This window comes from Acipenser ruthenus, chromosome 8 (genome assembly GCF_902713425.1).
Source record: "Acipenser ruthenus chromosome 8, fAciRut3.2 maternal haplotype, whole genome shotgun sequence".
Classification (NCBI taxonomy): Eukaryota; Metazoa; Chordata; class Actinopteri; order Acipenseriformes; family Acipenseridae; genus Acipenser; species Acipenser ruthenus.
Window position 1 is genome coordinate 8361922 of NC_081196.1, and position 66501 is coordinate 8428422.

A 66501-nucleotide genomic window follows, 5' to 3' on the forward strand; every position below is an offset into this window, starting at 1 on the left:
TTTATTTATTATTGATAACTGTTTGCTGGTTTGTTTTTATATAACCACCTGCATAATGGTTTATTCTGGGGGAGGGGTAGGCCTGGAAGGGTATAAAGGCTGTTAGTTGGTTCAGTCAGGATCTTCCTGTTGTGTAGATCAGAGGGCAGTTTTGCAGCTCTAGGGTTAGACTTAGTTATTGGAGTCAGTACCTGTGATTAGTTATTTTTGGTTTCCACCTTTTCTTTCTTCAAATTGTTTGATATTTTGTTCACTTAGCTTTTTGTTTATTATTGTTCTTAAATAAAAATAATTGGTTTTGCACCAAACATCTCTGTGATCTGTGTGCTTCCCTGCAAATCAACACCAGCTGCTGGCTGCACTCTCCAACATACTGTTACTGATATTATGTTGTACTATTTTACTTTCACTATACAATGTTTTTTTTTTTTTTTATAAAGGTTGTCACATATTGCCCAGTAGCTTTTTTAAGCCATAGACAAGTTCAGTAATGTGATATAGACAACATAATGTTCATGTGACCGGAAATGATGCAGAGGGGAGGCTGGCCTTCTTTTCAAGTCCAGTTGGCTTTTTTTTTTTCACAGATATCTGGCAACCCTGAGCAGCGTGGTAACCCTAGTTTCTTGCAACAGTTTCTGACCAAACGTGTGTGAGTAGTACCGTTGTGTAAAAATGTAGCTTAAAATTAACAGTTGCATTCCAGAAATTTAGAATAAGAACAGCAAAAAACTAAAATACACTTAAGCTTTGTGTGTTGGACATGCGACACTAACAAAATGCAGTGAAAATAATTTGAATGAAGTAAGGAAGCAAAAGGCTCAATAATTAAACCAAAAAGGAAGTGAACGGTTACAGTATCAAGCTAAAAAAAGTTTTCTTTGTGAACTCCAGTAAACCAACGTTATCTATTCTTTCGCCAGTCAAGTCGTAGAGTGCCTAAATAACTCTTTGAGTCAACACAAACAGATTTGTTTCGTCTGTTGGATCTTCTTAGCAGCCACAACTATCCCAGGTAAAATAGATTTGGTTACTGGTAAGCGTTGTTTACCGTCAGGAGTTTAAGGATTATTTAATTGCGCAGCACATTCCCTAGTTAGATAATGAACTTATACTATCTCAGCCAAAGAAACATGCACGATAATTTAAGACGTTACCATTAGAAGAAAAAAAGACTCTATGTAGCTGAGTTTTGGACTAGTTTTTTTCTCTTATAGACCATTTTAAAGTGAAAGCAGAACGCATAGAAATAATTGGGACTTTATTTTGGAAGTGTACGGGTGAGAAAAAAAAAACATTTAGGCAATTAAAAATGAAATGCACTGCATTGATTGCAGTAATAAAAAAAACACATTTACTAAATGTAGCTCTGTGATTGTGCTAATGAAAATATCTAAAATGTACTGAAATGTGCTTGCTGTGGTGCATTTAATATAGTAAATAGTAGAACAAACTTGATGCAAACTTGTTTTTACTGAAAATAAACATGTAGTCATAAGGGCTGTCTGTATTACATGCTCTCAGATGAGGACTTCACTAACACTGAGCATGGGATGGGAGCTGCAACATACTGTTTCCCATATTACAAGTGGACACAATTAAAGGTGAGGTCACCAAATCCACGCACGTCTTGTGTTCCAGGGGCCTTGATGCTCAAAGTCAATTTTTCTTGTTGGTCTTGCCTTGCTGTGAGCAGTGCTGAAATAAATCTCCTTCATTGCACTAATGAAGTACTTTGTCAGACACTACATGCAGACCACTACTAGTCTAGCATGTGCTTAAACCATGAACAAATGCAGCAGAATGCACCATTTGAATCCCTTTTTTCAAAAACTTCAGACATGTTTAAAACAAAACAGGTACGTAAAAGGTACCAAAAAAATAAATAAATAACAAGCCCAATGTTTGTGGTCATTGTTATTTTTAGTATTGTTAGTTGGTTTCTGCTGCATCCTATTCTATGCATATTTGCACCTGTGTAGAACAATATTGGCAAATGTAGAACAACTGGACTGTATAACAGAGTGTATTTTGTACTGTGATAAAGAAAGGGTTAATGTATGTTTCAAACAAGGAGTGGAACAGAAGCAGCTTGGGGTGCACGTTTTGTCTACAGAAGCAGAACACTGTGTTATTGGTACATTTCGTGGTAAATAGTGTAAGTTTAGCAAGAACTTGTTGATGTAAAGGAAATAATGGTTTTGAGGAAATGAAGCTATCAAATGATTAGATACAGGGCAGGTTATGACCCTTCTTCAATGTAACCAATAAGGTCATGCATGCCATTAAAGTTGTGTGTTAAGGAAAAAGGGGGCAACATCACCCAAGGTTATAATTGCCATTTTTTTTGGGGGGGGGGGGGGGGGGGGGGGGGGGGGGGCAGCATATAGTTAGTCTCGGCCAGGGTTGGTCAATTCAATTCAAGAATTTGAATTTAAATTTGAATTTGAATTGAAAAAATCTTCAGGATACAGAATTGGAATTTGAATTGGAATGGAAGGAAATAGAATTTAATTCCATGAAATTCCACTCATTTTAAAAAGTAAATGCCACATTTACCAAACGAGCAAGATGGGCTGAATGGCCTCCTCTCGTTTGTAAACTTTCTTATGTTCTTATTTATTTTATACTATATACTTTATACTTGTATATTATATCACTATAAACAATACTGATTGTAGTAGCATTAATATATACTTTCAAATACTGTATCTTAAGCATGACTCAAAGCTTTCAAAACTTTGTTTTTTGCATTTTTGTAATGAGATGTTGAAGAGCTACAGTAGTCCTGAGTGGCATGTAACAACATAGGAGTGAAAAACTAAAGGATTAAAGAACGGATGAATAAAGAAAAACAAATAATTAAGGACTACAGTAGCTCTTAAACATCTCGTTACAAAAACGCAAAAAAATAAGTTTTGAAAGCTTTGAGCCATGCTTAAGATACAGTATTTGAAAGTATATAGTAATGCTATTGCAATCAGTATTGTTTATAGTGATATAATATAAAAGTATAAAGTATATAGTATAAAATAAATGTGGCTTGACTTTTTAAAATGAGTGGAATTCCATGGAATTAAATTCTATTTCCTTTCATTGCAATTCAAATTCCATTTCTGTATCCTGAAGTTTTTTTCAATTCAAATTCAAATTCAAATTCTTGAATTGAATTGGAATTTACCAACAAATTCCAATTCCATTCAGAATTGACCCCAACCCTGATCTCGGCACTACTTGGGAATTCTGATCCAGAGGACAAGACTTCCAGTCCTGCCTTGCAAAAGCATTCCCAGTATACAAGGTAGAAATTGATCAGACTATTTCTGATACCATATTGCTAGTTGACTAATATAATCTGTATAAGAATATATTTGCTATAATTTAATTGCTATGATATCACTATGCAATATTAAATAAACCGTATAATTGGATACGAATAATTGATACTTGTCATTGTCTTTACTATTCACTATATAATCATATAAGGTTTAGGACTAAGGTATACATTAATCAATTCCCCACACCTGTATGTTATGTACTTTGTAGAAGTAAAAGGTATGGTTTAATCCCTAGTTGTGACGTACTTTTGTTTTCTTTTTCTTAAGAAGACATTTACTTTACAGCAGGTAGTTTAGACATTTACAAAAGAAAGCACAGCCTTTCTCAGTAGGATTGAGTTCGTACCACACAAATCACTGTTGTTATTTTAAACTGGTAGACTGATGAAACACACTCTGTTTTTAGCTCCAGTGGAAATTATGCAATACAATATTTTAGTTTACAAAGTCGTCACTCTCTCTACACAGCAGTGTTGCCAACTTTTCAGATCTGAACGTAGCCAGATCGGCCTCATAAAGTCGCTATTTTAAAGCAAAAGTCGCCAAACAATCATAGTACATAGACACACCAACAACTACACATAGTAATGCAGTGGTGTAGTCCTGAATCTAGAAGTACCGGAACGCTGGGGGTTGATAGAAGAGCGAGTGTGTCAATGTCATGCAAAAATGGCCTATGAAAAATGTTCACAAATTATTTATAGCATGGCTCAGCTTCAAATTTAAAGTTGGTCTGAAACGTCTAGGTGATATGGTTGTGAATAGTAAATGAATATCGAACTTCAAACCAACTTTACCACTGGCAACGCCATGTTGCTGGTTTGTTTAGAACCAGGTTTGTGGTTGTTAAGCCTGTTGCTAAGCAAATGACGCATTGACTTTCTTTGAGTATTCAAATGGGGCGGGGCAATATTGGATTTCATTTTAATTATCCCGACAATGATTCTAAAAGGACTGACAATGATTCTAAAAGGATGTTGCTAATACAGGATAATCTAAATGTTTTGTTGATTTTATATCTCTGAAATTCTCCAATGACTATCCTGGAAATCTCAAGATTTGTAGCTAGTTGCTTTTGACAAAAATTGTCACCAAGTCAGCCCTTAAAGTCACTAGATTTAGTGACAGATTGGCTAAGTTGGCAACACTGCTCCACAGTCATTATTTATGTGATGTAGCACCCAAATACCACGCACATTCCAGACGTTATAGGAAGTGCGTGTCTAAAACGTTGTACGACTTCAAAGGAAGGGTAAATAACCTTTTCATGCTGAAAAGCTGTACAATTGACCAAAAACAAATTTTTGTTTTGCATGGAAACATATCCGGAAGTCGCATCGTGTTAGTGTTTTCTTTTTTTTTTTTTTGTTACGGTACACCATATGTTCAATGTTTCAAATTTTTCCCATTTGCATAAAAACTGTTTAATAGATAAGTTGTTTTATAAGCAAGGTTATACAAAATACTGAAGCTACTACAAATAAAATTAAAAAAAATACCTTTTAAAATAAATACATAAATAACAAAGCTGACTTACTTTTTTCCTTCTTTTTTATTTTATTAGAACTTGTTTATTTTATTACAACTTGTAAGGTTTAGTTATAACTATGTTTTATAGTATTTGATGATTTTTTACTGTAAACTGCTCTTTATATTTTCATGTTTTTACTGTTTAATTGTATTTTTTTAATAACCTGTTTATTTGTTTTATACTTACAGAAAACACAACAAGTAATCAGAGTACAGTAGGACAACACTAATCAACAAATAACAAAGCATGACTAGGGATTGTCCTGTTTAAGAGCCCGCACCCTCAATGCGCCAACATAGTTACATAAAGTATAAATGTACAATCTACCAACAATCCAGAGTAACGTAATGCTGAAGACAAGTAGATAGAAAAAAAGAAAAAAGGAGAAAAATAAATAAAAGAAAATAAAAAATACAAAAATTAAAAAAAGGAAAGGAAAGAGAACAAAATTAGAGAGTAATAGAAAAGAAGAAAAAAGGAAAATAACTCCCAGCTCGGCACTCGCTAACAGCAAAGGGAGGAATCAGGGCACAAACCAAATGAATCTTAAGATATTAAAGTTCAAGCTGTTCAGTGTAGGACAGAAAGGGTTGCCATGCAGTGCAGAACTTTTTGGTAGACCCACGTAAAGTAAATTTAATTTTTTCCAATTTGAGAAACTGCATGACATCCCCATTCCAACAGCTGTATGAGGGAGGGGCTGACTGCTTCCAATTGAGCATGACAAGACATCTAGCCAACAATGTGGTAAAGGCCAAAACATCAGATTGGAATCTAGTTAAAGGGATATCCTCGGGAACTACTCCAAAAAGAGCTATTAAAGGTGATGGGTCAATGGGTAAATTCAAAAACATTAGAAATGGTGTCAAAAATACATTTCCAAAAAGGAACAACCTGGAGCATTACCAGAACAAATGAAAAAGTGAAGCAGGTTCTTGTTTGCATCTATTACAAGCTGGGTCTAAATCTGGGTACATTTTTAACATTTACTTCTTCATGAAACTCCTCTATTTGTGCCAAAAATTCTAAAGCATAATTTTCATTACTATTCATTTTTTCAAATCTTATTCCCAATAAATATGCGTTTTCAAGACATGATAGAACTCTCTTTTTCCTCCCTTTACCTGCAATATTCTTAAATTGATCTTGTAACTCTTAATTTCTTATCTGCCATTATTTTTTAACAATATTCTTGCCAGTACTGCCTTTTTCTACTGCTGATTTCTCTTTATGCCATTGTTTTAGCTTTTTTATATTGTATCAGTGTTTCCTTATTCATTTTTTTCTTTCTTTAATGCTTTTTTCTTTGTTTTATAACGTAATCACATTTCTTATTCCACCATGGAACTGCTATTTTTTTTCTTTATTAGAATAGATTATTTTTGCTGCCATATTTAGTCTCTTTATTATGTTCTCGTTAAATTCATCAGTATCTTCTGATATTATTTCAATACTTCCTCAAATTTCACCCAATTAGCTCAATACCTTCCATCTCGTTTTTAATTAATTTTCTATTAATCATAATTGGATAATGATCACTACCCATATCATTATCATCCAATATGTTCATCTCACATTTATTAAATCCAACATACTCATTTCCCCTGTTCTTACATTAACACACATTCATTTTTATTATTTAATATACAGAGGTTCAATTACATCTTCTATCATCCTCCCGTTACCATCTGTAAAACTACTTCCTCATATTGTATGATGACCATTAAAGTCTCCACAAACCACCATTTTTTGCTTTTCTCCTTCCATTAATTGTAATACATCTCCTTTAGTATTTTTTACATGGATTATAGAAATGTATTATTTTCACCTCTCCTTTTTCAGCCTTTTACTACATTAACTTCTAATCTCGTCTCTACCTTACCTTCTGTAAATATTACATTTTCTCAAATCCCAATACAGCACCCCCCCCCCCCCTTTCCCACCATCTCTATGCTTTCTAATTAATACAAATCCTGGAATTTTAAAATGAAGCTTTGGAATCAACCATGTTTCTTGTATATATTAAATATACATTTATTTATCTTTCTCAGTATATTTCTTATATATCTGCCCACTTGCAATGAGACTTCTTGTGTTCCATTCCAATATTGTTATAGCCATTATATAATCCTCTCCACCCACTCCCACGCTCACTTGCATTTACCTATTCTATGGTCATTCCTGTCGTCTCTAGATAGTTTTCTCCTGCTTCATTATTTTTGTTTGTTAACTGTGCAGTTTATCACCTTCACTATGAAATTAATAAACTGTGGGTGACATGTATCAAGCATTTGCACCAGGCCTTAAAATTGTCCCGTATGTATCACAACACTTTTGGCAAGTTAAGGCTGTGTTAGCACCAGCAAAATGCGCTCCGCCGCTCATTAGCCATGCATTTTAAGAGTTCACTTGTAAATTAAGTCTATGATTTTAAAATGAGATTTACGAAGCGGCAGAACAGCAGTGCCGGCCCTAAAAGGGTCCACAGATAAAACCGATTTCAAATTGGCCTTATTTGGGCGCGAAGGGGCCCGGAAAATTCACGGTATTTTTTTTTTAAAAAACATCGAATTTCACAGACTGTCACGAAACCACCATTTTATAAAATAATAACAATAATAATAGTTATATTTACATTATATTCTATATGTACAGTAAGTTGCCTAAAATGTCTTATCATTGATAGTTCATCAAGAACATCACCCAAAAACCAAGGCTAGCTACTGAGTCAACTCTTTAAAAATGTACATTGTAACTCGATTCCCTATTGAAACCATCTTTAAAATGTAACAAACTTCTGCTGGAAACAAGAGTCGTTTAAAATGGTCTGTGTTGCCTGTAAAAAAAGGAACAAGCAGACAAAACAGATTTTTTAAAAACAACCTTAAATGACAAATTCAGCAACATTTTCGAGTTCTGTAAACCTTTCAAACTTATGTTGACACATCAATTAAAATGACCGTGTAATTCCCATAGCCCATTTTGCTGCCTCTAATCCCAAAATATTACTCGGGATAAACATAAACCTGAAATGACAAAACTGAAGCGCTTGTGTTTCTCTTTACACTGTACATTAGTAGTATGTAGAAATGCTATTATACAGTTTGAGGAAAATCACCAATCATGAAGCCGGTATTTGTTTGACCCCGTTGCCGTAGTAACCAAATGCATGGCATTGACGCAGCACTGTGTAGCTACTGTAGCGCTGCTTCTACTTGATAAAAGTATTAAACGAACAGGTGAGGAGAAGAGTAATGTAAAATACTGTAAGGAAAATAAAATGTATATTTTTCACGGTAGGCATATAAGAGATGTACTAAAGCTGCTGGCAATTGCGACACTTACAATTGCATCAATTTGTTAAGAACTTTTGAAAGCACGTTTTAAACAGTTGCAATTGTTGCTGGCATTTCCCAGTCTGCTTTTTCTCATGCGTTGCCAGTTGTGCTCAATGTTTTTTTGAGGCAAACACCCAAATACCTATTTTTCCCTAACAGCAGGATGTACTTACAAGCCTTGAAATGGCATTTCTGGTTTCAGCAACGTGTTGGGAGCAATAGACTGCACACGTGCTGCTAACCCCTCAAGCTCATTCTGAGCATCTGTACAGGAATAGGAAACACACTTATTCTATTAATGTGCAGGTGGTTTGTAATTGTGCACAATTTAACACTGCACCACTGACTAACTGAAATAAAAAAAAACTGACAGTATACATTTGGCTTATAGGCTACTCATGATAATATGATTTAGTGGTATGATGCAAAATGTGTTGCTGGTCCCTTGAAATTCATATTAACAAGCAACTTGCCAATGTGGCACCATAATCTATTTTCTGTTAATTGTCTAGGCTACTAAGTAAGCCAAGTTTAAAAAAACAAAAAAACCTATTTTATTTGCATTGTACTCCAATGTGTACAATGCAGCAGCATGGTTTATTGTGTGTTACCGGTAGGCTACAGGCTAAAGTAAAAAGAAAGTGTGCCAGTTATTCATTCGATTTTACTACTGTACTGTATACTGTATAGGACTACTGTATATATTTATATTTGTACATAATGTAAAGTGTCGCTTACCCAAAATACATTAGTACTATTTCAGTGTAATGATTTATACATTTAAAATACACTGAGCACTATAAATGTATGTGTGTGCGATTTTATTGTATTTTTTTAAACCGACACCTCCTTATGTCGGACAAACATGTCCGGTTTATCGAGGGGCTACTGTATGATTAGGAAGAGCTTTTTGATAGAAACACATTTTTTATTTGGGGGTGAAGGTGGGGGACCCACTATAGAATCTGATTGGATTAAACTGCCTTTCAATATTTATTTGAAAAAATGTTGCACGACTCTCACACAAATTGTATACTTTGTGGATTGTTGCAATGAAAATGCAAATTGCGGTATTTTTTGCGCTGCGACTGCCCCATCTTAGTACATCTATCCCTTAGCTTACAGCAGGTAGTTTAAACGTTTACAATAGTCCTTACTCAGTAGGATTGAGTTAGTACCACACAAATCACTGTTATTTTTTAAACTGGTAGACTGATGAAACACACTCTGTTTTTAGCTCCAGTGCAAATTATGCAGTACAATATTTTAGTCCATAATGACACCTTAAAACAAAAAAGTGTCATATTGTTTCCAAATTGTTCTGTATCAGAGGTAGAGACTGGGGCACAAACTTGGTACCTTGTTCTTATTTTAAAATGAGGCTTTAAAATGGTACCTCCCCTATTGTAAACCGTCTAATTTATTCATTACTTTTTTGTTCCTATGTGTTCATTGAAATCCATTATATAAAACCCGGAATGACAATGGAAAATACAGCTTGCATTGAATTGTTTACACATGTAAGATTTGTGGACATGGGTAACAATAAATATGTACTGTGTATTTACAGGTGGAGACTGGAGCACAGACTCCTGTCCGTTCAGTGTCTATACAAAACAGCCCGGCACGTTTCAGCAGACGTTCCCAGAGCTCAAGTGTTGGCTTACGACTTTCTTTCCACTTACTACCTTCTTTTCACTTTCTTTCCACCACAGAAGTCAGTCTATTTAAACAGGTTTAGTCCTGTAATAGCCATGGAAAATGCATCCTTTGTTGAATTGTTTATACTTGTAGGTTTTGGGCACACGGGTAACAATCAATATGTCTATCTTTGTTGTCTCTTTAATAGGGTATCTTTTGATAATCAGTGTTAATTCATGTTTTATTTTATTCATAATTCCAGAGAATAGCCTCCATGAGCCTATGTACATCTGTCTCTGTAATGTATTTATGAATGCACTCTTTGGAACAGCTAGTTTGTTTGCTACATTCTGGGTGGATATTCTCCGACACCCAGGTCATTTCTTATGCATTTTGTTTTGTTCAAATGTATTTTATGAATCTCTATGCTATTATAGAAATGACAGTTTTATAAGTTATGGCCCATGACAGATATGTAGCAGCGTACATGCCTTTACAATACCACACCATAGTGACAATTCCAAAACAATATATTTGATTGCTGGCTGGATCATCCCTGTGTGTTTGATGATCATTTTAGTGGTACTGGCTGTGATGCTTCCTTTATGTGTAAACATCATTGATAAGCTATATTATCACACCTGGGCATCAGTCAGACTTTCTTGCACAGGCACGACTGTTAATAATGTATATGCTTTATTTTCAATATGTTTATTATTCATATCTTTTAGTTTTATTTTATACTCTTAGATAAACACACTTAAAGTCTGCAAAAAAAAGCTCCAAGGTTCATAGGAATAAAGCTCTACAAACCTGTCTCCCACATTTCATTTCATGCAGTACCTTTTATATTAGTATCTTCATAGACGTGATTCAGAGCCGATTCAGCCTTAAGAAACTGTTGTTTCTGTCATCCCCTCACTGGAATTTCTAATTGTCCCCCCTCTTTTAAACACCATTATCTATGATATGAGTCTGCCTGTGATACACAAAACAATTATTAAAATATTAAGAAAAAATCTAATTAGTCCAACTGTAACGTATTCAGATTCTTAATAATTAAAAACATTGCTATCCAGTGCTCTATAGAGTCCAGACACAGATTAAACGGGTACAAGCACAGAGCACATTTATTTAAGTATTCGAATACTTCAGACCATACATAGCCTAGTTCAACAGTTCTGTTCTGTAACATGCTTTTCACAAAGTCAGGTATGCAGGGCCGGCCTTAAGGCGAGGCAAGCGAGGCGGCCGCCTAGGGACCCCACCCTTTAGAGCTGCCGTGAGATTGAATGTGTTCGTTATGTGCGCGCAAAACACTCGGGGTGCAAAATTGGGGTACCTCATATAGCACCAGCAACATTAAATTCAGGCACCAGTAGACGTGTTTAGGTAGTAGACTTTACAGGTAACAATACATTGTAAAATAATGTTTCGTGTTCACAAGCCTCTTCATTTATCGCAAAGGTTAAGCTTTGCTAGTTTATAAACACATTTTATTGATTAAAAAATGCTAAAACCAAATCAGTTATTGCAGCTAATGTAAATCTAATCTAACAATGTAGCTACATTCACAAGTTACTGTTTCATTTAATCATTTTGTTAATTATATTTTATTTTTTTTACCCAGTAAAATACTCTATTTCTGAATGGAATAATATCATAATAATAAAAATTAAACTACATCTACCGTTCTTAATACAAATTATTTTTCTTCTAAGAAATAAATTTAATAACATTACAGGCTGCTATGGATGAGAGATGTCTCCGAATTTCCTTTGGGGTACATTGTGTTAAAAATATTTACTGTAACACAAAACATGAAACGCTCATTGAAGAGCAGGGGGATGGGGCTGATTTTGCACCAACAGACTCTCTGGTGATAAATTTTCAAAACAGTTTAGCACCAATTTTCAAAACAATTTGCACCCCTGACAAAAAATATGTGCTATGTTTGAAGTAGACTAGAATCCTGAGTGCTTTGAACTTGTGAATTATATAAAATAATAAAGTCTAACAAACTAAGGTACAGCCACTAATTTATAAAGGTTCATCACAATAGGGAAGGAGATCAATTCAGTCTGTAGTAGTGTGGTGTGAAACAAACCCACTGACCTCCCTTAATACATCCTACTGTCTCACAAAACACCTCTGTGCTCTGTGTCTGACAATCACCCTGGATCGTCCCAGAATGGCCACTTACAGTAAGTCTGTCTCTGCTGTAGCCAGTGGAATAGGTCCTCAGTGGAGGCTGGTTGATTCCTTGACGTATAGTTTGATCTCAGTTAAAAAGTGGTTAATTTAAGAATGAATGAAAGTGTCAGTGAAGTTCTATCCTCAGTATGTTGGTGCTTTCTGTTTGTATTCCTTGTTTACTTGTCCATGTTAACTTTCAAGAGCATACTACCTGTAACTGTTACAGCTGTGATGCCTTTGCATGAGAATCAATGTCTAACCCTGAAACCACTTCCAACGACACAAATGTGTACTACAAAAACTTGATAGTTAATAAGAATTTAATTAAAAATATATTGAATATTAACATACTTACGTTTTCTTTACTTATTCAATTATTATTTGTTTATATAGCAGACGCCTTTATCCAAGGCAACTTACAGAGACTAGGGTGTGTGAACTATGCATCAGCTGCAGAGTCACTTACAATTACGTCTCACCCGAAAGACGGAGCACAAGGAGGTTAAGTGACTTGCTCAGGGTCACACAATGAATCAGTGGCTGAGCTGGGATTCAAACTGGAGACCTCCTGCTTACATGCCCTTTTCTTTAACCACTGGACCACACAACCTTCTATTCACAATGACGTCACAGAACTCAAAGGTATCAAAAAATGTATTATTCATACAAAGTGTTTAAACATTCAACATAATGACTAAAGAGTCTATCCTATATTGTGCCTGTACATGCATGGCATAGACATTACACTAGACTGATTTATCAGTGGTCAGGGGCTCTGTGATGCAAGGCTTGTGCTCAGGTGCCTGTAATCTTTGTTGCCGCTGTTGCCTTGAGCTCTGCAGGATATTGAACATCAAACATTCCCTTCTGGGTCTGAAAGGTCATGTAAACAGAGACACTGACTTGCTAATAGATCTTGTTTTCAATGGATTATTCATTAAGCTCCTACATCCCCGTGGATGTTTCAGAGGCAGTACCCCCTCCCCCCTCTAAAGGAAGCATATAAAGCTCAGCACATTTCTTCAGACTCAGAAGTACTGTCCACACAGCACTGCGTGCTTCTACCAGCAGCTTCTCCTGAGGATCTTTCTGAGAGGTAATTTGAAAAATAATATTTTAATGTATGTGTGCCTTTAATCTCATGTTATTGTGCTATTGTAAACATGTTATTGGGTCCTGATTCTGTGTATCTTTATTATTTGTTTATTGATTTATTTGGGAGATTCCTTTATCCAAGGCGAGTTACAGGTGTTACAGGGCAGTACAGGCTTACAAGGTCAATATTTAAATACACTATAGTGCAAATTAAATTACTAAAGTACAATATGAAATAAGATGCAAGTTAGGATGACAGCAATTTATATCTACAGTGAGAGAGTCGTAGTGCAATAACAGTGCATCTGCTGTACATGTTGTATTTTTATTTTTTTGTTTTATATATATATATATATATATATATATATATATATATATATATATATATATATATATAGTTGTAATCCTAGTATTTGTATTGATTAAAATCAAGTATATTCACAAAGCTTAAACTTGTGAGTCATTTAAAGAACGCTAGCTAATCATAGAAATGTTCGAAGCTTCTTTAACAGTCTGAAAAAGTGCATCTTTGCTGCACCCCTAAAACATTGCTGCTCTCTGGCCAATGGAGAAGGGATGTCCAGTTGTTATAATATGTATAATACTGGTAACGTGCTTCAAGCGAGAACTACTTTTTTTGATCTGCTTCCCCAGGAGTTGTGTGTAGTTTTACCCAGATTATATGACTGAGTGCTTAGATTATGGGAGAGCTTGTACAGTTGATGACAGCTCCCAGTGTTGCTTCAGAGAGCAGCAGGAGACTGCCTGTGTAGTTACACAATGACATGAAGGGTTAGGATTTGACAAGATGTGTGTGCCTGCACTTAAATCTACCTTTAGGGAATGTAAACAAGCTTGACAGCCCACAGGGTCTGGTTTCTGATGAAGTTCATTACACAGCTTGGTAAACTATAGGACACATGTTGTAAAGAGTGGACTAACACTTCAGCAAAACTGGACTTATGTTGAGACACAGCTGTTAAAGGGTAATCCCTTGCATATTACAATCTCTGTCTTTTTACATGCATTGGTTTAGGGTTGAATGTCTAACCATTTAAAGATGACATCTTTTTTAAAATTATGTTGTTATGCTTCAATGCATTTATTCAATTTTAACTATTATGCTTCATCATGTACACTTCAAAATTTAAAAAAGGCATGAATTGGAAAGAGCACAATATATACAGTGATTTCAATATTTGCAGCACAAAGGTATCCCCTTTTTAAAATAGGAATAGCATATTTAAAGTAATATTAACTGAGATGCTTTAGATGATGTGATAATCAATTGCACAGTTATACCACCTGTATTTTCCCCATTCTAATCTTCATACTAATATGTTTTTTTATGTATTTATTTGCAGGTATTTTCAAGAAACAGCTATGGAGAAAAAGAACTCATCCTACGTTACAATGTTTACCCTTTCTGGATTAAATGAATCAAGCACAAATAAATATATCTATTTTTCTTTCACTCTCCTGGGTTATCTCTTTATCATTTGTGTTAATTTAACTCTAATTGTAATAATAGCTCTTGAAAAGACACTTCATGAGCCCATGTATTTTTTCCTCTGTAATCTGAGTGCTAATGCACTGTATGGAACTGCTGGTTTCTTTCCTAAACTACTGTTTGATTTTCTGTCTGATACGCATGTCATCTCGCATTCTGGGTGCCTGCTTCAAATATTTGTCATTTACAGTTATTCTGCGTGCGAGTTAACAAATTTAACAGTAATGGCATATGATAGGTATGTGGCAATATGCAGGCCCCTGGAGTACCATGCTATCATGTCGCCTTTGACGACTGGTAAATTAATACTGTTTTCTTGGATTTTTCCATTCTGTTGTTTCTGTGTTGGGTCTCTATTGACTTTCTGGTTGCCCTTATGTGGCTCCCACATTGAAAAACTATATTGTGACAGCACGTCAATTGTGAAATTATCTTGTATAGAGACTACTGTTAACACTGTATATGGATATGTTCTAATATGTATATTCTTTGCACATTTCCTTTTTATTTTATTTTCCTACATGAAAATACTCAGAGCGTGCCGGGCATCTAGTATAGCAATGAGTAAATGTTTGCAGACCTGTTTGCCACATTTGTTGACGGTGATCAATTACTTCATTGCCGTGCTTTTTGATTTAATGTACAGTAGATACGGTTCATATGATATTCCACAGGTTTTACACAATCTCCTGTCAGTGGAATTTCTGATCGTCCCTCCTGTTTTCAATCCTGTCATTTATGGTTTAAACCTTCAAAAGTTCCGGAACAAAGTCACAAGAATGTGCAGCAGAAACAAAGTAATTCACACTTAATAGATTCCAGATGTAGTTGCTACTATCGCCTTTCATTTATAAGAAATCAAAACTTTTAATTGTATATTGTTTTCTATAATTAATAGAACGTATTAAATATATTTCATGAGACACACACGTTGCAATGAAAACTGGATAGAAAGTTGAGTAGTTTAGTAAGATATGTGCTTATACATACAGGATTATTTAATTTGTAATTGACTCAAGAAAGTAACAGAATCAGGTAAGTTAAATGGACCCGATGCACTTTATCAACTTCATTGTAAACCTCTTTGTGAACCCTTCTTGGTTTTGTTAATATAAACTGAAATGCTTATTTATTAAGGGTCACCCATTTCTGAGGGTAGCTTCACATTTTATATAGAAAAATGTATCATCAAAGGAACCAAATGTACTGCAGGCATAAGAGCAGCTTCTGATGTAAAGAAAAGTAATATTTCATGATTGTATTTAATGTAATGTATTTTAAACTGTTTATATCCATGTTAAACACAAGTACAGTACATGTGTACAAAGCAAATGTACAAGGTTAAAAACAGTAATTCCAGTCAGACTTTCAAAGCAGATTCATGGACAGGTTAATATGCATGTTTTACAATTTTGGAAACAATAAAGATATGTATTAAATAAGCCACAATTCATGACATGATTTATATTTGTATATAATGTTAACACTAATACACAACCTTGAATATCTTGTTTTTATAATATGGCTTAAATACGATGGAATACATATTTTATGTTATGTACTGTATAAATACGATGTAGTATGTATGTATATTGTTAATGTTTTTGATGTATAAAATGCATCCTTACAGAAAAAATAGGTGTTACATATTGGAAAGGGAAATGTTAAAATGTAATAAAAATATATACCGTAATTATTTTTTGTACATTTATTGTGTACACAATACTAGCAACTCAGATGCTTGAAATCAATATCGCTTCCTTAAACCGTAAGCTTGCATGACACTTTTGATTGTAAAAAACTTTTTTTTCTGTAGACGCCACAGCCCTCTGACACAGTTCAGTGAAACCTGGTCCATTGAGCATCACCTACTGAGTAGTGCACATAACATTAGCATTGAAGGAGTGCTATCCAATCAGGTAGAATGACACAACAGAATATATTTCGGTTCTTTGTTTTTTAAAAACTTTATTTAGGATATGCAGATATTTCAAATACACCTCTTCCTGATACTTAATCACTTCATGTCCAATGGTCTAGCTATAATCATACTGTACAATCTAACCCTGAGCACAGGAACTGAATAGATACCTGGTAGCAACAGTGTTATTGTACCAGTGATTGGCTGTGACTTGGACAACCAGGTTAAGCACTGGCAGGTATTTGCCTATTAAAGTCGCTGTAAACAAGTTAGAAAACAATAGAGATACATGTCAATAAGGCTGTAATAATGGTACAATATAAACAATCAAGGAAAATGATTATCATATTAGGAAAGACTTTAGAAACCAGGACAGATTTCTACAGAATAATATGTTTTTAGGAGTCGTCCAAAATTATCATCAAAAGGAGCAAGCGTACACAACAGCGTCTGTAACAGGCTAAAATAAACCAGCGACGGGTCAGTTGCTTAGTACAAGAGGTTACATTATGGCTACAGAAAAAAAAGCACAAAATACATTGTGTTTTCTAGTTTGATTTCACAATGAAACCGAGTAGTATTGCATAACAGGCAGAATTTTCCAATCTAGTATAATTATTTTTAGTTTACAGTGCCTTTTTTTTGTATGGTAGGGTATTGCAGTCTATCGGCAATATAATAAGCAGTATTAATTGGTAGTAAATTTGAATAGAGAAAAGCTGTGTGTTGTTTTCTATTTTTTCATGTATTCCATTTTTTCTTTTGCATTTTATACAAAAAAAAAAAAAAACATATGAACAATTTTAAGTTTCTAAAAATATTAATGGAACCAACCTGTCCTTGCATTTATTTGTTGTCTTCCAAGATTCTGAGTATGCATACTGTAAGGGTGCTACCTGTCAAGTGAGTTTCATCACTGAGAGAATGTGGCAGGTGAAATTGATTAACTGCATTCAATTGGATAAATCGTTTCACCTTGTTACTATTTAAAGGGTAGTGTAAACTGAGACACGGGAGATGCAAGGCTGTGGGAATGTCGGCGCCACATGTTTGTTTGTGAGTATGCCCAGTGAATGGAAGTAGTATAATCGTTCTGAGCTTTCTTTTGGTCTAAACCAGGGGTGCCCAATCCTGGTCCTGGAGGGCCGGTGTCCTCCTGGCTTTTGTTCCAACTGTCCATTAAATTACTTAATTTGACCAATCAAGCACTTATTAGAAGCTTAATTGGTCCAATTAAGCAATTTAGTGTACAGTTGGAACAAAAACCAGGAGGGCATCGGCCCTCCAGGACCAGGATTGGGCACCCCTGGTCTAAACTGTTGCGTGCAGTTAAAGCAGTGTATGTGGCTGTTAAGCAGTCTGTGGTTCTAATCAACCTGTACCTGCTGTGTGAAAAGTTTAGGCTGATGTGGTATTTGACAGTCCTTATAGGAGTTAAGCTTATAAGCATTTTGAAATGAATTGTGTGCGTCTGTATTCCCGGAGCCTTGTACGCTGCCCGTTAGGAAGGAAAATGTGCACTTTCTTAACTTACCTTACTTCAAGGGGATTGATTTGTGTTATATTGGGTTAGAGTGAACTCGAGTAATTCAGTGCTTACTATATTGCCACATGTTAATCTGTATTCTTATTGAATGAGTGTAACACTGGTAACAATGTAATTGGAGAGCGATTTGCTGTATTGTGGGCTATTTTTGTTTTGGTGGATTATTATTATTTTGTGTGATATTCATTTGGTTTGGAGTGTACCAGTTATTTGGTTGTAGTATTATGTTTAATTGTTTAGTGTACTAATTACTTGTTTTACCACAATTGTCCTGATTCTATGAGCTGCCTGTTTAACTGTATAATTCTCTGTATGAAATTCAATCTTTAATTACTTCATTGATGCTAATTGTTTTTGCACTGAATTCCATTTCTAATTGTCCCACTGCTGGTAATTGTAGCCTACCTGTTTTGAAACCTGATTGTGGACTATTTCATTGATGTTAATTGTAATATACTCTTGTTACTTGTCTGCTATTGTGAGTTCTGTATTTTAATCATGCATGTGATCTTTTAACAGAAGCCATGTTTCATAAATAAAGTTTTTATACTTTCATCTCTTGTTTGTCGCTCCTTGTCTTTTCCCAGTATAATGTTTTAATTGCCCTATATAACAAACCTGTGTATTTTGAGTGATCTGGTAAACTCTGAAGGCGTAATACCTTCAGTGGTGTAGTGTGGCTTCAGGGTTAATTGGTATACATGGTTTCCAATTGTCACTCTCTAAAGACCCAGCCCCCACTTGCTACACCTGGCGTTAACTACCGAGTCAGAGAATGCACAACTGCATTAATAAATACATTTAAAAAAAAATGTGCTTACGAGAACTGCAATTTTGAACAACGTTGATTTTACAGTTTTCAGAAGTTTGTTTCTGTTGCATTTTCTGTAAAAATTAATGAGATTTCTACAGTAAGTTGTATTTTGTTTTTAATATTTTTTTCAATTCTGTTAACTGTTGCTTGATTAAAATAAATACAAATAACAATAAATAATATTGGCATTTACTTAAACAACGTAGCTTGAAAGTAAAAGTCCAGTACATAAATATCAAGTAGGTCTAATAGATATATGAAATGGAAAAACATGGACATGACTTATCAAATGGAAAAGAGTACTGTTAAAACAGAAAATCACTTTGGTCTACAAATTACATTTATATACACAAATGTTTATTAATTACAGCAGGGGCACCGAACTTTGTTTAAATGTGGGAGGATAAAGGTAAAGAATAACGGATGAGCGAGGCAAAACATTTTTTGAATGAAAAGGTATGGCAGGAACAAAATATGAGTGAAATAACTGTAGCTAATGTATGTGAGAAAATAACTGAGTAGCTATACGAGAACTGTAACTGTTGTATGTAAGGTAAAATAACTGTGTGATGAATGGAATAACTGTGCTGTTTGATTATTGTACTGTATGTAGATTTTTTTGGTGAAGGGTGTAATTAGTTAATCAATAGATGGTGTGGCCATAATTCCCATACCTGATTAATAATTAAACCATAGTATTGCTAGGTTTATAATTCCATGCAGATGGTGTGACTCTAGTATTGCTAGGTTTATAATTCCATGCACATGGTGTGACTCTAGTATTGCTAGGTTTATAATTCCATGCAGATGGTGTGACTCTAGTATTGCTAGGTTTATAATTCCATGCAGATGGTGTGACTCTAGTATTGCTAGGTTTATAATTCCATGCAGATGGTGTGACTCTAGTATTGCTAGGTTTATTATTCCATGTAGATGGTGTCACTGTAGTTGTGCTTAATTTATTAATTGTTGTAATTGTTCAATGTGGTTATTAATTAATTGAGTACATTGGATAAAGCAAAACAGAGGACACAAACAGAGTGAGTGCAGATTGGGCAATCAAGGGAACAACCATGGTGGTAAGGCAATATGTAATTACTGTAGACAAACTCAACATTTCCAAAAGAATTGCCTCCAGAAAAGAGAGAATAAAGAGAAACAATGAACTAATGACAAGAACAGAACTGAGAAAGGGAGGGTAATTCCATCTTTGCTGAGTAGATTACTAATTATGTTTGTTCCACAGAATCAGACAACGGCAGCAGCATTAACTATTCTCATTGCAGGTATCGCAGGATTGAGGTTCCGGCCCCTTTGCAGGACCGCAAACATGTAGCAATGATTCCATGAGATTGGAACTATTATGGGTGATAACTTAGACAGCCAGGGAATTCTAGTGGGTTAGAGTGTCCCTGTGGGGTTTACCAAAACATTATACACAGGAATAACATAGCACAAAACATTAGTGAGAGTGGGCCTGGAACAAAGCTAGGCAATTCTATGCCAGGTGCCCTAAATTTGATAAATTGTTGAATGACACATTGAAAGAGGAAAAAACACACATATATAATATATATATATATATAATGTATATTACCAGGCCAACACAGAATCAAGGGCCAAATCAGGGCCCCTTGACAAAGCGGCAGGCTGATTTGGGGAAATTAATTCTGGACTTAAACAGAGACCAGTCTTCACCGGACGTGGTTCAGAAACTGGTTTCTGCATCTGAAATCTTGGCTCAAGGGAAACAAATGACTGTAAATATTGTAAATGAAGTGTAAAGTTTTAACAATTCGCCCTACCCACGACTTGAATGTAAGTGCTCTCATCAGCCAGGATCTTGCCTGGCTAGAGAAAGCACACCACACACAAGTAACATACAGGAGGAGTAGCATAAGCACAAGCATAGCTAGCTGGTAACCAAGGGCAGATTATCTTGACAAATGCACAGACTTATGGATCGGGAATTTTGTGTGGCCTAGGGGATAATACTGGGTCTGCCTGGGTAGACACATAGCCGCTGTCTGTGCCATGGTAGCATTGATTGTATCATTGATTGTTGTTTGTTATGTGAAACACATCTTAAAACGCCAACAGAAACAACTGTCAGTCTTCACAACGGCTGCAATGGTCTGCAACCTGTCTGTAGTAGGACATGTACAGCAACCAAGACTACAATCCGCCGAAACAAGCAGGACATGGATCAAAGGAAAAGAAGGTGTGGGTTTAAGGGTCGTGATAAAGACACCCCCTGCTAAAAGACAAACAATGTGCTAGTAACCTCTGGTTTGGATCCACAGATCAAGAATCATCGGTGTTCCAAAAGGAGGGACTAAAGAGGAAAATTATTGAATTCTAACAAACTTTATATCTTATGTGTTATGTGTGTACCTTGTATTTCTGTATACATTTAATTGAACGTAAGGTGCCTTTGAGACTGTAGCAAGCAGTGATTGCATCAGCTGCAGCTGGCCCTTCAGGCTTGTGAACAACAGTGTTCCCCCATCCCCAGAACACCAACTTTGATAACTCTGAGACACACTCTGTTCTGATTCTATATTGTGCTGTGATAACGAAGGATTGCCTGAGACAGGAGAGAAGTTACACCAAAGTCGACACCCCATCAGATCAAAGGATTTACACCCTGACCCCAGGAAAGAACTGCCCAGGACAATTGGTTCTGGTAGGCTCCAGCACAGCTGGAACCACATGTAACGAACAAAAGGCCTTATCACAAACTTCTGTGACATCCTACCCAGAGACATACCCTACCCTGTAAAACACTGTATAAAATCTACTGTAACCCTTGTGTACGTTAACAGTCTCTTGTAGACTCTTCCCTTGTTTACATTTATTAAAATATCTAGAGCTGACAATAAACCTGAATCCTGAGTCTATTTGGATAGAGGAGAATAACTCCACTACAATAACATGTACAAAATGTTATAATATGGCTTGTTAATTGATAGATATATTGGCATATGTATATCAACAGTTAAAATATTCCTTGCTCGGCTTTGTTTTAAATGTAGTGCTGGATGCTACAGTTTTTCACGTTTTCCCAAAGTAGCATGATTCACAATAGCTCAGTACTTTTATGACAGCGACTGTCAACAACAGATACACCTGAACAAAAATAAACATTTTATATATTTATGAAGCAATTCTGTGCATTTTGCACACTAAGTATGTGATTAATATTCCCTTACAAAAATAACCTATAGGTTTCTATAGACCTATCGGCCAAATGTCCCAATTCTGTATAAAAACCAATAGGTTATAATTATTATTATTTGTTTATTTAGCAGACGCCTTTATCCAAGGCGACTTACAGAGACTAGGGTGTGTGAACTATGCATCAGCTGCAGAGTCACTTACAATTACATCTCACCCAAAAGACGGACCACAAAGAGGTTAAGTGACTTGCTCATTGTCACACAATGAGTCAGTGGCTGAGGTGGGATTTGAACCGGGGACCTCCTGCTTAGAAGCTCTTTTCTTTAACCACTGGACCACACAGCCTCCTATAGGTTCAATACAATAGCCTATATGTCTTCTATTAATTATATAGAAGTATTCTATAGGTAACCCATAAGTTATTTTCATAAGGCTTAACAAACATAAACAAGTGTTTTCCCCAATGAAAGGATAATGACATGATAATTCAGAAGCCTGACAGGGACGTGTATTGTACAAACGCCGAGCAGCATTTTAAACGAGGCTAAATAAATCTGAAAAAAAGCATTTAAAACGACAGAATATAAAAATGCAAACAATATTCATTCAATCTTTTGCACAATGCATAATAACTTGTTTATGATACTAAAAAGGCCAGCCAGTGGATAAATAATTGAAAACAATTTTAGAATAATTTATGGACATAATGTACCGTAAATGTTTATTATTAAATTAATGGGAGTTTAAATTTTTAGCAAGTAGACTAGTAAAGTAAAATCAGGCTTATGTGATTTTGAAATGCCATTTGCTAGAGGTACTATTACTTAATCGAAGTTAAAAAATAAAAGATTTTGGTGGGAATTGAACTTGGACTCTTTCATGGCTCCGTGGCAAGATTAACCTGATAACTTCTTATTTCATTTTTAATAATGGTCTCTTCCTTACATTTATCTAAGAGTTTTTGGTAGTAATAAAACACCTTCATCTCTCTTGACCGCCGTTCTCGCTTGTTAAATTTGCAGACGACACAAAAATACGAGGAGTGGCAAACACTGTTGCAGCAGCAAAGGTCATTCAAAATGATCTAGACAGCATTCAGAACTGGGCAGACACATGGCAAATGACATTTAATAGAGAAAAGTGTAAGGTACTGCACGCAGGCAATAAAAATGTGCATTATAAATATCACATGGGAGATACTGAAATTGAAGATGGAATCTATGAAAAAAACCTAGGAGTTTATGTTGACTGAGAAATGTCTTAATCTAGACAAATTGGGGAAGCTATAAAAAAGGCCAACAAGATGCTCCGATATATTGTGAGAAGTGTTGAATTTAAATCAAGGGAAGTAATGTTAACACTTTACAATGCATTAGTAAGACCTCATCTAGAATATTGTGCTCAATTCTGGTCATCTCGTTACAAAAAGGATATTACTGCTCTAGAAAGAGTGCACAGAAGAGCAACCAGAATTATCCTGGGTTTAAAAGGCATGTCGTATGCAGACAGGCTAAAAGAATTCAGTCTTGAACAAAGAAGACTATGCGTTGATCTGATTCAAGCATTCCAAATCCTAAAAGGTATTGACAATGTCGACCCAGGGGACTTTTTTGACCTGAAAAAAGAAACAAGGACCAGGGGTCACAAATGGAGATTAGATAAAGGGGCATTCCGAACAGAAAATAGGAGGCACTTTTTTACACAGAGAATTGTGAGGGTCTGGAACCAACTCCCCAGTAATGTTGTTGAAGCTGACACCCTGGGATCCTTCAAGAAGCTGCTTGATGAGATTCTGGGATCAATAAGCTACTAACAACCAAACGAGCAAGATGGGCTGAATGGCCTCCTCTCATTTGTAAACTTTCTTATGTTCTTATGTTCTTATATCCATAATAAACACCTTTTTTTAATTTGTAATTGTTAGCAGACATCGCACAGATCTTGGGTCAAACCAATATATTGGTGTAGGGGGAATTGATTGTGAGTGTTTATAAATTTGGTCCATCCTCTAAACACCTTTCAATTCTTAGACTTTATTTTAAACACCAAAAAAATGTTAAACATAGTATAATGTGTATATAATGAATGAAAGAAAGTGGAGGTGCAAAACATATAGATTACCCCCCTAGATTCAAAGTGGGTGGGCACGTGCCCCTGCTGCCCCGTGGGTTAGGCGCCTATAGGCCTTTTTCCATACAACTTTTAAGCTCGGTAAAACTTATGTGAATAAGAAAATATATGCGACAAACACTATGGAAAAGGGTTTAAGTCGACTTTTAAGAAGATTTTACTCGCATGACACGCTCGCTCTAGAGGTGGTTTTATTTTTTACTCGCAGCGACATTTTATTCGACACTTGCATGTAAACGGTAATAAGCGCCCTTCTTCGTCATTCCAGTGACGTCACATTGTTTAATGCACATGCTCTGATGATAAAAACAAGCTGGCAGACGTGGAGTAAATAAGAAACACAATTATATTTACAATTACTGAACGATTATGATGATGTCTCTGCACTTGATTTGTTTAGGTTTTAAGTTCAAAGTTTCTAACCATTCATTTCAATGGGTCTGAAAGGTCATGTAAACAGAGCCACTGACTTGCTAATAGATCTTGTTTTCAATGGATTATTCATTAAGCTCCTACATCCCCCTGGGTGTTTCAGAGGCAGTACCTCTCCCCACACCCCCTAAAGGAAGCATATAAAGCTCAGCACATTTCTTCAGACTCAGAAGTACTGTCCACACAGCACTGCATGCTTCCACCAGCAGCTTCTCCTGAGGATCTCTCTGAGAGTAATTTGAAAAATAATATTTTAATGTATGTGTGCCTTTAATCTCATGTTATTGTGCTATTGTAAACATGTTATTGGGTCATGTACCCTGATCCTGTGTATTATTATTTGTTTATTTATTTTGCAGTTGCCTTTATCCAACGGTAAAGGACGGTACAGGGTTACAATGCAAGGTCAATATTTAAATACACTATTTAGTGTAATAATGGTGCATCAGCTGTGCATGTTTTTTTTGTTATATATGTATATATAGTTGTAATACTAGTATTAGTATTGATTAAAATCAAGTATATTCACAAAGTTTAAACTTGTGAGTCATTTAAAGAACGCTAGCTAATCATAGAACTGTTTTAATCTTCTTTAACAGTCTGAAAAAGTGCACCTTTGCTGCAACCCTAAAACATTGCTGCTCTCTGGCCAATGGAGAAGGGATTTCCAGTTGCTATCATCCATGAAACTGGCTTGGGTTTGTTTGTCAGCACGGTTTAAAGGCTGATGTTATAACAACAATAGAACAAACAGGGATAATAGTGAATAATACTATAATATGAACTCTTTTTATTGGATTATAAATATTCTGTATAATACTGCTAAGGTGCTTCAAGCGATAACCACTTTTTTGATCTGCTTCCCCAGAAGTTGTGTGTAGTTTTACCCAGATTATATGACTGAGTGCATAGATTATGGAGAGTTTGTACAGTTGATGACAGCTCCCAGTGCTGCTTCAGAGAGCAGCAGGAGACTGCCTGTGTAGTTACACAATGACATGAAGGGTTAGGATTTGACAAGATGTGTGTGCCTGCACTTAAATCTACCTTTAGGGAATGTAAACAAGCTTGACAGCCCACAGGGTCTGGGTTCTGATGAAGTTTATTACACAGCTTGGTAAACTATAGGACACATGTTGTAAATAGTGGACTAACATTTCAGTAAAACTGGACTGATGTTGAGACACAGCTGTTAAAGAGTAATCACTTGCATATTACAATCTCTGTCTTTTTACATGCATTTGGTTTAGGGTTGAATGTCTAACCATTTTAAAGATGACATCTCCTTTTAAATGATGCTGGTATACATCCATACATATATTCCATTGTAGCAACTATACTTCATCATGTACATTTCAAAATTAGAAAGGGCATGAATTGAAATATTCACTGATTTTACTATTTGTAGTACACATGTATCCCCCTTTTTCAATAATATTTAGAGTATGTAACCTATTTTATTCTTCCTGCTAACATGTTTTTTTTAATGTATTTATTCACAGGTATTTTCAAGAAGCAGCTATGGAGAAAGAAAACTCATCCTACACTACAATGTTTACCCTTTCTGGATTAAATGAATCAAGCACAAATAAATATATCTATTTTTCTTTCACTCTCCTAGGTTATCTATTTATCATTTGTGTTAATTTAACTCTAATTTTAATAATAGCTCTTGAAAAGAAATTTTATAAGGCTATGTATTTCTTCCTCTGTAATCTGAGTGCTAATGCACTGTATGGAACTGCTGGTTTCTATCCTAAACTACTGTTTGATTTTCTGTCTGATACGCATGTCATCTCGCATTCTGGGTGCCTGCTTCAAATATTTGTCATCTACAGTTTTTCCGCTTGTGAATTATCTAATTTAACAGTAATGGCATATGATGGGTATGTGTCAATATGCAGACCTCTGGAGTACCATGCTATCATGACTCCTTTGACGACTGGTAAATTAATACTTTTTTCTTGGATTTTTCCATTCTGTTGTGGATGTATTGGTACTCTATTGACTTTCAGGTTGCCCTTATGTGGCTTCCACATTGAAAAACTGTATTGTGATAACTGGTCAATTGTGAAATTATCTTGTGTAGATGCTACTGTTAACAATGTATATGGATATGTTATAATATGCATATTCTTTGCACATTTCCTCTTTATTTTATTTTCCTACATGAAAATACTCGGAGCGTGCCGGGCATCTAGTATAGCAATGAGTAAATGTTTGCCACATTTGTTGACGGTGATCAATTACTTAATTGCCTTGCTTTTTGATTTAATGTACAGTAGATACGGTTCAAATGATATGCCACAGATTTTACACAATCTCCTGTCAGTGGAATTTTTAATCGTCCCTCCTGTTTTCAATCCTGTCATTTATGGTTTAAACCTTCAAAAGATCCGGAACAAAGTCACAAGAATGTGCAGCAGAAACAAAGTCATTCACAGTGGATTCCAGATGTAGTTGCTACTATTGTCTTGCATTTGAAAGAAATTAAAACTTTAAATTGTATATTGTTTTCTACAATTAATAATAGTGTATTAAATATTTTTCATGAAAGACACACTTGAATGTAATACAAAATGGATAGAAAGTTGAGTAGTTTAGTAAGATATGTGCTTATACATACTGGATTATTTCATTTGTAATTGACTCAAGAAAGTAACAGAATCAGGTAAGTTAAATGGACCCGATGCACTTTTTCAACCTCATTGTAAATCTCTTTAAAGCCCTTATTTTGTTAATAAAAGCTGAAATGCTATTTATTAAGGGTCACCCATTTCTGAGGGTAGCTTCACATTGTAGAAAAATGTATCATCAAAAACAAGCCAAATGTACTGCATAAGAGCAGCTTCTGATGTGAAAAAAAGTAATATTTCATAATTGTATTTCATGTAATGTATTTTAAACTGAAATAGTTTATATCCATGTTAAACACAAGTACAGTACATGAGTACGAAGCAAATACATTGTTGGTCTCGTGGTTAAAAACAGTAATTCCAGTCAGCCTTTCAAAGCAGATTCATGGACAGGTTAATATGCATGTTTTATCATTTCAGAAACAATAAACAGATGTATTAAATAAGCCATAATTCATGACATGATTTATATTTGTATATAATGTTAACACTAATGCACAACCTTGAATATCTTGTTTTTATAATGTGGCTTAAATACAATTGAATACATATTTTATGTTATGTACTGTATAAATGCAATATAGTATGTATGTGTTTTGTTCATGTATTTGATGTATAAAATGCATTCTTACTGCAAAAAATAGGTGTTACATATTGGAAAGGGAAAAGTTGATGTAATGAAGAATATATATATATATATATATATATATATATATATATATATATATATATATATATATTGCACATTTATATTGTACACAGTACTACTGCAATTCAGATGCTTAAAATCAACCTTAAACCGTAAGCTTCCTAGATGCCTCAGCCCTCTGACAAACTTTATTTAGGATATGCAGATATTTCAACTATAACTCTTCCTGATACCTAATCACTTCATGTCCAATGGTCTAGCTATAATCACACTGTACCATCTAACCCTGAGCACAGGAACTGAATAGATACCTGGTAGCAACATTGTTATTGTACCAGTAATTGGCTGTGACTTGGACAACCAGGTTAAGCATTGGCTCAGGTATTTGCCTATTAAAGTCGCTGTAAACAAGTTAGAAAACAATAGAGATACATTTCGATATGGCTGTAATAATGGTACAATATAAACAATCAAGGAAATTGATTCTCACATTAAAAAAAAACACTTTGGAAACTAGGACAAATTTCTACAGAATCATATGTTTTTAGGGGTCGTCCAAAATTATCTTCAAAAGGAGCAAGCGTACACAACAGCGTCTGTAACAGGATAAAATAAACCAGCGACGGGACAGTTGCTTAGTACATTATGGCAACAAAAAAAACAACTTTGATTTCAAAATGAAACTGAGTAGTACTGCATGACTGCATGAGATTTAAAGAGCAAGTAAAAGTTACTTATATGTCTCTATGAAAAGTAATTACAAAAAAAAATATTTATATTAGAATTGTAAAACCACAAACTTGTCTTAGCACACAGTACAGTTCAAAGTAGGTGAAGTCCACATATTTAAGCAAACTGTTTGGTTTTGCAATAATTTATTACACAGAAAAAGTGGTGAAAGACAGAATCAGACACCAATGAAAGAGAGAAATGATATTTCAGACACAAAAACAAACAGTCACATTATCCTGTATAGATACCACAATACCAAGTGAGCCAGAAGAGAAAAATGTGAAGCAATTCCTAAATATAAGAAGCAGTATTAATTGGTAGTAAATTTGAATAGAGAAAAGGTAAGCCATAAGCTGTGTGTTGTTTTCTATTTTTTCATGTATTCCATTTTTTTCTTTTGCATTTTATACAAAAAGAAAAAAAACAAAAACAAGAACATTTTCACAAAAACTAAAAATATTCATGGAACCAACCTGTCCTTGCATTTATTTGTTGTCTTCCAAGATTCTGAGTATACATACTTTCCCATGACGTTAACTACCAAGTCCGAGAATACACAAGTGCATTAAGAAATAAATAAATAAATAATACATTTTAAAAAATGTGCTTGCAAAGTTTCTTTCTGTTGCATTTTCTGTAAACATTAATGCGAATTCTACAGTAAGTTGTGTTAATTTTTTCTTTCGTTTTTAATATTTTTTTTCAATTCTGTTAACCGTTGCTTGATTAAAATAAATACAAATAACAATAAATAAAATTGGCATTTACTTAAACAATGTAGCTTGAAAGTAAAAGTCCAGTACATAAATATCAAGTAGGCCTAATAGGTATATGAGATGGAAAACATGGAAATGACTTATCAAATGGAAAAGAGTAATGTTGAAACGGAAAATCACTTTAGTCGACAAATTACATTTATATACACAAGTGGTTTTTTAATCTTTGAAAACAACACTTTATGGAGGGGGCTGTATTAGTTACAACACGGGCACCGAACTTTGTTTAAAAGTGGGGGGGTAAAGGTAACGAATAACAGGCAAACGAAGCGAGGCAAAAAGAAAATGGCCAAAAAGCTCTGGTAAAACATATTTTTACTGTTCAATCTTTTTCAGGTGTTTCAACATAAAATCTAGAATATTTACTAACTGAGCATTTATTAAGTACAAACACAAGTAAACCAAATGGCAAAACCAGTCTGTGGCATATCTGCACAATGCTGTACAGTACCTATAATTCCAACATGCAGCTTATTAAAGGGACGTGCGAAACCAACAAACAATAACGAGTACCAAATGTTATAATATGGCTTGTTTATTGATAGATATATTGGCATATGCATGTCAACGGCTTTGTTTTAAGTGTAGTCCTTCTTCGTCATTCCAGTGACGTCACATTGTTTAATGCACATGCTCTGATGATAAAAACAAGCTGGCAGACGTGGAGCAAATAAGAAACACAATTATATTTACAATTACTGAACGATTATGATGATATCTCTGCACTTGATTTGTTTAGGTTTTAAGTTCAAAGTTTCTAACCATTCATTTCAATGGGTCTGAAAGGTCATATAAACAGAGCCACTGACTTGCTAATAGATCTTGTTTTCAGTGGATTCTTCATTAAGCTCCTACATCCCCGTGGATGTTTCAGAGGCAGTACCCCCTCCCCCTCCCCCCTCTAAAGGAAGCATATAAAGCTCAGCACATTTCTTCAGACTCAGAAGTACTGTCCACACAGCACTGCATGCTTCCACCAGCAGCTTCTCCTGAGGATCTCTCTGAGAGGTAATTTGAAAAGGAATGTTTTAATGTATGTGTGCCTTTAATCTCTTGTTATTGTTCTATTACAAGCATGTTATTGGTTCCCGTACTCTGATCCTATGTATTATTTTTAGTTTATTTATTTTGCAGGTGCCTTTATCCAACGCAACTTACTAGTGTTTCAGGACAGTACAGGGTTACAATGCAAGGTCAATATTTAAATACACTATAGTTTACAGTAAGTGTAAATGAAATTACTGAAGTACAATATGAAATAAGATGCAAGGTAGGATGACAGCAATGTAAATCTACAATGACAGAGTCATAGTGCAATAATAGTGCATCAGCTGTGCATGTTTTTTATATATACAGTAATATATAAATATATATATATATATATATATATATATATATATATATATATATATAATATAGTTGTAATACTAGTAATAGTATTGATTTAAAATCAAGTATATTCACAAAACTTAAACTTGTGAGTCACTTAAAGAACGCTAGCTAAACATAGAACTGTTCTAAGCTTCTTTAACAGTCTGAAAAAGTGCACCTTTGCTGCACCCCTAAAACATTGCTGCTCTCTGGCCAATGGAGAAGGGATTTCCAGTTGTTATAATCTGTATAATACCGGTAACGTGCCTTAAGCGCTAACTACTTTTTTGTTTTGCTTCCCTAGAAGTTGTGTGTAGTTTTACCCAGATTATATGAGTGAGTGCTTAGATTATGGGAGAGCTTGTACAGCTGATGACAGCTCCCCGTGCTGATTCAGAGAGCAGCAGGAGACTGCCTGTGTAGTTACACAATGACATGAAGGGTTAGGATTTGACAAGATGTGTGTGCCTGCACTTAAATCTACCTTTAGGGAATGTAAACAAGCTTGACAGCCCACAGGGTCTGGGTTCTGATGAAGTTCATTACACAGCTAGGTAAACTATAGGACACATGTTGTAAATAGTGGACTAACACTTCAGCAAAACAGGACTGATGTTGAGACACAGCTGTTAAAGAGTAATCACTTGCATATTACAATCTGTCTTTTTACATGCATTGGTTTAGGGTTGAATGTCTAACCATTTAAAGATGACATCTCCTTTAAAATGATATTGGTATGCATCCATACATGTATTCCATTGTAGCAACTATACTTCATCATGTACATTTCAAAATTAGAAAGGGCATGAATTGAAATATTCAGTGCTTGTAGTACACATGTATCCCCCTTTTTCAATAGGAATATAATATTTAGAGTATGTAACCTATTTTATTCTTCCTGCTAACATGTTTTTTTTTAATGTATTTATTCACAGGTATTTTCAAGAAGCAGCTATGGAGAAAGAAAACTCATCCTACGTTACAATGTTTACCCTTTCTGGATTAAATGAATCAAGCACAAATAAATACATCTATTTTTCTTTCACTCTCCTGGGTTATCTCTTTATCATTTGTGTTAATTTAACTCTAATTGTAATAATAGCTCTTAAAAAGACACTTCATGAGCCCATGTATTTCTTCCTCTGTAATCTGAGTGCTAATGCACTGTATGGAACTGCTGGTTTCTATCCTAAACTACTGTTTGATTTTCTGTCTGATACGCATGTCATCTCATATTCTGGGTGCCTGCTTCAAAGATTTATCATCTACAGTTTTTCCGCTTGTGAATTATCAAATTTAACAGTGATGGCCTATGATAGGTATGTGGCAATATGCAGGCCCCTGGAGTACCATGCTATCATGACTCCTTTGACGACTGGTAAATTAATACTGTTTTCTTGGATTTTTCCATTCTGTTGTTTGTGTATTGGTACTCTATTGACTTTCAGGTTGCCCTTATGTGGCTCCCACATTGAAAAACTGTATTGTGATAACTGGTCAATTGTGAAATTATCTTGTGTAGGGACTACTGTTAACAATGTATATGGGTATGTTATAACATGTATATTCTTTGCACATTTCCTTTTTATTTTATTTTCCTACATGAAAATACTCAGAGTGTGCCGGGCATCTAGTATAGCAATGAGTAAATGTTTGCAGACCTGTCTGCCACATTTGTTGTCTGTGATCAATTACTCAATTGCCTTGCTTTTTGATTTAATGTACAGTAAATACGGTTCATATAATATTCCACAGGTTTTACACAATCTCCTGTCAGTGGAATTTCTAATCGTCCCCCCTATTTTCAATCCTGTCATTTATGGTTTAAACTTTCAAAAGATCCGGAACAAAGTCACAAGAATGTGCAGCAGAAACAAAGTAATTCACACTTAATAGATTCCAGATGTAGTTGATACTATCGCCTTACATTTATAAGAAATCAAAACTTTTAATTGGATATTGTTTTCTATAATTAATAATAGAGCATATTAAATATTTTTCATGAAAGATTGCAATACAAAACGGATAGAAAGTTGAGGTTTAGTAAGATATGTGCTTATACATACAGGATTATTTAATTTGTAATTGACTCAAGAAAGTAACAGAATCAGGTAAGTTAAATGGACCCGATGCACTTTTTCAACTTCATTGTAAACCTCTTCCTGAACCCTTCTTGGTTTTGTTAATATAAGCTGAAATGCTTATTTATTAAGGGTCACCCATTTCTGAGGGTAGCTTCACATTTTATATAGAAACATGTATCATCAAAGGAATCAAATGTACTGCAGGCATAAGACCAGCTTCTGATGTAAAAAAAAATAATATTTAATGATTTCATGTAATGTAATGTATTTTAAACTGAAATAGATTATATCCATGCTAAGCACAAGTACATTACATGTGTACAAAGCAAATAGATAAATACATTGTTGGTCTCGTGGTTAAAAACAGTAATTCCAGTCAGCCTTTCAAAGCAGATTCATGGACAGGTTAATATGCATGTTTTATCATTTCAGAAACAATAAACAGATGTATTAAATAAGCCATAATTCATGACCTGATTTATATTTGTATATAATGTTAACACTAATGCACAACCTTGAATATCTTGTTTTTATAACATGGCTTAAATACGATTGAATACATATTTTATGTTATATACTGTATAAATACAATGTGGTATGTATGTATATTGTTAATGTATTTGATGTATAAAATTCATCCTTACAGTAAAAAAAATGTGTTACATATTGGACAGGGAAATGTTAAAATGTAATAAAGAATATAATTATTTTTTTACACATTTATTTTGTACACAATACTACTGCAATTCAGATGCTTGAAATCAATATTGCTTCCTTAAACTGTAAGCTTCCTAGACACCACAGCCCTCTGACACAGTTCAGTGAAACCTGGTCCATTGAGCATCACCTACTGAGTAATGCACATAACATTAGCATTAAAGGAGTGCTATCCAATCAGGTAGAATGACACAACAGAATTGTGTGTGTGTGTAATATATATATATATATATATATATATATATATATATATATATATATATATATATATAAGTAAATGAACCTCACCACTTTTGGTTTTTTGCCCCTTTAAAACACAGACCCAGGACACAGGAATTGGATTTTAAGTGCGGTTGCGCTATTTTTTAATACACGAAACAAACAAAAACAAATTAAGCAAAACAAACACCTAGCTCTTTTTTTGAGCACTTAACTAAAAACACAGAACACAGGAACCTACCTATAAACAGGACAGCTAAGCTGTTTACCTGTGACAAAAAGCAAAACACTGAAATAAAACAAAACCACACTGGTTTACACTACCTTTATTTTCTTTTTCTACGCTTGTGTACACCAACAAGCGGGCTCTTATACACACCACACAGCAGCCTTGAGCAGACTGACTGCACACTTTAAATACCCTGCACCTGGTTCTAATTTACAATAACAGGGGTTAGTTGTTTTATTGTTAATTAACAAATCTAATTAAACAATAAAGCAAAACAATTAAACTACGAACAAAAATGTTTTACGCAGGAAGGATTTTAACCCCCTCCCTGCTGTGTTACAATATATATATATATATATACAGTGCCTATAGAAAGTCTACACCCCAAGTGAAAAAAAATATTCTAGAAATTTGTAGAAAATTAATTAAAATTAATTAAATTAATTAAATTAATTAAATTAATTAAATTAATAAAAACTGAAATAGCTTGGTTGGATAAGTGTCCACCCCCCTTGTAATAGGAATCCTAAATTGGCTCAGGTGTAACCAATCGCCTTCAAAATCACACACCAAGTTAAGTGGCCTCCACCTGTGTTAAATTGTAGTGATTCACATGATTTCAGGATAAATTCAGCAGTTCCTGTAGGTTCCCTCTGCTAGGTAGTGCATTTCAAAGCAAAGTCTCAACCATGAACACCACGGCGCTTTCAAAAGAACTCAGGGACAAAGTTGTTGAAAGGCACAGATCAGGGCATGGGTATAAAAAAATATCAAAGGCCTTGAATATCCCTTGGAGCACGGTCAAGACGATTATTAAGAAGTGGAAGGTGTATGGCACCACCAAGACCCTGCCTAGATCAGGCTGTCCCTACAAACTGGATGACCGACCAAAAAGGAGACTGATCAGAGAGGCTACCAAGAGGCCAATGGCAAATTTGCAAGAGCTACAGGCTTTTATAGCCAAGACTAATCAAAGTGTGCATGTGACAACAATATCCCAAGCACTCCACAAATCTGGCCTGTATGGTAGGGTGGCAAGAAGAAAGCCATTACTCAAGAAAGCCCACCTTGAATCCTGTTTTAAGTTTGCAAAAAAACACTCAGGAGATTCTGAGATTCTGAAAAACAGGAGAAACTAAAATGGAACTTTTTGGCCTAATGCAAAGCATTATGTTTGGCGCAAACTCAACACAGCACATCACCCAAAGAACACCATCCCTACTGTGAAGTATGGTGGTGGCAGCATCATGTTATGGGGATGTTTCTCATCGGCAGGGACTGGGGCACTTGTCAGGATAGAAGGGGAAATGAATGGAGCAAAGTACAGAGAAGTCCTTGTGAAAACCTGCTGCCCTCTGCAAGAAAGCTGAAACTGGGACGGAAGTTCACCTTTCAGCATGACAACGACCCAAAGCATACAGCCAAAGCTAAACTGGAGTGGCTAAGGAACAAAAAAGGTAAATGTCCTTGCGTGGCCCAGTCAGATCCCCGACCTAAATCCAATGGAAAATTTGTGGCATGACTTGAAGATCGCTGTCCATCAACTCTCCCCAAGGAACTTGACAGAGCTTGAACAGTTTTGTAAATAAGAATGGTCAAATATTGCCAAATCTAGGTGTGCAAAGTTGGTAGAGACCTATTCCAACAGACTCACAGCTGTAATTGCTGTCAAAGGTGCTTCCACCAAGTATGAACTCAGGTGGGTGGTAACCTATCCAATTCTGATCTTTCAGTTTTGTATTTTTAATATATAATTTTTTTCTTAATAAAAACTTTTTCCCTTTAACAGTGTGGAGTATGGTGTGTAGATAAATGGAAAAAAATCTTCATTTTAATGCATGAAACTCTGAGGCACTGACACAACAATATGTGAAAAAAGTTCAAGGGGGTGTAGACTTTCTATTTGCACTATATATATATATATATATATATATATATATATATATATATATATATATATATATATATATATATATATATATTGTAACAAACGGTCAGATTGGAACATTAGGGGAAGATATCAGGAACGTGGGGATTCTGATATCTGGCCCCTGAGTTCAAAACAAGAATGACGTTTGTTGGTAGAAGACAACAGCGTACACTGTAAAATGGGAGGAGTAAGAAACTTCAATCCCCATAATCCTGAGAGGTAGATTCAGGTGATCGGTCCGCGGGAATTTATGCAGGTTTAAAAAGCGGACGGAACAAGTGAAGGGGGGTGGGTTCTAGAAGGAGTGCATAGAGTCTGTGTATCAAGTCGCTGTTTCAGAATAACAAGTTTGAGCTGCCGAGTGTTGTCGGTGGAGCAAAGAATAAAGAAAGAGCAGCTGTGTTTGCAAAAGCTGAACGGAGACCAGGGATCGATAGGGCTGCAGTATTCAGTATAACCAGGACAGACTTCGGAGTCCATAACCCACGGGACCTTTGTGGAGGGACGGATACAAATATATAGCGAGCAAAGCTTTGTTTGGTCTGGCGGTGGAGCTGCAACGTGTTTGCAGTTTGGGCTGAAGTGAGCTGCTATATGCGTCATGCAAAGACCCTGTCGTGAGCCGCATACTGACGGGATTCAATATTGTGTATTGTTGGGAAAGAAAGGCAGCGTTCTGGGTGGCACCTGTTTTAAAAGAAAAAAAAAAAACTAAACAAAAATAATGAAGCCACAAGAATACTAGGACTGTGGTCGTGTTGTGCATACTTACCTGCTGTGTGCAGCGTTTCTGTTTATGACAAACGGGACTCTTTATTTCAGAGCGTTTAGTGTGTGCACGCACTGAGGATATAAACGCTAGTTATTTATGGACGGGTCTTTTTTATTGTTTGTTTAAGCAACAGCCTAATTCCTGGGGCTGTGTTACTGTAATGAAGGCTGGTTGCACCAACGAAATTAAAACAAACGCCGTTTGTATCTTACGGTCGAGGTGACTGAAATGGTTGTAATCGTCTGGGGTTTGTGAATTAGAGGCTCAGACACGTTTGTTTTGTACATTTTAAATTAACGTTTGTTTAAATGGACTGTGTGCGTGGGAACGAACAACCAAACCATATGGACTGTGAAAGTTTGTTTTATTTCGAATCAGCCAGGAACCTACCTAGCAGTAGGCTGCGCATTCCAGTGTTCCCCCAGCAGAGGGTGCTCAAGGACCACACAGGGTTGCAATCGTTCTGGTTAAGCAGGAGAAACCAACCTTGTATTACGTACCTGTTTACCTGGACAAGGACCACAAAAACGTTCATGCACCAGCCTTGTGGATTGTACTAAACAAAGAACATGGGACACTTGCCTGCTTTGCTCTAAGTGTTGCAAGGCCAGATTAACCCTTGGCCAGCAGGCACTGGATAAAAAAAAACCTAGACTGATTATACCATTGCTGGAAGCAATACCAGCTGTTACTTGCCAGGAGGTCAGCTCGGGGAAGGTACTAGAGAGGGGCGAAGAAGTGATTTTAACGGACAGGTTTTCTTCTGTTTTCTTCTATTTGCATGAAGGGTGATAACTGAAAATAATTGCTTGAAAAATAAGTGCCTTTTATTTTCACCCCGAACTTCTGTCTACTTGTCACCTCTCATACTGTCAGTTGGCTACCATAATCAAATTCAGAATTTATCGTAAAGTCACTGTAAACAAGTTAGAAAACAATAGAGATACATTTCAATATGGCTGTAATAATGGTACAATATAAAAAATCAAGGAAAACGATTCTCACATAAAAAAAAAAAAATACAGAATAATACGTTTTTAAGGGTCGTCCAAAATTATCATCAAAAGGAGCAAGCGTACACAACAGCGTCTGTAACATGCTAAAATAAACCAGCGACGGGAGAGTTGCTTAGTACATTATGGCCACAAGTTGTTCATGTTTTCCTATCAGACATTACTGAGCTCAATTATCGCAGCAAAACCAGCTACTACGAGACCTTTGAAAAGTAAACGCTCCCTATACAAGTGCAATGTGGTGCTGATGGGTTGAAACAATAAGAACCCGGTCGCACGTGGCAATGCTTAGTGCTAATTGGTTGAAGAACTAAATGCCAGCCCTCACACAGCAATGCTAATTGGTTGAAACAGCTCATTCATGACACTACAGGCAGTGCAGATCAACTATACACTGCTCATATGTTAACAAGAGTACAGTTGTGTGTTCGGCTGCACCAACAACACTCCCACTTCCCGCCCCTTAGGCATCAAAATAAATAAATAAATGCAAAAATCGATGCACCAAGTATGTAAAATGTACCTGCCCCTGACCTAAGAGATTTCTGTATATCATAATGAGCTACATTGGTAAATACGGAGTCATCCTTTTTATCAATCAGCATTTATTTCTACATTTTTTAGTTATTCAGGTACATAATATACCTAAATGTTTAAAAGACAGATTGTAAGATCCGGTCATTTTGTGTGCAAAACCATTTGACAATACCTACTTTTACTTAACTACCTAAATCCCCATCCCTACCTGAGATTCTTCTGCCTCATGCTGAGGCACCTGCTCTTCTTCCCCTCTACTGAATTGGGCTGCTTTTTAAGTACTTCAGCGGACCCATTTAGAGAGAATGAATAACATTGGATTGCCTGCTACGCTGGTCTGCAAGCATTATAACTATCTGAAATGTGTTATTGTCATGTCTTTAAGCGGCAGACCTCCACTGATGCTAAGCCTTTTGTTTTTCAGCCTGTGTAAATAACAGCAAACTGAAATAGCTTAAATATATACAGCACACAGTGTGAAAGTAGCATGATTCACGATAGCTCAGTCCATGCTGATGCAGCACTACAGTACTTTTATGACAGCGACTGTCAACAACAGATACACCTGAACAAAAATATACATTTTATATATTTATGAAGCAATTCTGTGCATTTTGCATGCTTTTTAAGTATGTGATCAATATTCCCTTACAAAAATAAAGTATAGGTTTCAATAGACCTATCGGCCAAATGTCACAATTCTCTATAGGTACCTATAGTTTTCTATAGCCTATAGGACAAATGTCAAAATTCTCTATAAAAACCTACAGGTTCAATACAATAGCCTATCGGTCTATAGAAGTATTTTATATGTATTTTCATAAGGGTTAACAAACATAGACAAGTGTTTTCCCCAAGGAAATGATAATGACATCATAATTCAGAAGGCTGACAGGGACATGTATTGTACAAACGCCGAGCAGCGTTTTAAATAAGGCTAAATAAATCTGAAAAAATGCATTTAAACGAGATTATAAAAATGCAAACAGTATTCATTCAAAGTGGGTGGGCACGTGCCCCTTCTGCCCGATTGGTTAGGCGCCTATAGGCCTTTTTCCATCCAACTATTAAGCTTGGTAAAACTTATGCGAATAAGAAAATATATGCGACAAACACTATGGAAAATGGTTTAAGTCGACTTTTAAGAAGTTTTTACTCGCATGACGCGCTCGCTCGCTCTAGAGGTGGTTTTATTTTTTACTCGCATGACGCGCTCACTTGCATGTAAACCGTAACGAGCGTGTTTCTGGTCCTAGCGCCCTTCTTCACCATTCCAGTGACGTCACATTGTTTAATGCGCATGCTCTGATGATAAAAACAAGCTGGCAGACGTGGAGCAAATAAGAAACACAATTATTTTTACAATTACTGAACGATTGTGATGATATCTCTGCACTTGATTTGTTTAGGTTTTAAGTTCAAAGTTTCTAACCATTCATTTCAATGGGTCTGAAAGGTCATGTAAACAGAGCCACTGACTTGCTAATAGATCTTGTTTTCAATGGATTATTCATTAAGCTCCTACATCCCCGTGGATGTTTCAGAGGCAGTACCCCCTCCCCCTCCCCCCTCTAAAGGAAGCATATAAAACTCAGCACATTTCTTCAGACTCAGAAGTACTGTCCACACAGCACTGCATGCTTCCACCAGCAGCTTCTCCTGAGGATCTCTCTGAGAGGTAATTTGAAAAATAATATTTTAATGTATGTGTGCCTTTAATCTCTTGTTATTGTTCTATTACAAGCATGTTATTGGTTCCCGTACTCTGATCCTATGTGTTATTTTTAGTTTATTTATTTTGCAGGTGCCTTTATCCAATGCAACTTACAAGTGTTTCAGGACAGTACAGGGTTACAATGCAAGGTCAATATTTAAATACACTATAGTTTACAGTAAGTGTAAATGAAATTACTGAAGTACAATATGAAATAAGATGCAAGGTAGGATGACAGCAATGTAAATTTACAATGACAGAGTCGTAGTGCAATAATAGTGCATCAGCTGTGCATGTTTTTTATATATACAGTAATATATATATATATATATATATATATATATATATATATATATATATATATATATATAATATAGTGCAATAATAGTGCATCAGCTGTGCATGTTTTTTATATATACAGTAATATATATATATATATATATATATATATATATATATAATATAGTTGTAATACTAGTATTAGTATTGATTTAAAATCAAGTATATTCACAAAACTTAAACTTGTGAGTCATTTAAAGAACGCTAGCTAAACATAGAACTGTTCTAAGCTTCTTTAACAGTCTGAAAAAGTGCACCTTTGCTGCACCCCTAAAACATTGCTGCTCTCTGGCCAATGGAGAAGGGATTTCCAGTTGTTATAATCTGTATAATACCGGTAACGTGCCTTAAGCGATAACTACTTTTTTGTTTTGCTTCCCCAGAAATTGTGTGTAGTTTTACCCAGATTATATGAGTGAGTGCTTAGATTATGGGAGAGCTTGTACAGCTGATGACAGCTCCCAGTGCTGCTTCAGAGAGCAGCAGGAGACTGCCTGTGTAGTTACACAATGACATGAAGGGTTAGGATTTGACAAGATGTGTGTGCCTGCACTTAAATCTACCTTTAGGAAATGTAAACAAGCTTGACAGCCCACAGAGTCTGGGTTCTGATGAAGTTCATTACACAGCTAGGTAAACTATAGGACACATGTTGTAAAGAGTGGACTAACACTTCAGCAAAACTGGACTGATGTTGAGACACAGCTGTTAAAGAGTAATCACTTGCATATTACAATCTCTGTCTTTTTACATGCATTGGTTTAGGGTTGAATGTCTAACCATTTAAAGATGACATCTCCTTTAAAATGATATTGGTATGCATCCATACATGTATTCCATTGTAGCAACTATACTTCATCATGTACATTTCAAAATTAGAAAGGGCATGAATTGAAATATTCAGTGCTTGTAGTACACATGTATCCCCCTTTTTCAATAGGAATATAATATTTAGAGTATGTAACCTATTTTATTCTTCCTGCTAACATGTTTTTTTTAATGTATTTATTCACAGGTATTTTCAAGAAGCAGCTATGGAGAAAGAAAACTCATCCTACACTACAATGTTTACCCTTTCTGGATTAAATGAATCAAGCACAAATAAATATATCTATTTTTCTTTCACTCTCCTGGGTTATCTCTTTATCATTTGTGTTAATTTAACTCTAATTGTAATAATAGCTCTTGAAAAGACACTTCATGAGCCCATGTATTTCTTCCTCTGTAATCTGAGTGCTAATGCACTGTATGGAACTGCTGGTTTCTATCCTAAACTACTGTTTGATTTTCTGTCTGATACGCATGTCATCTCATATTCTGGGTGCCTGTTACAAATATTTATCATCTACAGTTTTTCCGTGTGTGAATTATCAAATTTAACAGTGATGGCATATGATAGGTATGTGGCAATATGCAGGCCCCTGGAGTACCATGCTGTCATGACTCCTTTGACGACTGGTAAATTAATACTGTTTTCTTGGATTTTTCCACTCTGTTGTATGTGTATTGGTATTCTATTAACTTTCAGGTTGCCCTTATGTGGCTCCCACATTGAAAAACTGTATTGTGATAACTGGTCAATTGTGAAATTATCTTGTGTAGGGACTACTGTTAACAATGTATATGGGTATGTTATAACATGTATATTCTTTGCACATTTCCTTTTTATTTTATTTTCCTACATGAAAATACTCAGAGCGTGCCGGGCATCTAGTATAGCAATGAGTAAATGTTTGCAGACCTGTCTGCCACATTTGTTGTCTGTGATCAATTACTCAATTGCCTTGCTTTTTGATGTAATGTACAGTAAATACGGTTCATATGATATTCCACAGGTTTTACACAATCTCCTGTCAGTGGAATTTCTGATCGTCCCCCCTATTTTCAATCCTGTCATTTATGGTTTAAACCTTCAAAAGATCCGGAACAAAGTCACAAGAATGTGCAGCAGAAACAAAGTAATTCACACTTAATAGATTCCAGATGTAGTTGATACTATCGCCATACATTTATAAGAAATCAAAACTTTTAATTGGATATTGTTTTCTACAATTAATAATAGAGCATATTAAATATTTTTCATGAAAGATTGCAATACAAAACGGATAGAAAGTTGAGTAGTTTAGTAAGATATGTTCCTATATATACAGGATTATTTAATTTGTAATTGACTCAAGAAAGTAACAGAATCAGGTAAGTTAAATGGACCCGATGCACTTTTTCAACTTCATTGTAAACCTCTTCCTGAACCCTTCTTGGTTTTGTTAATATAAGCTGAAATGCTTATTTATTAAGGGTCAGGGTAGCTTCACATTTTATATAGAAACATGTATCATCAAAGGAATCAAATGTACTGCAGGCATAAGACCAGCTTCTGATGTAAAAAAAAATAATATTTAATGATTTCATGTAATGTAATGTATTTTAAACTGAAATAGATTATATCCATGCTAAGCACAAGTACATTACATGTGTACAAAGCAAATAGATAAATACATTGTTGGTCTCGTGGTTAAAAACAGTAATTCCAGTCAGCCTTTCAAAGCAGATTCATGGACAGGTTAATATGCATGTTTTATCATTTCAGAAACAATAAAGAGATGTATTAAATAAACCATAATTCATGACATGATTTATATTTGTATATAATGTTAACACTAATGCACAACCTTGAATATCTTGTTTTTATAACATGGCTTAAATACGATTGAATACATATTTTATGTTATATACTGTATAAATACAATGTGGTATGTATGTATATTGTTAATGTATTTGATGTATAAAATTCATCCTTACAGTAAAAAAAATGTGTTACATATTGGACAGGGAAATGTTAAAATGTAATAAAGAATATAATTATTTTTTTACACATTTATTTTGTACACAATACTACTGCAATTCAGATGCTTGAAATCAATATTGCTTCCTTAAACTGTAAGCTTCCTAGACGCCACAGCCCTCTGACACAGTTCAGTGAAACCTGGTCCATTGAGCATCACCTACTGAGTAGTGCACATAACATTAGCATTAAAGGAGTGCTATCCAATCAGGTAGAATGACACAACAGAATTGTGTGTGTGTGTAATATATATATATATATATATAAAGTAAATGAACCTCACCACTTTTGGTTCTTTGCCCCTTTAAAACACAGACCCAGGACACAGGAATTGGATTTTAAGTGCGGTTGCGCTATTTTTTAATACACGAAACAAAAACAAATTAAACTGAACAATCACCTAGCTCTTTTTTTGAGCACTTAACTAAAAACACAGAACACTGGAACCTACCTATAAACAGGACAGCTAAGCTGTTTACCTGTGACAAAAAGCAAAACACTCAAATAAAACAAAACCACACCGGTTTACACTACCTGTCTTTTCTTTTTCTACGCTTGTGTACACCAACAAGCGGGCTCTTATACACACCACACAGCATCCTTGAGCAGACTGACTGCACACTTTAAATACCCTGCACCTGGTTCTAATTTACAATAACAGGGGTTAGTTGTTTTATTGTTAATTAACAAATCTAATTAAACAATAAAGCAAAACAATTAAACTACTAACAAAAATGTTTTACGCAGGAAGGATTTTAACCCCCTCCCTGCTGTGTTACAATATATATATATATACAGTGCCTATAGAAAGTCTACACCCCAAGTGAAAAAAAAATATTCTAGAAATTTGTAGAAAATTAATTCAAAATAAAAACTGAAATAGCTTGGTTGGATAAGTGTCCACCCCCCTTGTAATAGGAATCCTAAATTGGCTCAGGTGTAACCAATCGCCTTCAAAATCACACACCAAGTTAAGTGGCCTCCACCTGTGTTAAATTGTAGTGATTCACATGATTTCAGGATAAATTCAGCAGTTCCTGTAGGTTCCCTCTGCTAGGTAGTGCATTTCAAAGCAAAGTCTCAACCATGAACACCACGGCGCTTTCAAAAGAACTCCGGGACAAAGTTGTTGAAAGGCACAGATCAGGGCATGGGTATAAAAAAATATCAAAGGCCTTGAATATCCCTTGGAGCACGGTCAAGACGATTATTAAGAAGTGGAAGGTGTATGGCACCACCAAGACCCTGCCTAGATCAGACTGTCCCTACAAACTGGATGACCGACCAAAAAGGAGACTGATCAGAGAGGCTACCAAGAGGCCAATGGCAACTTTGCAAGAGCTACAGGCTTTTATAGCCAAGACTAATCAAAGTGTGCATGTGACAACAATATCCCAAGCACTCCACAAATCTGGCCTGTATGGTAGGGTGGCAAGAAGAAAGCCATTACTCAAGAAAGCCCACCTTGAATCCCATTTTAAGTTTGCAAAAAAACACTCAGGAGATTCTGAGATTCTGAAAAACACTCAGGAGAAACTAAAATGGAACTTTTTGGCCTAATGCAAAGCGTTATGTTTGGTGCAAACTCAACACAGCACATCACCCAAAGAACACCATCCCTACTGTGAAGTATGGTGGTGGCAGCATCATGTTATGGGGATGTTTCTCATCGGCAGGGACTGGGGCACTTGTCAGGATAGAAGGGGAAATGAATGGAGCAAAGTACAGAGAAGTCCTTGTGAAAACCTGCTTCCCTTCTGCAAGAAAGCTGAAACTGGGACGGAAGTTCACCTTTCAGCATGACAACGACCCAAAGCATACAGCCAAAGCTAAACTGGAGTGGCTAAGGAACAAAAAAGGTAAATGTCCTTGCGTGGCCCAGTCAGATCCCCGACCTAAATCCAATCGAAAATTTGTGGCATGACTTGAAGATCGCTGTCCATCAACTCTCCCCAAGGAACTTGACAGAGCTTGAACAGTTTTGTAAATAAGAATGGTCAAATATTGCCAAATCTAGGTGTGCAAAGTTGGTAGAGACCTATTCCAACAGACTCACAGCTGTAATTGCTGTCAAAGGTGCTTCCACCAAGTATGAACTCAGGTGGGTGGTAACCTATCCAATTCTGATCTTTCAGTTTTGTATTTTTAATATATAATTTTTTTCTTAATAAAAACTTTTTCCCTTTAACAGTGTGGAGTATGGTGTGTAGATAAATGGAAAAAAATCTTCATTTTAATGCATGAAACTCTGAGGCACTGACACAACAATATGTGAAAAAAGTTCAAGGGGGTGTAGACTTTCTATTGGCACTATATATATATATATATATATATATATATATATATATATATATATATATATATATATATATATATATATATTGTAACAAACGGTCAGATTGGAACATTAGGGGAAGATATCAGGAACGTGGGGATTCTGATATCTGGCCCCTGAGTTCAAAACAAGAATGACGTTTGTTGGTAGAAGACAACAGCGTACACTGTAAAATGGGAGGAGTAAGAAACTTCAATCCCCATAATCCTGAGAGGTAGATTCAGGTGATCGGTCCGCGGGAATTGATGCAGGTTTAAAAAGCGGACGGAACAAGTGAAGGGGGGTGGGTTCTAGAAGGAGTGCATAGAGTCTGTGTATCAAGTCGCTGTTTCATAATAACAAGTTTGAGCTGCCGAGTGGTGTCGGTGGAGCAAAGAATAAAGAAAGAGCAGCTGTGTTTGCAAAAGCTGTACGGAGACCAGGGATCGATATGGCTGCAGTATTCAGTATAACCAGGACAGACTTCGGAGTCCATAACCCACGGGACCTTTGTGGAGGGACGGATACAAATATATAGCGAGCAAAGCTTTGTTTGGTCTGGCGGTGGAGCTGCAACGTGTTTGCAGTTTGGGCTGAAGTGAGCTGCTATATGCGTCATGCAAAGACCCTGTCGTGAGCCGCATACTGACGGGATTCAATATTGTGTATTGTTGGGAAAGAAAGGCAGCGTTCTGGGTGGCACCTGTTTTAAAAGAAAAAAAAAACTAAACAAAAATAAGGAAGCCACAAGAATACTAGGACTGTGGTCGTGTTGTGCATACTTACCTGCTGTGTGCAGCGTTTCTGTTTATGACAAACGGGACTCTATTTCAGAGCGTTTAGTGTGTGCACGCACTGAGGATATAAACGTTAGTTATTTATGGACGGGTCTTTTTTATTGTTTGTTTAAACAACAGCCTAATTCCTGTGGCTGTGTTACTGTAATGAAGGCTGGTTGCACCAACGAAATTAAAACAAACGCCGTTTGTATCTTACGGTCGAGGTGACTGAAATGCCTGTAATCGTCTGGGGTTTGTGAATTAGAGGCTCAGACACGTTTGTTTTGTACATTTTAAATTAACGTTTGTTTAAATGGACTGTGTGCGTGGGAACGAACAACCAAACCATATGGACTGTGAAAGTTTGTTTTATTTCGAATCAGCCAGGAACCTACCTAGCAGTAGGCTGCGTATTCCAGTGTTCCCCCAGCAGAGGGTGCTCAAGGACCACACAGGGTTGCAATCGTTCTGGTTATTATTATTATTATTATTATTATTATTTTTTTCTTAGCAGACGCCCTTATCCAGGGCGACTTACAATTGTTACAAGATATCACATTATACATTATTTCACATTATACAGATATCACATTATTTTTTTTTGGTTAAGAAGGAGAAACCAACCTTGGATTACGTACCTGTTTACCTGGACAAGGACCACAAAAACGTTCATGCAACAGCCTTGTGGATTGTACTAAACAAAGAACATGGGACACTTGCCTGCTTTGCTCTAAGTGTTGCAAGGCCAGATTAACCCTTGGCCAGCAGGCACTGGATAAAAAAAACCTAGACTGATTATACCATTGCTGGAAGCAATACCAGCTGTTACTTGCCAGGAGGTCAGCTCGGGGAAGGTACTAGAGAGGGGCGAAGAAGTGATTTTAACGGACAGGTTTTCTTCTGTTTTCTTCTATTTGCATGAAGGGTGATAACTGAAAATAATTGCTTGAAAAATAAGTGCCTTTTATTTTCACCCCGAACTTCTGTCTACTTGTCACCTCTCATACTGTCAGTTGGCTACCACAATCAAATTCAGAATTTATCGTAAAGTCACTGTAAACAAGTTAGAAAACAATAGAGATACATTTCAATATGGCTGTAATAATGGTACAATATAAAAAATCAAGGAAAACGATTCTCACATTTAAAAAAAAAAAAAAAAAACTTTGGAAACTAGGACAATTTTTTACAGAATAATACGTTTTTAAGGGTCGTCCAAAATTATCATCAAAAGGAGCAAGCGTACACAACAGCGTCTGTAACAGGCTAAAATAAACCAGCGACGGGACAGTTGCTTAGTACATTATGGCCACAAGTTGTTCACGTTTTCCTATCAGACATTACTGAGCTCAATTATCGCAGCAAAACCAGCTACTACGAGACCTTTGAAAAGTAAACGCTCCCTATACAAGTGCAATGTGGTGTTGATGGGTTGAAACAATAAACCCGGTCGCACATGGCAATGCTTAGTGCTAATAGTTTGAAGAACTAAATGCCAGCCCTCACACAGCAATGCTAATTGGTTGAAACAGCTCATTCATGACACTACAGGCAGTGCAGATCAACCATACACTGCTCATATGTTAACAAGAGTACAGCTGTGTGTTCTGCCGCACCGACAACACTCCCACTTCCCGCCTCCTTAGGCATCAAAATAAATAAATAAATGTAAAAATCGATGCACCAAGTATGTAAAATGTACCTGCCCCTGACCTAAGAGATTTCTGTATATCATAATGAGCTACATTGGTAAATACGGAGTCATCCTTTTTATCAATCAGCATTTATTTCTACATTTTTTAGTTATTCAGGTACATAATATACCTAAATGTTTAAAAGACAGATTGTAAGATCCGGTCATTTTGTGTGCAAAACCATTTGACAATACCTACTTTTACTGAACTACCTAAATCCCCATCCCTACCTGAGATTCTCCTGCCTCATGCTGAGGCACCTGCTCTTCTTCCCTGCTACTGAATTGGGCTGCTTTTTAAGTACTTCAGCGGACCCATTTAGAGAGAAATGAATAACATTGGATTGCCTGCTGCGCTGGTCTGCAAGCATTATAACTATCTGAAATGTGTTATTGTCATGTCTTTAAGCGGCAGGCCTCCACTGATGCTAAGCCTTTTGTTTTTCAGCCTGTGTAAATAACAGCAAACTGAAATAGCTTAAATATATACAGCACACAATGTGAAAGTAGCATGATTCACGATAGCTCAGTCCATGCTGATGCAGCACTACAGTACTTTTATGACAGCGACTGTCAACAACAGATACACCTGAACAAAAATACACATGTTATATATTTATGAAGCAATTCTGTGCATTTTGCACACTTTTTAAGTACGTGATTAATATTCCCTTACAAAAATAACCTATAGGTTTCTATGTCCCAATTCTCTATAGCCTATAGGCCAAATGTCCCAATTATCTAGGGTTAACAAACATAAACAAGTGTTTTCCCCAACGAAAGGATAATGACATCATAATTCCGAAAGCTGAGACGAGGCTAAATAAATCTGAAAAAATGCATTTAAATTAAAAATTATAAAAATGCAAACAATATAGATTCAATCTTTTGCACAATGCATAATAACTTGTTTATGATACTAAAATGGACAGCCAGTGGATAAATAATTGTAAACAATGAGCTTCTTTTTTTATTTCAACATTTTTAGAATAATTTATGGACATAATGTACCGTAAATGTTTATTATTAAATGAATGGGAGTTTAAATTATTAGCAAGTAGACAAGAAAAGTAAAATCAGGCTTATGTGATTCTGAAAAGCCATTTGCTAGAGATACTGCTACTTAATCTAAGTTAAAAAATAAAAGATTTTGGTGGGAATTGAACTTGAACTCTTTCATGGCTCCGTGGCAAGATGAACCTGATAACTTCTTATTTCATTTTTAATAATGGTCTGATACTCTCTCTTCCTTACATTTTTCTAAGTGTTTTTGGTAGTAATAAAACATCTTCATCTCTCTTGACCGCCGTTCCCGCCATTCACATAATAAACAAAGTTTTTTTTTAAAATTTGTAATTGTTAACTGATGGTGCATAGATCTTGGGTTGAATTTTTAGACTTTATTTTAAACCTTTAAAGACAAAAAAATGTTAAACATAGTATAATGTGTATATAGTGAATGAAAGAAAGTGGCGGGGCAAAATATATAGATTGCCCCACCTATATTCAAAGTGGGTGGGCACGTGCCCCTGCTGCCCCGTGGGTTAGGCGCCTATAGGCTTTTTTCCATCCAACTTTTAAGCTCGGTAAAACTTATGCGAATAAGAAAATATATGCGACAAACACAATGGAAAAGGGTTCAAGTCGACTTTTAAGAAGTTTTTACTCGCATGACAAGCTTGCTCACTAGAGGTGTTTTTATTTTTTACTTGCATGACAGCTCGCTCGCTAGATTTTATTGTATATATGTATAAATGTGTTCTGGCAGAGGGGAGGTTGGGTGCTCGTCCTCTGCCAGGAATAATTCAAAACCTTGTGCAGAAGGTGGCCATCTCCCGAATTAATTAAGCGATTAATTTGTTGCTAAATCGGGAGATGGTCACCTGCATATAAACCTGCAGCGCTCTCAGTTCCGGGTGGGTGTTTGGAGGAGGAACGGGAGCGAGAGAGGAGAAAGGGAAATGAAAGTAACAAAACGGTATAGGATCAGTGAAGGAGCTTGCCCAGCCTGACTTGGGTTTTGTTGTGTTTTGTGTTTGAGATTTGTTTTTGTTTAAACTTTTGTTTTGGCTCTGTGAGCAATCTTTTTGTAAAACCTTTTATTTTATTTTTGTATTTTTATAAACAGCACACCACGCGTCTCTTTTTGCCCTGCAGTACTGCCTTTGTTTTTTCTGTTCCTGCATCTGGCCTGACGTCATCAGTTGACCATCCTGTCACAGCAATAATAACACAAACTGAGAAATAATGTCCAAATTTGTTCATCTTTTTATTCTTTATTCAGTAATTCTCCCATTTTAAAAGTGGGCTTTTGATTGGCTGATTTGGTGCCACTAGTCTCCTCAAGTCTCCACTAGGTATGGGGGTCCTCCCCCAGCGCGGGGTTTTGCAGGGGTCTAAAACGGCATGTCCTGGGCCTAAATATGTGTTTTAATAGACACCCACAATTCAAAACAAGCGTATAACTTTGTTCATTTTTCAGGCGTACAGATTTAAAGAGCAAGTAAAAGTTACTTATATGTATCTATGAAAAGTAATTACAAAAAAATGTATTTATTGTAGCGATCTTGGTTACCGCAGGCAGGCACATCACACAAGACGAGGCAATCCACACACAGGCGGAGGGCTGGCGCGAAAAAACGGAGGTGGATGGAAAGACTCCAGTTCTACAGACTGATTCATGTGGAAGGCTCTAATCACCTTGGGGAGGAACTGGCCCACCAAGAGGGGGAACTTTTTTTTTTTTTTAATACAGACGTGCTCAAATTTGTTGGTACCCTTACAGCTCATTGAAATAATGCTTCATTCCTCCTGAAAAGTGATGAAATTAATAGCTATTTTATCATGTATACTTGCATGCCTTTGGTATGTCATAGAATAAAGCAAAGAAGCTGTGAAAAGAGATGAATTATTGCTTATTCTATAAAGATATTCTAAAATGGCCTGGACACATTTGTTGGTACCCCTTAGAAAAGATAACAAAGAATTGGATTATAGCGATATTTCAAACTAATTCATTTCTTTAATTAGTATCACACATGTCTCCAATCTTGTAATCAGTCATTCAGCCTATTTAAATTGAGAAAAGTAGTCACTGTGCTGTTTGGTACCATTGTGTACACCACACTGAACATGGACCAGAGAAAGCAAAGGAGAGAGTTGTCTGAGGAGATCAGAAAGAAAATAATAGACGAGCATGGTAAAGGTAAAGGCTACAAGACCATCTCCAAGCAGCTTGATGTTCCTGTGACAACAGTTGCAAATATTATTAAGAAGTTTAAGATCCATGGAACTGTAGCCAACCTCCCTGGGCGCGGCCGCAAGAGGAAAATCGACCCCAGAGTGAACAGAAGGAGGACTCCACTTTTGAAAGAAAAACATAAAAAAGCCAGACTGGAATTTGCTAAAATGCATATTGACAAGCCACAATCCTTCTGGGAGAATGTCCTTTGGACAGATGAGTCAAAACTGGAGCTTTTTGGCAAGTCACATCAGCTCTATGTTCACAGATGAAAAAATGAAGCTTTCAAAGAAAAGAACACCATACCTACAGTGAAACATGGAGGAAGCTCGGTTATGTTTTGGGGCTGCTATGCTGCGCCTGGCACAGGGTGCCTTGAATCTGTGCAGGACACAATGAAATCTCAAGACTATCAAGGCATTCTGGAGTGAAACGTACTGCCCAGTGTCAGAAAGCTCTGTCTCAGTCGCAGGTCATGGGTCCTCCAACAGGATAATGACCCAAAACACACAGCTAAAAGCACCCAAGAATGGATAAGAACAAAACATTGGACTATTCTGAAGTGGCCTTCTATGAGTCCTGATCTGAATCCTATCGAACATCTATGGAAAGAGCTGAAACTTGCAGTCTGGAGAAGGCACCCATCAAACCTGAGACAGCTGGAGCAGTTCGCACAGGAAGAGTGGGCCAAACTACAGCTACAGAAAACGTTTGATTGCAGTGATTGCCTCTAAAGGTTGTGCAACAAAATATTAGGTTAGCGGTCCCATCATTTTTGTCCATGCCATTTTCATTTGTTTTCTTATTTACAATATTATGTTGAATAAAAAATCAAAAGCAAAGTCTGATTTCTATTAAATATGGAATAAACAATGGCGGATGCCAATTACTTTTGTCAGTTTCAAATTATTTCAGAGAAAATTGTGCATTCTTTGTTTTTTGTGGAGGGGTACCAACAAATTTGAGCATGTCTGTACATATAAAATGTTTTAAAACAACAGACCCTTTGCGTTCCCACCACCACATTAAAACGAAAAACTCCCGTACTGCACACCGAGCCAATGTGCTTCTGTTGTGTAATGATTGTGTATCCAGGTGCTGTCAAACACTTCCTTTCACACAATGATTTGAACTTTCGCATTTCATATTTTACTACACAAAAAAGCTTTTTTTTTTTTAAAAACTTTAAAACAACCATAAAGTTGCACAATGACGGCTCTCGGGGAAGGATTGGTATGTCAGCCCTGGGCGGCCCTGGGGAGGAAAGCAGGGTTTGTACGCAGGGGTTGGGATCATGACCTCTGACCATGCACCAATTTTGAAAATGCTTCCACATATGGTGTGTAATGCCCCAGTGGAGGAGGCCCTAGCATTCTGAAGTGTACTGACAACTGCGTCTGAGAGCCCTAAGGTGGATAGACGGTCCTGTTCAGGGGCCAGACCCACAGTTGGAGTCTGCCCGGTCCTTGCGCCTGACTGAGGAGATCCATGCACAGCAGGATCCCCCAGGGCTGGCCTTGTTCTCCTTTGTAACCTGTGCATATCCACTGGAGAAAAGATTGCTGGTAAATCCGATATGCTTACTGGATGCACTACGTTTATAAAAGATACGCTTGACAAACAACAGCAATAAGCACAGAGCTGCTCGTGATTTTTTGACATGGAAACAGCAAGGTCTTATAATAAAAGCAGTCGAGAAAGCTGCCACCTCAATTGATGACAGAACACTTGACAAAATTTAACACAGCCTACACAATAGCCAAAAATGAAGAGTTTTTTACTAAATGTGTACTGTGACTGAAAACGCACAAGAAAAAAGGGGTACCTATCAGCATGAACTACATGTCTGATGTGAAATGTGCAGAGTTAATTTCAACAATAGCAGAATCACTGGAAAGAGACACTGAAGACATCATTTTGAGACGACGTTACTGTTGTGATGGGAAAAATAGTGACATTCACTGAAGGCAGTTGTGCAAGCAAAATTCAAAGAGAAAGCCAGTCACATAGTAGATACTTGGTGTATGCTCTACTGGCTTGAATTGGCAGTATCCAAAAGCTTAAAACCGTTATTGAAATGATGGAAGTGCTGTTGCACAGTAATGATGCAAACATGATAAATGATGCTATTATAACACACATGGACTTCACCACACAACAAAGCAGAGATTAAAGGAAGAGCAAAAAAAAGGCGAATTTTAACTTATTTTATGTAATAGTAATGAAGTACAGGGGTGGGGAAGCACCTCTTAAACTTTTTTTTCAACCTGTTATCACACTGTTAAATAAACAGTGAAGACTGTTCGGTTTAAAAATGTGATTATCACAGTTTTCTGTGTTTTCAACGTTGGAGAATAGGTTTGTAACCTTTTTGGAGATCACAAGAGTGTGGAGAGAAGTCCTGCAAAGGCTGTTGTATGCCTTGCTCACTGCTTCCAGAAAACGCAATGGGCCTAGTCAGCTGTGGTGACAGTGAAATAGATTTTATCCTAGATTGGTTTAAGGGTTTGACCAGGTACAGTGTGACTCATTTATACTAATATGTAAACAAAGATGTAGTGCTCTATCCATAGGCTACATTAATATGGCCTCATTTTAATTAAATATTTGAATCTGCTTTTGATTAAAAATAGCCAGAGGAAGAGGAGCTGCTGTCATCCTGAGAGCCAAAATCTTGGTTTATACACAAAAATAAAAATAAGTCACTGCTTTTTGTCACGCTATTTTGGTAGTGTGCAATTTCGTGTTTTGTGTTTTGGTATTTGTTTTTGTTATTTAGGACATAATACCTTCTGTGATCTCTAACCAGGTGGGCAGAGTGTCTTACTATAAAAAGGAGCCCCTGAATACAATTTTTTGTCTAGAAAAAGGACAGGGATTAGTTTTGGGATTGTAGTCCTGTTCTGAAGTATAGGAAGCAAGGTATGTACGGAGGAGTAGCGCACAGCCGTGTTCATGGCAAACTTTTATTTATTAGCTGTTTTTCTGGTTTCTTTTTGTGTACGCTACCTTTAATAAGTCCTGTGTCTGAGCGGCATGTTAACTGCAACTTCTGTGTGTCTCCCTGCCTCTGTCAGTGTTCCAATTTGGCCTACGTGACGTTTGGCCTACTGTTAAATGTTACTGCTGAAATTGTTTTATTCAGCAAAAAAAATCTATAGTATTTGCTTCAGAATGAAGTCTTTTTTTTATAAATATAGTAAACCAATGCTTCTGACATGGCAAGTATTTTGAACTGCCTTACTTAGGGAATACTTGCCTTCAAAAGAACAGTAATTGCTTTTATGTGTTTGTTTCACACTTTCCTTAATAAATTACTTGTGGGAATTCTAGGTGCAGCACTGTGCAGAGACACCATTGGTACTAGCTGTGCCATTTGGTGCTACTTGCATGTATTGTAATTAATGCGTGCTCAGTAAGTACATATTGAACATTTTATGCTGAAACACCTGCCCAATTTTGTCGGCTTGCAATTACTAAAACCATAACTTCACAACAGCAAGGTTTGCATGATTTCTTAGAGCTTCTTAATTGTAAAATCCACTTAATCATTCAGGTTGCCCCCCACTTTTTAGGCACAAAGTTAGGCTCCTATGATTGAGACACATAATTCTTGGACTATTGCTTCTGACATTGATTAAAGCACTGAATTGTTGAAACTGCTTTTAGAATAAAACACTTGCCTGTAGGTACCAAAACTAACTCTGTGTTACTTAATAAGAAAGTTTACTGGTCCAGAGCTTATCTATACTTGAAAAGTGAGTATAATTAGTGGGGCTTGTGAAGCAAGAGTCCCCACTTTAAATCTACGACATACTTCTACTTCTTCTTCTTCTTCATGTTGATATCTTTTATACTTTTTTAAACTATTAAGCTTTTTGTCCTTTTTTTGTCCATCTTCATTCACTTTAATGGGACTTTTTTCAACATTCTAAAGCTCCCCATTGTTTAAAAACTCCCAGACTTCCAACAAACGATGTAACTTTTGACACAAATCAGCTACTTTGACCACTTTCCCAACAAGTAAGACAAAAAGTTAGAGTATATGGAAGTTTCCTATACTTCTCTGCTATTCAAAACAGAAATAACTTTTACCAATCAAGAGGTACACCTATTTTAATAACCACACCAACTACATTTTCTGTGACCTTTTAGAAATAACTGCCGCTTTGACCACTTTCCCAACAAGTAAGACAAAAAGTTAGAGCATATGGAATCTTCCTCTACTTCTCTGCTATTCAAATCTGAAATCAAAACAGAAATAACTTTTACCAATCAAGAGGTACAGCTGTTTTAGTAACCGCATCAACTCAATTTTCTCTAACTTTTTATAAACAACTGAATTTTTGAGCACTTTCCCAACAAGTAAGACAAAAAGTTAGAGCATATGACATCTTCCTCTACTTCTCTGCTATTCAAATATGAAATCAAAACAGGAATGACGTCTACCAATCAAGAGGTACAGCTGTTTTAGTAACCGCATCAACTTCTTTCAGTAGGCTACTTCCCACTTTTGAATTAACCGTCATAGAACTTTGAGAAATTTCAAATTCTAGCACATTCTAAGCATGAGACAATTAGTAAACAATGTGACTTTTGACACAAATCAGCTACTTTGACCACTTTCCAAATAAAGCAAGCCCCACAACTTTACTTGTAAAGTTACCATCTAGTTTTGACTTTTGTTATTATACAGTTAAATAAACTTAATGCAAAAGCTTTATTTTTACAGCTGGTTATTAGTTATCAACATTGAAAATGGTCAGACTCCTTAAATTAGGTCTTTGAAAATTGTCAAAATGGTCCTTGAAGGTCCTCCTTGCAGGGTTTGAATTTCATTTTTGTGTGCTGGGGGAATTTCCCTCCTATGCTGCAGCCAATGGGGGGGATTCCAAAATTTTAGGGGCGCATGGCAAAAAAAAAGGCACTTTTGCATATAAAAAACTATACATTTTACTACATCATCATTCACACTGATGTTGCTTTAAAATAAGCTGCTTTCAGGAGACCTAACAGCTGTTCATCCCTGTGAGACAGAGCACTCTCCATTGCTTTTGCCATTGCCTGACGTGAAGTTTTTGCTGCAGCTGAAGAAAAAGGTGCTTTTCTTTTTAAACAGTGCTCTATTTCTTTCTTTTTTTTTAACTCTTTACACTCAGCCCTATTTCTGCCTGTTTTTCACTGTTTTCATATACGTATGTTTAACTACAGGCTGGTAAATACAGTAGCTTGGTGTCTTAAAAATATCTCTGTTTTATAAAATTCATATTATGTGAAATAGGCATACATGTAAAAGGTTTGATGAGTAACATTTCAAAAACTATGTTTGTTAACTTAGCCTCCAGTGTAATTTATCTGGTTGATCCAAAATGGTTCAGAATGCATCTGAGAGCATGTACAACTCCAAAGCTGGGGGGGGCGAGGGGAGGGGGGAGGGTTCAGTCAAAATGATCATTGGCCACTTTCACCCATGTATTTGGCAGGGGTGAAATTTTAACCCCATCACTGCCAAACTTAAATTCAAAACATAATCTTTATTTACGAAACCAAGCAAAACACGCTAGCTACATGTGCAGGATCTCTGCCCTGTCACATATCCTTCTCCTCATTTGTGCAACACATACGGCCTTCCCAAGGCCAGTTGTAGATTATCCCAAAGGAACTTTAACTTGCAACAACTGTGCAAAGACACAAACAGCCATATCGAAATTATTGGACATTATTAAATCGTTTTTGATCATTCATGAGTGGGATTCACTAGTCAAGTGTACCTTCAATAGTCCAGAGCAGTTTCAAGAATATCAAACTTAAATTTACTCATTAAAAGACATTTCTTGGTCCTTTTTACAGCATGGGGCTGGGCCCAATTGATCCACAATTAATCAACTCAGCCAAAGCCACATTCTTCAAATGGATTTAGCAGGGATGATATGTTAACCCCATCCCTGCCAAACTGAAATTCAAAACATCTAATCTGTATTTACAAAACCAAACAAAACACACTATCTACACATGCAGGGCCTCTGCCCTCTCACATGTCCTCCCCTTCATTTGTGAAATGCATACAGTCATCCCAAGGCCCCCTCCCCCTCTCCCTTGTCCATCTTTAAACTCACCTCTTGCAGGTGGGTTGGAGGATGGGTCGGTTCACATTCCATCGCCTCTAGCAAGGGACAAGAGCCGGCAACAGGAACCCAGGCAGCATGGATGGGGTGTCGGGAGGGCAGGTTGGTGACCAGGCGGATCCATCAGCAGGCAGAGGCGAGAGCACCGGCGACTGTGCAGTGATGTCTGGCTCCTCCTCTTCTGATTCTGGAAACAATATTATTATTATTATTTATTTCTTAGCAGACGCCCTTATCCAGGGCGACTTACAATTGTTACAAGATATCACATTATTTTACATACAATTACATTTTTCTTACACATTATTTTTACATACAATTACCCATTTATACAGTTGTGTTTTTACTGGAACAATCTTGTTAAAGTACCTTGCTCAAGGGTACAACAGCAGTGTCCTCCACCTGGGATTGAACCCACAAGCCCTAACCACTACTCCACACTGCTGCCCATTCATCTTTGAACTGTATCAGAGAAAGAAAATGCCAGAATCGAAAGCTGCACCCGAGTCGAAGAAAGGCTCCAAGAAAGCTGTTGCCAAGACCCAGCCTAAAAGAAGCGCAGAAAGACCAGGATAGAGAGCTACGCTATCTATGTGTACAAAGTGCTGAAGCAGGTAGCTTGTTGTCCCCAATTCTACCATGAAAGTGGCAATCACTTTTTATATGGTCATATCTAATGCACCATGTTGGACAGTGGATATCAGTCAACATGAATACAAGGATATAACTCAATAATAGCTTTTCAATTGAATCAAAATAAAGAATGCCACAGAACAGCAGTGACTGAAAGTCTAACCTAATGACTCGATTCATGTGCTGATCATTGCTACTCCCAATAGTCCCTATTACAGTGCTGCTTCCAAGGTATTCTCTCGTGTATTTAACCAGAAGATAATTAGCGCTGCTGATATGAAGGCCTTTAGTGACCTCATTTGGTAAGAGCACTTGTTACAGCTAGATATTCTCTTTTTATTTTGGACAGCACAGTACAGGAATGGCATGCCCTGACCACAGTAAAGGTGTTCTTGTGTCTCTAAAACAGAGGTTCTAATCTGTGCTCTGACGTCATAGGTGATCCTTGGAGGTACAGCTACTAATTTCAACACACCTAAAATAAATGCTGTTGTTTGCATAAACAGTTATAGAGGTTGTCATAAGAATCCATATACACAAAACTGCACTTTTGCACAAATCTTATCTGAAGTTTGGTACTAAGTTGGTAGGTAGAACACAGGAAAACGGTAGTTTATGTAGATTTTCTACCAAACATTTTCTGATTACAATGATACAATGTACACAAGCCTTTATTATTTGTTTATTTAGCAGACACCTTTATCAAAGGCAACTTACAGAGACTAGGGTGTGTGAACTATGCATCAGCTGCAGAGTTGCTTACAATTACATCTCACCCAATAGACAGAGCACAAGGAGGTTAAGTGACTTGCTCAGGGTCACACAATGAGTCAGTGGCTGAGGTGGGATTTAAACCGGAGACCTCCTGGTTACAAGCCCTTTTTTTAACCACTGGACCACACAGCCTATTCATAATGAGGTTTATACAGTGTAATCAAATTATACCCCACTGCCTCATATCTCAAGTGGATATAAGTTCGTATTAATAAAAGGAGAAAAATCATGTTTTAATTAATAATAAAATAACAACGACTTTGGAACTTGTGTCAGCAGCAGTTTTAAAATGGTTTTGATGACATGAATATGTTTTGCCCTCGTTTTTGGTGGATTAAATGAGCTATACCATTACAGTTGTTTTTTTTGTTTTAATCTATAAGTTTCTCCCCTGAAGGGAGACAGACATGAAACACCATTCATTGTGCTGCTTCTCCCCACAGTATCTATTCTCAACTTGTTAGAGAAGGACAAAAAGTTGGAGGCGGCCCTCCTTGTGTACAGTATCTAACCAAACCAGAATATAGTTGGTAAAATTCTTGCTAGCAGTAATTTGAAAGTATTTGGCGCCCTCATGTGGCGATTGGCAGAATAATCTTCTTACAGCCGAGTTGCCTGTAAATATCACAGTACTCAATGTAAAACAAGAGGCAATTATAATACCTTTAGGAAACAGTTCTCTCATCACCTTTGTGTTGTTTTATTTTCATTATGAAATAAACAATGTATTTTTTTTTGGGGGGGGGGGGTGTATATATATATATATATATATATATATATATATATATATATATATATATATATATATATATATATATATCTACAGTGGTGTAGAGTGGTCTGGGGTAGATGCTGGCTTTTAGCGACAGCTCCCGGATATGTTAGCCGTCTACAAATGAGAAACATTACAGTTTAGTAGACATACAAAACAACACAAAAACTCACTATTACCACAATGGAAGATATACATGCTGGCAATATGACCCACAGGGGTCTGTCTTAATGATCTCAAAGAGGTGGATCCTAGCACAGTCCGGTCACTCTTTAACTCTATATTAGTGCTTCAGTGGTTCCCCCAGGAGTGACGCACACACCCACTGATTAGCATTACTACACACACAATAAAACATGATGAAATGAGGTTTATACAGTGTAATCAAAATATACCACACTGCCTCATATCTCAAGTGGATATAAGTTATTATTAATAAATTGAGAAAAAAAGGGTGTTTAAAAATAAATAATTAAATAAATAACAACGACTTTGGAACTTGTGTCAGCAGCAGTTTTAAAATGGTTTTGATGACATGAATATGTTTTGCCCTCGTTTTTGGTGGATTAAATGAGCTATACCATTACTGTTGTTTTTTTGTTTTATTCTTTAAGTTTCTCCCCTGAAGGGAGACAGATAGGAAACACCATTCATTGTGCTGCTTCTCCCCACAGTATCTATTCTCAACTTGTTAGAGAAGGACAAAAAGTTGGAGGCGGCCCTCCTTGTGTACAGTATCTAACCAAACCAGAATATAGTTGGTATAATTGTTGCTATCAGTAATTCGAAGGTCTTTGGCGCCCTCATGTGGCGATTGGCAGAATAATCTTCTTACAGCCGAGTTGCCTGTAAATATCACAGTACTCAATGTAAAACAAGAGGCAATTATAATACTTTTAGGAAACAGTTCTCTCATCACCTTTGTGTTGTTTTATTTTCATTATGAATTAAACAATGTATTTTTTTTGCCACTGATTAGCATTACTACACACAATAAAACATGATGAAATTAGGTTTATACAGTTTTATTATTATTATTTATTTCTTAGCTGACGCCCTTATCCAGGGCGACTTACAATTGTTATAAGATATCACATTATTTTTACATACAATTACCCATTTATACAGTTGGGTTTTTTTACTGGAGCAATCTAGGTAAAGTACCTTGCTCAAGGGTACAGCAGCAGTGTCCCCACCGGGGATTGAACCCACGACCCTCCGGTCAAGAGTCCAGAGCCATAACCACTACTCCACACTGGTTATACCACACTGCCTCATATCTCAAGTGGATATAAGTTATTATTAATAAAAGGAGAAAAAAAGGGTGTTTAAAAATAAATAAATAAATAAATAACAACGACTTTGGAACTTGTGTCAGCAGCAGTTTTAAAATGATTTTGATGACATGAATATTTTGCCCTAGTTTTTGGTGGATTAAATGAGCTATAACATTGCAGTTTCACCCCTGAAGGAAGACAGAAACACGATTCTTTGTGCTGCTTCTCCCCACAGTCTCTATTCAAAGTTAAGAGACATATCCTCTTGTGTACAGTATCTAACCAAACCAGAATATAGTTGGTATAAATTGTTGCTATCAGTAATTCGAAGGTCTTTGGCGCCCTCATGTGGCGATTAGCAGAATAATCTTCTTACAGCCGAGTTGCCTGTAAATATCACAGTACTCAATGTAAAACAAGAGGCAATTATAATGCCTTTAGGAAAGAGTTCTCTCCTCTATAGTAGCTTTCTCTTTTTGTTGTTTGATTTTCATTAAGAAGTAAACACGGGAGGTGTTTTTTTTTTTTTTTTTGGGGGGGGGGGGGGGGGAGTTAGGGGTTGTAGAGTTCAATTAATACTCAGAAGGTTAATATGCTATCTGTGTATACGAAGACACTGCACACTCGTTTTTACTAGGCCATAATATAAAGCCTTCTGTTCTTTATTTTATCTACGTTGTGTTTTTTTCTTTTTTAATTTTATGCATTTTGTTGGCTTGTTTCTTATTTCTGTGATCTGTGGTGTCTGTATGGTCTTTATAGTTGTTATTACAAAAGAGCTTCGGGATACTATATTATGTAAAAAGGGCACGTGTTTGGTTATTGTCAGATTTTTAAAGCTTTCGTTTTTATTTGCGACCTGCAGTTGCATGGTCTTTTTTATAGCTTTAGGATCCTTATAATGAAAGACGCTATCTAACAAAGATTATGATGACTGTTCCTATTAGTATTATTATTAGTATTAGTAATAGTATTATATATATTTTTTCTCCGGTTTTAAATAATCATTGTCTAATCCTAACAATGTTTTAAACATTATACCAGACATTTAGTGTGTTTAATATTTATTATTATTATTATTATTATTATTATTATTATTATTATTATTATTATTATTATTATTATTATTATTATTTTAAATGTTAAACACTTTTCTTTGGGACCAGTTAGGAGATCTGAATTGTCAGATTGTTTTCCAAATGGTTTCATGTGGGTACATCCGGCATTAACATTTTTAAAAAATCCAGTATTGGGCCAAAGGTAGCCTTGAATCCAAATAATATAGAACAGGCAAGGATCGCCCTCCTAGTTTAGAGAGTGAGGATTTCCTATTTTATTCCGGGCTGGGAACCTTCCATAGAAAATCTACCTAACAGTGAGATAGAGAGAATGTTACAGTTTAGTGTGTTCTACTATTAATTCTAATTATTGTACTGATTATTGGCAGCCTAAAGCTTAGTTCCAATCTTCACATAATATAATTCTTTACATGCAAATTAACATTTTCCCATCCAACTAACAGTATGGTTTTTCATGGACCCAGGCTCCCCAATTAATACCTTCATCTTTTTAATTGTAAAATGGACTGCACTGACACTGTAAATGTGTAAAAATCCCCAGGGGCTTTGCCCCTAGACCCCAATGGGGTAGCCTGATCCCAGACCCCTTGTGCATAGCAAAATATGCCCCGTTGGTCCACATTGCGTGACCGTAGAGTCCACTCACTATCTTCTGTAGGAGTCTAACCCTGGTTCGGGCTGCCTCCAACTTTTTGTCCTGTCAACAGAACACCAGGGCCTGCACTGGGCAGAGCGTATGGAGCTGCAGCTCCCTGTCAGTCTAGAAGGAGGTGGAAGCAAGCCTCCAGTTCCACAGACTGGTTAACATGGAATGCCGAGATAGTGTTCGGCACAAGGCAGGATTTGTATGTAGCGTAACCCTTGTTCTGGCCACTGTAAACATGAAGCAGGCTCTCTCATGAATCGAGGACAATCTGATTGACATGAAGTTGGCTGGTATACACTTAAAACACTATGATAAAGTGTCCCTCCTGGAAGCTGGTTTGACATCCCTGCTATAGAATTACTAATAACCTGAATTATAACCTATCCCAGCCTTACTGTAAGCTACCATTACCCCTACCACTACAAGCATGAGCACATGCACGCTCACGTGCTCTGCCTGCCTCTCCTGTGTCTGTGCTGCTGCTTGTACCTGGGTGCATTGCTTCATTCACCTGATAAAATAATAAATTGATGCATGCCATATAGAGAGAAAATATATGGCTATGCTAACTTTATTTGCTGAGTATTACTATACAGCATTAGCCTACTATTATATCACAATGTGCCTCAAACAATAATATATCTCAAAACTGAGTCTAACACTTTCACTGTTATAATCACTAAGCCATTACAGACCTCACCTGCGACCCTGTTGCTCCACCTGCCTCTGAACTGCTTTTACCAGGTTGCACTGCTGCACTCGCCTGATAAAATGATAAATTGATGCATGCTGTTTAGAGAGAAAGTATGACTCTGCTAACGTCATTAGCAAATTATTTTGAATCATTATCAATTGTGTTTATTACTTTAATAACATCTTCCTACTTACACTTTGACTTTTTGTAAAAAAAACTTCCTTATGTCCATCTTTCTTTTTTTGGTTGCTATTATGCTTGTCACCTAAAGCCAAATTGAAGTGATTAGCTGACGTTAGTTGGATGACGATATCAAAACATGCTCACGCACACTCACACTCACACTCTCTCTCTCTCTCTCTCTCTCTCTCTCACACACACATAATGATTTAGCTGTGAAACAAGCTAGCTAGCCACCAAGGACGTGGGGTTAGCAGCTAGCAATGGGTCGCTAACGTAATAGGTAGGTAGGTCGGTAGGTTTATTCACTCAAACTATGTTGCTGATGACCTGACAATACCTTCAGCCCCGGCACCTGGCTTTCATTCAGTCAGTGGGTCACACTCATATCAGACTGACCGGCAAGCGGCAACATCAGATGAGCGTCTTTCCACAGTCCAGCCTAAGCCAGCGTGTCTCAACCTTTTTTTACTCACGCCCCACTGAAATTTATTTGCATATCTGTCGCCCCCCCCCCCCCCCCCCCGATTAATTTGACTTTGTATATATTTTTTATTACTGCCTATATAATATAGTGCATTTATTTAGCCGCCTGGATAGTCACACTGTCCATTCAATCAAATACATATGTTCGTGTTCGCTTTTTACACACACGATACAAAAATATCAAGCAAGGAGTAAGTTAGTTACAAGGGGAGGAAGGAGGAGGATTGAAATAATGTGACAATGCATTAACCAACAAACACAAACTAAATATCGAATTAAACTGATTATATTTATTCTTATTTTTTTAAATAAATGTGAAAATTGTGGCACAATATACACCGTTTAAGAATGACTAGATTTTTTTTTATTTTAAACCCGGAGATTTACCTTTCACTCCCGAGTTCTTGTCCGTGTTACAGGGATGCATTATGGAAGGGCCTAAGCCAATCAAATTAGCGGAGTTTTTTTGTTAGTTTTTTTGGAGGAGGGAGGAGTAACGAGGGGGGGCTTGAGAGAGTTAACCCTTTGTGGAGCAGATAAAATGACTTGACAAAAGACGTTTCAGATTTATCAAAATTATTGGTAGGGACAATTCAACGGTCCCTTGACATTGGTAGGGACATGTCCCTACCGTCCCTAGCTAAATCTACGCCGGTGCTTGTACCCATACTCGGAACATATATTGAGAGGAAAGGTAGTTCATAGTTAGAAAAACTTAAACAAGTTCATATTATTTGTTTATTTAGCAGACACCTTTATCCAAGGTGACTTACCGAGACGAGACTAGGGTGTGTGAACTATGTATCAGCTGCAGAGTCACTTACAACTAAAACTCACCTGAAATACAGAGCACAAGGAGGTTAAGTGACGTTTTCAGGGTCATACAATGAGTCAGTGGCTGATATGGGATTTGAACCGGGGACCTCCTGGTTACAAGCCCGTTTCTTTAACCACTGGACCACACAGCCTCCTATATATATTGAGAGGAACGGTAGTTCATAGTTAGAAAAAAATGAACTGGTGTGCGAGTGTCGTTCAGGTACTTAATCAACAGATACATAAAGAGTGAATAAGAAGCTGAGCGATTGGCATATGTGGCATGTTTGCCCGCTTTTCTGCCCCAGTAAACCACGTTGGGCTGCGCTAAATACAGGTGTAGCTTGCAGAGGGGGTGGCCCTCGCTGGGTACCTGCAGAGAAATCAGCGGGTCGACGTGATTTAACCAGTTAAATTCAAGACTACTTCTTCAACGTAGATAAATACATTTATGCATTAAAAGCCTGCGTTTAAGAAGCTGAGCGAGATGCCAACTTCAGCCTCGTCTGTAAAACCACAGACGTGTGAAACGTTTGTATGTAAATGGTATGTGTGTATATTAAAAAAAAAAAAAAAAAAAAAAATAGAAGTGCTCTATTCCTAAACAGCAGTGTTTATACCAGGTGTAACACTGGTGTTTAGTCATTTGGAAATAATTGTTAAATGTTGTGGGTCAATTGCAACGAACTGGCAGAGTTAGTACGGAGCTGCGTACTAAGTTGCGTAATAGCTAGTACGGTACTATCTCGGGATCATCCCCAGCTGCGTACTAAGTTAGTACCAATTGCATCGAAAAAACAAGCGGAACAAAGTTGGAGACTAGCTGATCCCCAGTTTTAGTACGGTACTAAGGATCAAGCATTGTTGTTGTTACAAAATAGGAACTGAAGGGGGCTCTGAATCATTCTTTCATTCATTCATTATCAGAACCGCTTCATCCTTTTACAGAGAGCCACACACGGCGCAAGGCGGGATGGCTCTGAATCAGAACATTTGAAATATTTGTAACAGTAATGTATGTATTTTACGATATTATGAGCTAATAATCATTTTTACAATGTTACAAATAGGCTGACATTTATACATAAAGTGTGGAGTAGTGGTTAGGGCTCTGGACTCTTGACCGGAGGGTCGTGGGGGACACTGCTGCTGTACCCTTGAGCAAGGTACTTTACCTAGATTGCTCCAGTAAAAATCCAACTGTATAAATGGGTAATTGAATGTAAAAATAATGTGATATCTTGTTACAATTGTAAGTCGCCCTGGATATGGGCGTCAGCTAAGAAATAAATAATAATAATTTGTCTGTAATATATATTTATATGTGTGCACATAATAATTTTTTTATTTTTATTTAAGATATATATGCATGGTAAAATACTCCATATCAGGGCACACGGACTGCCTATAAAATATTCAACCAAGTGCAATGCCATGAAATAAACTAGCAAAGCTGGTTTAATTTTGAATTCTGTTTTTGATTACATTAGCTTTATACATGATACAGACAGTTGCAGTTTGTGCGGTGCGGCCCAGGCTGTTTTAAACTAGGGAGTAAAGGATAACCGTGGTCAACACACACGGGCTGTTTCGACACCGTTCTCATTGGACCACAAAAAGAACAAAACAGGGAAGTGGTGGTATTCCGAAGAAGTATCATAGATAATCACTTCTAAAAACACCCTGAGAAGAGCACTGTTTATTTTATTTTTCAATGTGCCCCCAGGTCCTGCTACGTAAAATAACACTTAACTCACATT

The 66501-nt window shown here is 36.4% G+C and overlaps 4 protein-coding genes across 5 annotated transcripts; all 4 read left to right on the top strand.

Moving 5' to 3' along the window:
- The first annotated feature begins 13091 nt into the window (after window positions 1-13091).
- Window positions 13092-16217, top strand: LOC131737697 (olfactory receptor 2J2-like). Its single transcript, XM_059028364.1, has 2 exons — window positions 13092-13140; window positions 14504-16217. Exon 2 carries the CDS (start codon window positions 14523-14525, stop codon window positions 15459-15461), a length of 939 nt encoding a protein of 312 aa, XP_058884347.1. The 5' UTR covers window positions 13092-13140; window positions 14504-14522; the 3' UTR covers window positions 15462-16217.
- An 8841-nt stretch (window positions 16218-25058) lies between these two features.
- LOC131737845 (olfactory receptor 6N2-like) lies at window positions 25059-27132 on the top strand. The gene is made up of 2 exons (XM_059029625.1): window positions 25059-25077; window positions 26175-27132. Exon 2 carries the CDS (start codon window positions 26194-26196, stop codon window positions 27130-27132), a length of 939 nt encoding a protein of 312 aa, XP_058885608.1. The 5' UTR covers window positions 25059-25077; window positions 26175-26193.
- A 4645-nt stretch (window positions 27133-31777) lies between these two features.
- On the top strand, window positions 31778-33591 carry LOC131737698 (olfactory receptor 6N1-like). The gene has a single exon (XM_059028366.1). It carries the CDS (start codon window positions 31791-31793, stop codon window positions 32727-32729), a length of 939 nt encoding a protein of 312 aa, XP_058884349.1. The 5' UTR covers window positions 31778-31790; the 3' UTR covers window positions 32730-33591.
- Window positions 33592-36293: 2702 nt separating this feature from the next.
- On the top strand, window positions 36294-43237 carry LOC117972890 (olfactory receptor 6N1-like). Of its 2 annotated transcripts, none has more exons than XM_059028355.1 (2): window positions 36294-40015; window positions 41406-43237. In XM_059028355.1, exons 1-2 carry the CDS (start codon window positions 39873-39875, stop codon window positions 42361-42363), a joined length of 1101 nt encoding a protein of 366 aa, XP_058884338.1. In that variant the 5' UTR covers window positions 36294-39872; the 3' UTR covers window positions 42364-43237. The 2 variants fall into 2 exon arrangements, with proteins under 2 accessions (XP_058884338.1, XP_058884339.1); XM_059028356.1 differs by lacking the exon at window positions 36294-40015 and adding an exon at window positions 40057-40200.
- The last annotated feature ends 23264 nt before the right edge of the window (window positions 43238-66501 follow it).

Bases quoted from the DNA above. Each gene is read 5' to 3' on its own strand.
- LOC131737698 (XM_059028366.1), top strand. From the start codon at position 31,791: ATGGAGAAAGAAAACTCATCCTACGTTACAATGTTTACCCTTTCTGGA.
- LOC117972890 (XM_059028355.1), top strand. From the start codon at position 39,873: ATGTTTCAGAGGCAGTACCCCCTCCCCCTCCCCCCTCTAAAGGAAGCA. The intron at 40,016-41,405 runs GTAATTTGAAAA...ATTTATTCACAG, and splicing joins CCTGAGGATCTCTCTGAGAG to GTATTTTCAAGAAGCAGCTA.
- LOC131737697 (XM_059028364.1), top strand. From the start codon at position 14,523: ATGGAGAAAAAGAACTCATCCTACGTTACAATGTTTACCCTTTCTGGA.
- LOC131737845 (XM_059029625.1), top strand. From the start codon at position 26,194: ATGGAGAAAGAAAACTCATCCTACACTACAATGTTTACCCTTTCTGGA.